Source organism: Ovis aries, chromosome 1 (assembly GCF_016772045.2).
Source record: "Ovis aries strain OAR_USU_Benz2616 breed Rambouillet chromosome 1, ARS-UI_Ramb_v3.0, whole genome shotgun sequence".
Taxonomy (NCBI): Eukaryota; Metazoa; Chordata; class Mammalia; order Artiodactyla; family Bovidae; genus Ovis; species Ovis aries.
Window position 1 is genome coordinate 242,562,645 of NC_056054.1, and position 72,089 is coordinate 242,634,733.

The following is a 72,089-nucleotide window of genomic DNA, read 5'->3' on the forward strand; positions in this document are numbered from 1 at the left end:
GAAAGAAAAACACCAATACAGTATACTAACACATATATATGGAATTTAGGAAGATAGCAATGACGACCCTGTATGCAAGACAGGGAAAGAGACACAGATGTGTATAACGGACTTTTGGACTCAGAGGGAAAGGGAGAGGGTGGGATGATTTGGGAGAATGACATTCTAACATGTATACTATCATGTTAATTGAATCACCAGTCTATGTCTGACGCAGGATGCAGCATGCTTGGGGCTGGTGCATGGGGATGACCCAGAAAGATGTTATGGGGAGGGAGGTGGGAGGGGGGTTCATGTTTGGGAATGCATGTAAGAATTAAAGATTTTAAAATTTAAAAAATAAAAAACTAAAAAAAAAAAAAAAAGTTGGCTTAAAGCTCAACATTCAGAAAATGAAGATCCTGGCATCTGGTCCCATCATTTCATGATGAATAGATGGGAAAACAGTGGAAACAGTGGATGACCTTATTTTTCTAGGTTCCAAAATCACTGCAGATGGTGATTGCAGCCATGAAATCAAAAGACGCTTACTCCTTGGAAGGAAAGTTATGACCAACCTAGATAGCATATTCAAAAGCAGAGACATTGGTTTGTCAACAAATGTCCGTCTAGTCAAGGCTATGGTTTTCCAGTGGTCATGTATGAATATGAGAGTTGGACTATAAAGCAAACTGAGCACCGAAGAATTGATGCTTTTGAACTGTGGTGTTGGAGAAGACTCTTGAGAGTCCCTTGGACTGCAAGGAGATCCAACCAGTCCATCCTAAAGGAGATCAGTCCTGGGTGTTCATCGGTAGGACTGATATTGAAGCTGAAACTCCAATACTTTGGCCACCTGATGCAAAGAGCTGACTAATTTGAAAAGACCCTAATGCTGGGAAAGATTGAGGGCAGAAGGAGAAGGGGATCACAGAGGATGAGATGGTTGGATGACATCACTGACTCAATGGACAAGGGTTTGGGTCAACTCAGGGAGTTGGTGATGGACAGGAAGGCCTGGCGTACTGTGGTTCATGGGTTGAAAAGAGTTGGACACAACTGAGCAACTGAACTGAACTGAACCGATGAAACTTTTTTCTTCACCATTATCTTATTACAAATGAATATATTTGTGATCACGCTAATTCACTTCAGTTGTGTTTGACTCTGTGACCCCACGGACTGTCACCCATCAAGCTGCTCTGTCCATGGATTTCTCAGGCAAGAATAATGGAGTGCGATGCCATTTCCTCCTCCAGGGGATCTTCCCGACCCAGGGATAGAACCCACATCTCTTATGTCTCCTGTATTGGCAAGTGGGTTCTTTAGCACTAGTGCCACTAGCTTTATCAAAATTCTGGTGCAAGAGTTCCCATGTGTCAAAAGGCAGGCTGTTAGAGTACAATCTTCCCAGAAGAATAAAGGACCACACAAATAAATGCAACTCCTGATATGGTATGATTTTAAATGATACTACTTTGCAAATGAATTCAGTTCACCATCTGAGTTTGCAAATATGTTTCTTTGCATATTTCTTCAATATCAAGCAGTTTCTTCTTTGTACCACAAAACAAAACAAAGAAAACAAAACAAAACAAACAGAACTAAGTTTACATCATTAGTGGAAAGATTAATACTAAAGTTTTCTTTTTAAAAAAATGTACATAAAATGTTGAATTACCATGAACACTAAACTAATGAAAGTAAGGGTGACATCTAACAAAATCATAAGTAGCTGCCATATGTTATGTTTTCAATGATGAATTCATTGGTGACTTGACTGCAAGTGATAACAAGCAAGCAGTAAAGTGATCAGAGGAGAAAGCAAGCAAAGAGCAAACATGATAAAGTGTAATTAAGTAATTGAGATTTTTCTCTATTGACTTTATATGCTATCAATAATGATCTCAGATTAACATGTGACATTCTTACTATAATGACTCATTAAGAAGAGGAAGGTATTATTGACCTTCTGTGGGGGTTTGTCTAGTGGTTTTCCCTGCTTTCTTCAATTTAAGTCTGAATTTGGTAATAAGGAATTCATGATCTGAGCCACAGTCAGCTCCTGGTCTTGGTTTTGTTGACTGTACAGAGCTTCTCCATCTTTTGCTGCAGAGAATATAATCAATCTGATTTCGGGTTCGTGACATTGTACAGAAGACAGGGATCAAGACCATCCCCATGGAAAAGAAATGCAGAAGAGCAAAATGGCTGTCTGGGGAAGCCTTACAAATAGCTGTGAAAAGAAGAGAAGCAAAACGCCAAGGAGAAGAGGAAAGATATAAGCATCTGAATGCAGAGTTCCAAAGAATAGCACAAAGAGATAAGAAAGACTTCTTCAGCGATCAATGCAAAAAAATAGAGGAAAACAACAGACTGGGAAAGACTAGAGATCTCTTCAAGAAAATTAGAGATATCAAGGGAACATTTCATGCAAAGATGGGCTCGATGAGGCACAGAAATGGTCTGGACCTAACAGAAGCAGAAGATATTAAGAAGAGATGACAAGAATATACAGAAGAACTGTACAAAAAGGATCTTCACAACCTGGATAATCACAATGGTGTGATCACTCATTTAGAACCAGACATCTTGGAATGTGAAGTCAAGTGGGCCTTAGAAAGCATCACTACGAACAAAGCTAGTGGAGGTGATGGAATTCCAGTTGAGCTGTTTCATATCCTGAAAGATGATGCTGTGAAAGTGCTGCAGTCAATATGCCAGCAAATTTGGAAAACTCAGCAGTGGCCACAGGACTGGACAAGGTCAGTTTTCATTCCAATCCCAAAGAAAGGCAATGCCAAAGAATGCTCAAACTACCACACAATTGCACTCATCTCACACGCTAGTAAAGTAATGCTCAAAATTCTCCAAGCCAGGCTTTAGCAATACGTGAACTGTGAACTCCCTGATGTTCAAGCTGGTTTTTGAAAAGGCAGAGGAACCAGAGATCAAATTGCCAACATCCGCTGGATCATGGAAAAGCAAGAGAGTTCCAGAAAAACATCTATTTCTGCTTTATTGACTATGACAAAGACTTTGACTGTGTGGATCACAATAAACTGTGGAAAATTCTGAGAGAGATGGGAATACCAGACCACCTGACCTACCTCTTGAGAAATCTGTATGCAGGTCAGGAAGCAACAGTTAGAACTGGACATGGAACAACAGACTGGTTCCAAATAGGAAAAGGAGTATGTCAAATCTGTATATTGTCACCCTGCTTATTTAACTTCTATGCAGAGTACATCATGAGAAACTCTGGGCTGGAAGAAACACAAGCTGGAATCAAGATTGCTGGGAGAAATATCAATAACCTCAGATATGCAGATGACACCACCCTTATGGCAGAAAGTGAAGAGGAACTAAAAAGCCTCTTGATGAAAGTGAAAGAGGAGAGTGAAAAAGTTGGCTTAAAGCTCAACATTCAGAAAACGAAGATCATGGCATCTGGTCCCATCATTTCATGGGAAATAGATGGGGAAACAGTGTCAGACTTTATTTTCTGGGGCTCCAAAATCACTGCAGATGGTGACTGCAGCCATGAAATTAAAAGACGCTTACTCCTTGGAAGAAAAGGTATGACCAACCTAGACACCATATTCAAAAGCAGAGACATTACTTTGCTGACTGAGGTCCATCTAGTCAAGGCTATGGTTTTTCCTGTGGTCATGTATGGATGTAAGAGTTGGACTGTGAAGAAAGCTGAGCGCTGAAGAATTGATGCTTTTGAACTGTAGTGTTGGAGAAGACTCTTGAGAGTCCCTTGGACTGCAAGGAGATCCAACCAGTCCATTCTGAAGGAGATCAGCCCTGGGATTTCTTTGGAAGGAATGACACTAAAGCTGAAGCTCTAGTACTTTGGACACCTCATGCAAAGAGTTGACTCACTGGAAAAGACTTTGATGCTGGCAGGGATTGGGGCCAAGAGAAGAAGGGGACGACCGGGGATGAGATGGCTGGATGGCATCACTGACTCAATGGATGCGAGTCTGAGTTAACTCCCGGAGTTGGTGATGGACAGGGAGGCCTGGCATGCTGCGATTCATGGAGTCCCAAAGAGTCAGACATGACTGAGTGACTAAAATGAACTGAACTGAACTGTGGGGGGTTATTTGTAATGAGTTACTTTATTTTGTTTAAATTTGGGATTCATAAAGGGGTATAACACTCAAACTCACCCTCTGACTCAGTAATGAAAAATTTGTTTTTTGTAAGCATGAGACCTTATAATCTGAATATGAAGTCCCTCCATTAACAGGTCTTCAAATTGTTCTTAGAGTTTTATTAAAGTGTCTCTTCTCTTGTTTTTGCTTGTGATACATCCAAAAAAGTTAATGTTTTCTATTAAAAATTGTTAGTCCAATGAACTTGATTCTTTTTAGGGCTTTTCATTACATTGTTTTGGTTAGTAATTTTATAATTGCTTATGCTTACTTAAGTAAGCTTGATAAGTAGTCATTTTATTTACTTTTTAAAAAGTCCTATATTTGTCTAGTTTTCATTACTTCCTTTTTATTCTTTAAACCATTGAAATATGGTGTCCATGCCTAGCATTCCAATAAAATTGTCCTTGCTAAGATTGGTAATGGGCTTTTTACTTATTAGACCCTCTGGAAACTGTTAAATATTTAACTGATAGCAAGAACAAATATATATTAAAATGTCTCTTGTGCTCAGATTTCCTGGATTTTCTTTGAAACCTAACAATTATCTCTTTAGTTAACTGTTTGATATTGGCTAAATAAGTAGAAATTTTATGGCCTAAATTTATCTCTTTTGTTGGTTTAGATTTGGGGTAAGTAAAAATTGTTTGACTTGTGCAAAGTGAAGAATCAAAACAGATAAGCTCATCAGATGGTGACTGATAAAGCTGTAGCTACAAGTTTAAACCTCAGGAAAAGATTTAGCCCTGTGCCTCCTCCCAGGGCGACAGTAACCAGCAGCAGCCTGGTCACTCCCTTCCTGCTCACTGAAACAGAGCTCTGGAGCACTCCTTCTCTCTCTTTCTTGTCTACCCCTTGTCCCTCAACCCCCCCAAAAAGGGAACTACTATACCACAGGGTCCTGGAACCACATAGCGAAACACTACTTTATTTCCACTTAACTCATATCCACCCACTAGGCATTGGGTTGTGGTTAAGATCATGGGATATATTTTCTGTTTAGTGACTTCCTTTCCCTTCTAGGATAGGGAAGTAGAGGGCATAATAAATTAGACATTGTATTGAACTTAAAGGTAAGTACTCTTTTCCTTGTCATTAGATGCAAAAAATAAGACAGGATCTTATGACCTAAGTGCTATGTGCAAGACTCTGCTCCCAAACCACAATTTCTCATACCTCCTACAGTTGTGACACCACTGATCACTTCCTCATTAAAAGTCTCTCCCTCCTTAGTTTTAGAAATATTATACTTCTGTTATACATGGTGCTCTTTGTCCTTCCCCACTTTCAGTTTCACCAGTGTTTAATGAGCTCATTAAACACTGGGGTCTCTTATTTCCATGTTTGACCCACTCCTCATGCTCCAAACTCAATACTGTAAGTCTGTTTCAATATATTCAACTATTGTGCATATTTCAAGTTTCCTCAACAGGCATGTAGGATCCACTGTCTCAGGTTTGATACCCCCAGGCATCTCACACTTGCCTAATCTAACTAGACTTTACTCCTAATCTCATTCTGTGATGTCTATATGTATGCACTGTCATCTATCCAGTTTTTCAAAATGAAGCCATTCTTAAAATAATCCCCTCTTTTTTTCCTCCCCCAAATCTGCTGTCACCAAGCAACATCTATATTTTTACTTTTTCCTATCTCTGGAATGCATCTTCTCCTTTCCGATTCCACTAAACATGATCTCTCTCGTTATTTTTCAGGAAAGTATTTTTGTCACTAAAATGACCTCCTTTCTCTTCCTACTCTACAAATCACTCTGTCACAATTTAGTCCTTCTTAAAGCAAGAAGTGACTTAGTATGTATGCAAAGCAAGAGCTTAATAGTGTCTTTTTCATACTTAAAATTGTATCATACTTCAGTCTCCAAGGTCAAACCCAATCTCTTCAGCACAGTGTATGACCTTTAACTTGTGGTTCCTGCCCAACTTTTCCAGACTTGATTAGTCTGGATGCTGATAGGTACTGTAACAAATTGTAATGACTTTTCTCAATCCAACTTTCTTTATCTTTCCCATAACTGACAAGGTGAAAATTTCTAATCCATGGGCAGCTTTCATTCACACAGTGTTTCAGGGCCACAAAACCTCTGATTTGTAGTTCTGTCATCTCTTAGAGTCTCAGCATAAACCAATGGAAGAGAAACAGTATGGTGAAGGCTCACCTGCTACTTAAGATTCTTAGCTTGGGAGTAATAACATTTGTTTCTTCTCAAACTCTGTTGGCTGAAATTCAGTCATATGGCCACATGTTAGTTGGCCAGTTCTCAGTAACAGTTCTATACCAAGGAAGAAGGAGCACAAACTTTGGTGAACGGTTTACTCTCTGCGTTAACACAGACCATCTTTCCATTCCGTGTCTTGCTCCCTCGTGCACTGCAGCCATAACTTAACCCTCATAATCCTGAAACACACTATGTCTCTTGGCATATATTGCTGCCTTTTGCTCATGGCTATCTTCTACTCATCTTTAAAAACATAGCTGAGAAATCTTTTTGTGTAGAAAACCATTACAGAACTCTTATTTTTGGATTAACAACCTCCTTATGTATTCTACATTTTTTTGTTGCAATAGGTTCTTGGAAAATCTTGATAGATGCAGTCATGTACATCATAATTTCAAAAATGTCCATTTCTCTTCTCAGTGGGACCTGAAAAAATATGAGTATTAAAAATGAAGCCTGACTCATTTAGACCACTTCTTATTAAAATTTTTTGAAAATATTTTTTAGTAAAGTCAAATTTATGATTTTATAAGTAGCTTTTATCATACATCTGGTAATATACAGTTTGTTAAATAGGAGTATTTTGTTTATTTTTAATCATATGTAAAAAACCTGTAGAAGATGGTATAAAAATGATTTCCTTAGTAAATCATTACTTATCTTTCTGAAGAGACACAAGTGAGGCCATCTAATTGAGTTCTGCGCAAGGAAATGTAGACAGAAATATGTGTGTCAATTTCAAATTTGGCCCATAAAAACCTTTCATAGGTAACAATTTCTCCTTTCTTCTGCAGACTCAATGTCAAAGCCCAGAAAAATCTCAAAAACCATATATGAAATTTCCATGAGCCTGGGTCCTTGAGTGATGCTGTAAAACAGAGCCCCAAGTCCACCAATAGGGAACACTTCCATTTGGCTGTTGTGTCATGAAAAAACAAAACAAAATTATGTCATTGAAATTTTGAGGTTGATAATACCATCAGCATTATCCAAAATTATTCCCAGTGTTAATGACTAAAAAATTCATATATGGTGACCTCTTGGAAAATTAAAAATCTTTGTTTACATAAATAACTCAAAATAGAAAATTTTGTCTAATGGTGAGCCTTAGGTACCCATATGTCAAGACCTCCTCATGCTGTTTCCCAGGAAATCTATTATACCAACTTCACCTTGGGGCTCTGGCACTTTCTTGGAGCTACTGGTTACAGCAGCTGGCCTAAACAGGAAAACAAAGAGCAAAAAAGAGGATTTTAGAATATGTTTAAGATTTTCAGTGGTACAATGCTAAGATTACTTTATATTAATGCTGTGCCGTGCTAAGTTGCTTCAGTCATGTCCAACTCTTTGTGACCCTAAGGACTGCAGCCCACCAGGCTCCTCTGTCCATGGGGTTCTTCAGGCAAGAATACTGGAGTGGGTTGCCATGCCCTCCTCCAGAGGATCTTCCTGACCCAGGGATTGAACCCATGTCTCTTAAGTTCTTTACCACTAGCATTGGCATTGGCAGATGAGTTCTTTACCACTAGCGCCATGTGGGAAGCCCACTTTTTATTAATAAATACTCTTAAATAGCTTAAACAGAAAGCAAGAATCATGAAGAGTTACAACCATGGTGTAAAATTATTAAGACATAAACCCCATCCAGGTCGAAGGGGATAGCAATATAGAAACTTGCTCATTTTGAGTAAGAAATCAGTTGAAAAACAAAATTAAATAGTCTTGGTGAATCCACAACCGCAGGCCAGACTTCATAAAATAAAACATCTGGAACTATGTAAGTCAGGGTCAGTGCTACAACTCGAAGGGGTCATCAAGTTCTTGGGATCTTCCCACAAGTCCTATATGTATGTGTATGTATGTGTGTATATGTTAAGTGTGTATTCTCTGGAGGGAATGATGCTAAAGCTGAAGCTCTAGTACTTTGGCCACCTCATGCAAAGAGTTGACTCATTGGAAAAGACTCTGATGCTAGGAGGGATTAGGGGTAGGAGAAGAAGGGGATGACAGAGGATGAGATGGCTGGATGGCATCACTGACTCGAAGGACATGAGTCTGAGTGAACTCCGGGAGTTGGTGATGGACAGGGAGGCCAGGTGTGCTGCAATTCATGGGGTCGCAAAGAGTTGGACACGACTGAGCGACTGAACTGAACTGAACTGATATATGTATTTGTGTATGTATGTACAAGCTTCCCTGGTAGCTCAGCTCAGTTCAGGAGCTTAGTCATATCCAACTCTGTGACCGCACAGACTGTAGAATGCCAGGCTTCCCTGTCCTTCACCAACTCCTGGAGCTTGCTCAAACTCATGTCCATCGAGTCAGTGATGCCATCCAACCATCTCATCTTCTGTCGTCCCCTTCTCCTCCTGCCTTCAATCTTTCCCAGCATCTGGGTCTTTTCCAATGAGTCAGTTCTTCGCATCAGGTGGCCAAAGTATTGGAGTTTCAGCACCAACATCAGTCCTTCCAATGAATATTCAGGACTGATTTCCTTTAGGATTGACTGGTTTGATCTCCCTGCAGTCCAAGGGACTCTCAAGAGTCTTCTGCAACACCACAGTTTAAAAGCATTGATTCTTCAGTTCTTGGTGTTCTTTATAGGCCAACTCTCACATCCATACATGACTACTAGAAAAACCATAGCTTACTAGACGGAGCACATATATATATGTATGTGTGTATATATACATGTAAATATGTGCATACACACAATTATATTTAAAATTAGGTAGGAATGCTTTTATAGAAATCTTCAAGATTTTTCCTCAGCCAAATCTGAGAAATATGCCGACATATGCGCCAATAACAGGCAAAGGAGATAGGCTAGTGTCACCATGATTGCCCGCCAATCAAAATTCATGCTTCAGACTAGGACCTTTGTTCCATGAATGCACTGCTCGCCAGTATCTGACCAAAATAGGATATCTTAACCAAATGGTTCTTAAAGTGAGGTACATAGGATAATATTATCAACATCACATTTGAATTTACCAGAAAAGCACATTCCAGGCCCCATCCCAAACTATAGATTGACTCAGAAAATTGAAGATAGTGCTTCACAAATTGAGCTTTAACAAGAATTTCAGGTGGTTCTGATGCACATTAAAGTTTGAGAACCACTACTTTACCCTATAAAAGCAAATGCTGAGTTTTGGGTAGGCAACTAACAGTTTATGCTAGGCATAGACATTTTCTAATTAAAGATATTTTCTAGTTAAAAGTACTTTTCTTTAGAGATCATAGTAAAATGAAAGCAAATGTAGTTAAAACAAAAACCAAAGCTATTAAAAGTACAAGAACAACAAGAAAATGTTAATGTACAGAGGGAAACAAAATCTTAACATGTTTGAGAAAATAGGAAGAAGCAGATGTAACTATTTTATAATAGGAAGTTATAGTGTGGAAAGAGGGGTGTAAGAAGAAAGAGATCCCACTTAGCACCACAGAATCTCAGTGAGACTGTCCTAAAGACTGAAGACTTCTGATTTCAAACAAAAGGGTGAATAAAGCTGAAATTATAGATCAAAATGAGAAATGCTTGGAAGTCCATATTCAAGAGGCCGAAGCACCAACCCTCATTCTCTATTGCCGTGGAGAGAATGTGGCAGTGGTATAAACTAACCATAAGCAAGATGATGGAGACATAAACAGCAACCCACTCCATTATTCTTACCTAGAGATTCCACGCACAGAGCCTGGTGGGCTGCCGTCTATGGAGTCGCATAGAGTCGGACACAACTGAAGCGACTTAGCAGCAGCAGCAGCAAGCAAGATGAAGGAGATTTCTTCTGTTAAGAGAAAACAGAACGTCTAGAGATTCAAGAACAATAGTCATAGAAGAGGGGAGGTTGAAAAATAACATTGTAATGCAACGTACTGGATCTCTACAGTTTTCCTATTCCTTCTGCAATAGATAATTAGCAATCAGAGAGCTAAAAGGCAAGGTACATCTCACTTCTTTTTTCCATATTCAGCTTTAATTGTTTAGAAGGTCATGTGTCACTTTGGTAAATGAAAGTGTGAATTGAAAAACAACAATGAATCTTTTCTTTTAACAAATATTTTCTTAGTGTGCCTGTTTGCTAGTAGGAGCGCTGTAAACAGTAAACATTCTAAAGTGAGTGAGTGAAAAGTGAAGTCGCTCAGTCGTGTCTGACTCTTTGCGACCCCATGGACTGTAGCCTACCAGGCTCCTCCCTCCATAGGATTCTCCAGGCAAGAGTACTGGAATGGGTTGCCATTTCCTTCTCCAGGGTATCTTCCCGACCCAGGGATCAAACCCTGGTCTCCAGCATTCCAGGTAGACACTTTTACCTCTGAGCCACCAGGGAGGAGCTCTTCAAAGGAGTTAAACGTCATTTAGTGGAAAGAGAGAGACAGAGAGACAGGAGCAGAGAGCAAAACAGAAAAAGGCTTGTTTAAAGAGAGAAACAATCTCAACTCGTTGTCCAGTGTACTCTTTAGTGCCTTCTGCTTCCTGGCTGGAAAGCCACGGAACTCTAAGGGAAGGAGGTCGGTCAAGGCAAAGGTAAAGGAAACTCCGCACCCAGAGTCCGCCCGGAGGCGGCCACTCTCTGTTAATAACTTTGTAAGTTTCCAGCTGATTTCGACCTCCCAGTTACTCGCGGACCTGAACCTCAAGACCCAAGTATTTGGAGCCGCTCTAGGGGCAAGGAAAGTAGCCTACAGACTCTCCTCGCCGCACCGGGGCGTCGGTCCAGCCCCAGGTCTCGCGCAGAGACGCGGAAGCCCTGCCCAAGTGAGGAAGAGGGCGGGAAGCCCCTTTGTTACCCAGGATTTAAGAAACGAAACTAGAAACCACGGGTTTCGTCATCGACATCGCTCAGAAGCCTCGGTAACTCCAGCCAAGGTTGTGTGTAAGGAGCACACTCGATCGCCAAGCGTTGGAAGCAGAGCACAGGCCCCGCGCCCGGGTTCCCGCAGCTCCTCTCACCGCAGGTAGCGCCGGAGCAGCTGTGCCGACAGGTGGACGAGCACCCGGCGCGGGGCAGCGCGTGTTTCCAGGGTGGGCGGAGGGGCGCTGGGGCACTTGGGAGCGAGGGGCGCGAGGGCAGGCGGGTTGCGATTGCGCTGAGATTGGGGGTAGAGGGTGGGGGCTGGGGGCCTAGAAAAGCGACCGCCGAAGCTGAGCAGGGACTGAGCCCGGGGCCCGGGCGTCCCAGTCCCATCCTGGCCAGTCTCAGAATCTTTCCGAGGTCAAGGTATTTCCTGCCTGAAACCGCCTTGTAGGTTCGAATTAGTTTAGTCCATCTCTTAACGACGCGGAGCGGCGCTGGGTCGTGACCAGAACCTGGACTCAAGGGTTATCTGCCAGCATTTGAGGGAAATCAAAGGGGCGATTAATAGAGCCTGCTAGCTGCCTTTGAACAGAAGTATGAATTAGGATTGTGGTTGGAGCCAAAACTATGCTAGGCACCCTGAAACACAGGAAGAATTGCCAAGACAGGTGGTTTATCACGTAGAAGGTAAAGTAGGAATCCACCTGCCTGACTTGAACGTATCTCTACTACCTGATATCTGTGGAATCCTGGGCACTCTCCTCCTACACATTCCTTTCTTGGCTCATATCTGAAATTGGGTAACGATCAAAAGTTACAAGAGTTAGAGTATGATGTATAACTTCAGCACTGCAGAATATGCTCAGTAATGTTAGATTTATTACTTTTAATATCTGACCAAGCCCCTGCTTCTCCAGGCTCACTGTCTGGTTCCCATGTGGTTTATTTAGACAGCTCTTCCAGCAAGTCCTGGCACAGCCACTTCTCAGTTCCAGGAACAGGCAGGCAGTATTTCTGTTAGTTTAGCAGTCTGAGATGCATGGTTAATGTAGGTGCCACTTGCTTAGTGGGAAGTATCAGGCGACTCAGGATACCCTTCTTCTTCCTGGAACTTTCTTGACAATAGAACTTTCTCTTAATAGCACCCTGGCAAGTATTAGGATTGTAGGACTTTGAACGCTGAACAAGCACAAAGAAATGGGGAAAATAAATGGGGGCTTTGAATGCTGAACCAGCACAAAGAAATGGAAAGGGAAATGAGTAGGTTTCTGCATTTGGATAGAAATATCAGATAAGATGGCTGAATCACAGGTTAGCCAACCTTCACATCTGATTGGTAACTGTTCTTTCTGACTGAAGGGAGTGAAATAATACTGAACACACTGTTGAATCAATCAACAAGCACCAATTAAGTGTCTTGTCCTGACAATCCATGTGCTGGCTTTTGAGAGTTTAGAGAGACAGAAAACCTGTAAGAACTGCTCCCTGTCCACCTCTCCATTTTCTTGTTTAATGATCTCTTTCTTTGCTCTGCCACCCACAAATCTTCATAACCTTGAATGAGCCAAGCTCTCTTACTCCAGCCGTAGGATTTCTACCCCTACAGTTCCCCCTGCCTCAGTGCCTCACCCCCATCCCACCCCAACACACACACACAAACACATACACACCTTCCTAGCCTGGTTGATTTTAAACTGCCTTTGGCACTCAGATCTCACTTTTTGACAACCCACCACCACCATCTAAATTAGTGCCCCCATAACTCTTTTTATAGAGCCATTATTTTTATTCATAACACTAGTATTTGTAATAATATATTGTTAATTGTCCATCATTTTGTCCTAATGATTGTTATAGTGCCTTCAAGCAATATTCCTGGAAAATAGGCACAAACTTTATACTGAGTGAATATTTACAGATGTATGTATACACATATATAATAACACATATTCCTATCCTGGGACTTGGAGAAAAATGTTAACTGGCTTGATTTTAGGCAATTAAGAAGTGGATTTGGATAAGTAATCCAAATCTAGTTAATGCCTAGTTTATAGGCATAGTAGTTTCAGAATCTTTCAAAAATTAGGGGTATTTGCTCTTTGAATTGCAGGTTATACTTTAATATTTCTTGATACAATAAGATAGAAACTTCAGAACCCCAAGAGATAGGTCAAAGGGTTTCCTGGAATATGACTTGTGGGAACATAAATGTATATGACCTGCACTATTTCTCCTTCTCCCTGGTGAAAGTGAAAGTGAAGTCGCTCAGTCGTGTCCAACCCATCCTGACCCCATGGACTGCAGCCTACCAGGCTCCTCCATCCATGGGATTTTCCAGGCAAGAGTACTTGAGTGGGGTGCCATTGCCTTCTCCCTGGTAGGAGAGGTTTATGATTAATATCCCAGAGCACCAATAGAATAGGTCTGATAGAATAAATCTGACAGAGATATGCTTATATATGTATAGTATATGATGCTTTAATTTCCTCAGATGCTCTCATTTAACAGGTTAGGAGTGTGTAGTAATCCAATTATAATTTGAAGTTCTGTATTTGTCCTGAAGCAGTTATGATTCCAGTGGTACAGTATATACTATGATTTCATTAGAGATCTTTTTCTACTACTAAAAGATAAATATGATTTTCTTGGAAGTCTTTCTGTGATTTGTTTCTTACTAGGAGCAGTGGAAGACATTATGTAAAAGTTATATTGAATTAATTAACTAATTAATTCATCCAGGACACACCACCCAGTCATTTCCAAAACTGAGTGATGTTATATCTTGTAATAGACCCATTAAGTTTAAGAAAACCAAAAGACCCTTAAAACAGCAAGGGAGACCAGACAGGGATGAACATGGGGGATGTCTTTAGTCCACAAATACGTTGTTCTACCTGGCACACATACAGGTTCCACTGTTACTTCACATTTTGTACCAGAGCTTATAACATACCATTTTTCCTGCTTGAGATATTATGAAATTGTGAAAATTCTAAAACCTACAGAAAATTGAGGACACAGATTTTGTTCTGTCGTTTTACCAATGGATACTCATCCTCACACAGCTATGTTAAGACTCAAAGTTCCTTTCAGATGGATAGACTTGCCCTCCAGAAACAATGAATTTTTTTTTTTTTTACTAATTCAGTGATTTTCTCATAAAAATAAATTATTTAATTCTAAAATTAATATCTCCAGGTATTATTTGAGATTTTTCCTTGAACTAAGTTTCCTTCTGGCCTTTTAGGAAAAGGAAGAATGACTGAAACAGTACTTCCTTAAAATTGCTTAGTTGATTAAAGAGCCATACAACATTTTTAAAAAACTAATCATACTTATAACGTGATCCTATGAGAAACAGTGGTAAAGTAAAAACTTGAGCTGTTTAGACTAGTGTGTTAATTAAGGGATACTACCCATTTCTACTCCAGAATTTATTAGGTTTTAAATTTTTATATATGTTAAGGAACTCTTAGTACATTTGAAGATAATGAGTATAAATTTTAATATACACTCTTTGATCACAGAAATGAGTGTTGACAAAAGTAATCATGGCTTATTGTATATAAGAATTTAGTCTTCTTTTTTAGTTCATGTGATAGAACATAAAACACTAATATGGCCTTTGAAAACTTTTGGCATACGTTTGTTACTTGTGTTTTTTAGTTTATGGTTCACTGTTCTAGAATAACTGCAGAAAAACATAAGATGTTAATATTTTGTTCTTTTGGCCTGAGGAGGTCCATAGCACTTGGTTTCTGACCAGTTAATGCTAACAGGGGTTATTATTGTTCTAAAAAAAATCCAAAAAGTCAACACTGCAGCAAGAAACATATTTTTTTAATTTTTCCAAGGCTAAGAAAACCCATTACTGAACTTCTTGAGTATATATAATAAGAGGTGACTATAATTGGAATATATTTAAGAGCTTTGCTGTATTATAAAAATTTATGCTTATGACAGGCAATGACAAATCAATAATTTGGAAGAGAGGAAGGATGTGGTTTCTTCTCGGGAACACCAGATTTTAGTTAAGGATATGGAAGGATCAGTTGGCTTTTACTTATCATTTATGGTAACACAGTAGTTGGAGTTATTAAAGGGCCAGCAAAGACTGGAGATGGCCTGGAAAGGGCTGAGCTAATTCATATTAGTTTGCAGGTCCCAGATAAAACAGTCAAGTAGCAAGTTTTTGCCTAATGTGTTAATTATAATTAACATGCACACTGGGGTTGGGATTTAAGGTGGAGAAATGGAAACAGTAGTGGCTAGGTAATAGTGGGAAAGACTAGGATGGGATCAAGTCACTAGAAGACAAAAACAGCTTCTACAACCTCTGGGTGTATGTTTTTAGGCTAAAAATCATTTATTGATATACAAACAGGGGGCCAGGCCTTCTCAAATTTGCTGTTCAAGCTGGGCAGAAAATATCCTCAGGCTCTGGGATTCCAGAGATATCTGCAATAGTGTGACCTGATAGCTAACCTTTCTCCCTTTCATGGTGGACCACAGCTGGAGCCCAGAACTGTAGCTCGGTCCTGGATTGCATGCTCCCTATAGATTGTGTAGATTGCAAGGCTCAAGTTTTTAACTGGAGGGCCTTGGGCTCTCAGTGTTTCTTTTCTGTCCTCCTTCCTCTTTGGACCCTCTCCTCCCAAGATTTTTAGAAATCGTTCACCATCCTGGACTGACCCACAATTTCTAAAATCCTACTCAGAAACACAGCAGTGGGAAACAGAGTCAAGACCGAAGGGTTCGAATGACCAGATTCTCAATGGTTAGATGAATAGAGGAGTATCTTGTGTGTATATAGTTTCCGGGTATCCTTTTACATATATTTGACCTATGTATTTATATCAGGTCTTCTTTTTCAGAACTGTTTAAATCATGGACAAACAAAGTAAGTAATCTAAGTGTTTATTTTCCTCCTATAATATTAAATCTCGTGTTAATGTATTATTTGTCAAAACGTTTTATTCAGTTTCTGAAAGAATAGAATTTGGTTTGTGTTGTTTATGTTCCAGAACCCTCAGTCGGGGGCAGTGTTTTGACTATAGAGAAGATATACACAAATATCCACTACCACTAACTTTCCCTTTAAAAGTAAAAAAGCCTTAGATAAACCTATGAAATCTTAGGCTTAAAAAAAGTGAAATCTTAGGCCTACTGGAAAATATATAATTTAATATTACACTTCATCTGAATCAGGCTTCCCTTTTCTTTGTACATTTTATATACCAAAAAAAAAAAAGACTATTCAAATCATATTTTTCAATAAACAATGGACTTAATATGCCAGGGCATTGTAATAAAATGCTCTGATACATCCCCAATATATATCTCATAAAATACACATTTGAATAGGTTTAAATAAATATGTCTTTATTTTCTGGCTTTTTTTTCCTCAAGAAAATTCTAAGTAAGATGAGTATTGGCCAGACATGTAATAAAAGACTTTGTCTTTTAAAAAGTTGAAGTTTCTGAAGAGGAAAAAAAAAATCAAATGGGAAAAAAAATCCTGTCTTCGGAAGGCTCTCTATTCTCTTATCTTTACGTAGATAACCAAAGAGATGTTTATCTCTACCACAATGCCGGCCTTGCTACATATATATCAGATCCTCTTTAGGGCCAGAAACCTTGACTTTCTTTCACAAAGTTTCATGATTTTTCTTAATATATGCTATATTAATTTAATTAACAATACTAAAAACTTTCAAAATGTAAATTCATATAATATTAAGCTATTTTCTTTGCTGTAAGCTTTAAGATGCTTCAAATCACTGAAATAATTGATTGGGTCATGGTCATAATTACCTTTTAACTCTTCAGCTTCATATATACAAATGTATGAATTTGTGTGTATATGTGTACATAAGTAGAATGTATATGTGTGTGTGTGTATATATATATATATATACACTGATATAGAGAAAAAACAATAAAATAACTTGTTGACAATATGAAAGTCCTATGATTTTTTAAGTTATTCTAAGTCTGCCAGGAGAAATATCAGTAACCTCAGATATGCAGATGACACCACCCTTATGGCAGAAAGTGAAGAGGAACTAAAAAGCCTCTTGATGAAAGTGAAAGAGGAGAGTGAAAAGGTTGGCTTAAAGCTCAACATTCAGAAAACGAAGATCATGGCATCTGGTCCCATCACTTCATGGGAAATAGATGGGGAAACAGTAGAAACAGTCAGACTTTATTTTTTGGGGCTCCAAAATCACTGCAGATGGTGACTGCAGCCATGAAATTAAAAGACGCTTACTCCTTGGAAAAATAGTTATGACCAGCCTAGATAGCATATTCAAAAGCCAGAGACATTACTTTGCCGACTAAGGTCCGTCTAGTCAAGGCTATGGTTTTTCCCGTGGTCATGTATGGATGTGAGAGTTGGACTGTGAAGAAGGCTGAGCACCGAAGAATTGATGCTTTTGAACTGTGGTGTTGGAGAAGATTCTTGAGAGTCCCTTGGACTGCAAGGAGATCCAACCAGTCCATTCTGAAGGAGATCAGCCCTGGGATTTCTTTGGAAGGAATGATGCTAAAGCTGAAACTCTAGTACTTTGGCCACCTCATGTGAAGAGTTGACTCATTGGAAAAGACTCTGATGCTGGGAGGGATTGGGGGCAGGAGGAGAAGGGGACGACAGAGGATGAAATGGTTGGATGGCATCACTGACTCGATGGACGTGAGTCTGAGTGAACTCTGGGAGATGGTGATGGACAGGGAGGCCTGGTGTGCTGAGATTCATGGGGTGGCAAAGAGTCGGACACAACTGAGCGACTGAACTGAACTGAAGTTGCATTGCACAAATACATCCATAATTCATTTGCTCTTTAATCTTCTTGAGCACTTACCCATTCACTTATTGTTTTTCTTTTTAAAACTTACCGCTGGAATTCCTGAAACTGGGATTGTTGCTCTGATACTGAAACCCCAGAGATTATAGCCTCCTAATTTCTTGACTCTGTGAGCTCCTTGATTTGTGTGTGTATTTACTATTGTTCAAAGAGCGATACCTGGTAAGAAGTGCCAAAATGTGACATACCATTTAAGGATGGGTCTCTAAGTCGAACTTGTAGTGTGTTTCCTTGAGATCTGTTGAGTCTTACTCTGTGAGGGGGCTATGGGCAGAGCCTGAGGAGCTAGAGAACTGGAGCTGGCCCACTCACCTGAAGCCAAGACAGAAAAAGAAGAGATGGTTAGGACAGAATGACTTGTGATATTGCAGTGATGTGTGATAATTTGGGGTATGCTGTGGTCCGTATGAGGAAAAGCCCTAACTCAAGTAGAGGATTTTCTGTTACCTGAATTTGCACAGTATCCATTGACTCCATTCAGCTGAAGTTATTATGATGCTAATAATGGGAAAAAAAGAGGGTAGGAGTGGGGCATGACCAAGTCTTCCTGTGAAATCATATGACTTGAGTGGTCTTTCAAGGTACATAATAGAGAAACATACAGGAAATGTTTCAGATTGAAAGTCTGGTCAACTTTTTCTTCTACATTCATTCTTCAGTTCAGTTCAGTCGCTCAGTCGTGTCCGACTCTTTGTGGCCGCATGAATCGCAGCACGCCAGGCCTCCCTGTCCATCACCAACTCCCGGAGTTCACTCAGACTCAAGTCCATCGAGTCAGTGATGCTATCCAGCCATCTCATCCTCGGTCGTCCCCTTCTCCTCCTGCCCCCAATCCCTCCCAGCATCAGAGTCTTTTCCAATGAGTCAACTCTTCACATGAGGTGGCCAAAGTACTGGAGTTTCAGCTTTAGCATCATTCCTTCCAATGTCCCCATTATTCAAAAATAAACTATTTTGAATTTACAGTTAATAAGCCATAGGAAAGAAAGGAGAACATTGCATAAATGGAGTGTCTGAAAGTGAAAGTGAAGTCGTTCAGTCGTGCCCAACTCTTTGCGACCCCGTGGACTGTAGCCTACCAGGCTCCTCTCTCCATGGGATTCTTCAGGCAAGAGTACTGGTGTGGGTTGCCATTTCCTTCTCCAGGGGATCTTTCCAACCCAGGGATCGAACCCGAGTCTCCCACAGTGCAGGCAGACACTTTAACCAAGTATCTACTAGACCATAAATTCCATAAAGGCAGAGCCAGTGTAGCCATTGAACCTAACTGAGGTGTGACACAGGACATGCTAATAAATACTTATTTTCTGGCCAAGGTGGTTGCTAAAGAATGACTAGACAAATGCAGATAGGAAGAAATAGGAAACTGACAAATTTGTGCATACATTGAGATTATTGAAAGCACACTGATTAGCATATAGCAAAATGTAATATGTTTGTTGTAATTAACTCAGTTATGATTTTTGTCAGTCAAAACCAGTCAAATACTAGGAATTTCCTATGGTATAAACTTAATGGGGTAGTTCCAGAGTAAGTATTAAAAGGACATTTAAATACTGAAGTACATGTATAATTTTAAATATTTAAAACATAATTCTTAAAGCAACAATTATAGATAGCTTTAAAATCACCTATAATCCTTCCATTACCAAACCCACATCCAACTAGTTTCATTTATCTGTTTCTCCACAGTCTATATGTGGTTTTAAAACAATCTATTTTTTCCTCATAACAAAATAAAATATGGAAGAGAACACTCATCAAACTTTTTTGAGAAATAGAAATTCAGTACCAGTAACTTAGCTGCATATTTTATTCAAAGAGAATTTGAACCAGGATTCTACTGCAAATTACCTTTAATAACAGGCACCATTTTTGTTAAGTGAAGAATCCACACTGTTTCAATACAGCACGAGCGCATGTAAATGAAATTACCTAAGAACTATGCATTTTTCTGATATGTATATATATGTTTAAGAAGATATATGTTTACCTTTTGTTGAATTACAGATATGCAAATAAATGCTCCACACCTAGGAACAAATTTAACAGGTGAGTATACCCTTGAATATCCATCAGCAGCATTCCCAAGTAAACATTGGCTTAAAGAATAAAAAAAAAATAAAATTATCAGTTATGGACATTCCCCAAAGGATGTGTGTGTGTATGTCTGTATGTGTGTGCCTATCTCTGTGTGTATTTTAGTAGTGTCTTTTATTAAAGGGGCAAAAATGAAATTGACAGTATAGTTCTTGATTTTTTCTTTGATTATATGTTATCATAAAGATCATTAAAATATTTTTTCTATACAGGATATAGTGTTAATAAAAACAGTAGTGACGTGAGAGCAAATGAAATATAACGTTGCACATAAATTAAAAACCAAAATATGCATATTAAGTAACAGATTTTATTCATTCTCCATTTGTTTAGGAGATTTGTCTCTGGGTATTTTTGAGTTATTTATTTTCTGGAGTTAATTGTGTTCGGTGATTGTCATGCAAAAGAGATGACTGCTAAAACATGGAAGAAGCTTCACTCAACGGAAACATAGCTACCCAGGATAATTCTCACTTTCATTTTGAAACACAAAAATGTGAAAGCTTTACTTTTATATACATACTCAACTGTGCCTTGCCTTTCTCAGAAAAGTAACTGAGTCATATCACTACATACACCAAGGAATATATTATTTCTTTTGAACCACTGCCTAGAAGACTTCAGAGATTTTCATTTAGACAAACGCAGTCATCAGCATTTCCAGAACTTTACCAGATGGCAGAGTTCATTTGCAAGTAGGCAGGCTACATGTTGAGAGACCAGGACTTAGGATCAAAAGGGATCCAGTTTGGCCACAAGGGTTTATGCATTTTGTATTCTACTCTGAGCAAACATATCTCCTTGGAGCTGAGTGACTTGTTTAGCTGTCTAGCCAGGAACCTCTCAGTGGAGCCTAGATCTCCTCCAGATGTTTGTGTTTAAAAAAATGTGAAGTAGAAAGACTGTCAAGGTTCTAAGATGATAGTTCTCAGAGGTGCATAGGCTTAAGTATTACTTGTTAACTACAACAGTAGTACCAGGGCACCATCCCAGGAAGACTGAAGCAGAAGCTCTGGTTGTGGCACCCTGGGATTAGTAATTTTTTAATTTCCCAGGTGATTCTAATGTGCAGCCAGGGATGAGAACTGTTACTTGAAAATTTTATATGGTTGGTGTTTAGAGAATTATTAGCACTTGGGGGATATTTTAATCCACCCATGGCTAAATAACAGTAGATAGTACATAACTAGGTTATAACCAGACTGGCGAGCTTGTGAGAAAAATAGCTCAACTTTATTTCTCAAGTCTAAGGCTCATGTAGTACAGGTCTTTTATGATAATGATGCTAACAACAGTGATGGATTAAAATTGAGAGCTTATCATGCTAACTATGGATTAACTCATTTAATTGTCAGACAATATTAACAGGGTAAATACTATTGATTATCCCAATTATGCAAGTGCAAAAACAGGTATAGAGAGACTGGATCAGGCTTCAAGTTTTGGCTTCTATATTTAATCATTGTGTAATGGTTTTAAGCAAGTTGCTATACCTCCAAGCCTCAGTTCTTATGTATAAAATGGGCATAATATTTTTTAATTCAGGTGGTCTGAAGATTAAATGAGACTATGTGTAAAACACCCAGCACAATGCTTTACAATTAATAAATGACACATATTTGCCATTATATTAGTAATATATTAAATCAATTGTGCTTTAAGTAAATGAAATATTATTTCAGGTAATTCCATATGCCTATTTAATCCATTGATTTGGAAAATAACTATTCTCTCAAAGAATCCTGTGAAGATTTAATAATGCTAATAATGTAACCAGTTAATTCACATCTCTCCCTCACTGGCTTCCTATGGTTTAATCTTTTCACTATAGTTAGTGCTGTTTAAAAATAGATATGTTGATGTTACAGACAGTACCTAATGGGTGAGGCTTCCCTAGTGGCTGGCTCAATTGTAAAGATACCACCTGACAATGCAGATGATATGGGTTCAATCTCTGGGTTGAGAAGATCCCCTAAAGAAGGAAATGGCAGTCCACTAAGTGTTCCTGCCTGGGAAACCCCACAGACAAAGGAGTTTGGTTGGCTACAGTCCATCGGGTTGCAAAAAAGTTGGACATGACTTAGCAACTGAAAACAACCAACAACTATTAAAATATTGTAGGACATAGAATTTTCTTTGAAGTTATATTCCATTCCTATGGAACAGTTCCTCTGTGGACTATTCATTTAAATTATAAAGTTACAAAGCTTCATATTTGTAATCACAAATTCATGTGGAATAGAGTAAATACTTATTGAATTTATTCCACTACTGTGCTTAATAAATACTTGAGACAATTTTGCCTGCTAGAAGTTTTTACCTTCCTTGATTCTCAAGTTATATTTTCCAGAAAGTTGCTAAATTGTGAAATTTAAATTTGGAATGGAAGTATCATAATTAAACTTTTTTTTTTTTTTTCCTATGTGGAGGGTTTTAGGAATGGAATACACCATGGGTTAAAACTTCAGGCAAACTGTTAACCCAAGGGAGTATCTGGACAGTAGTGGAAGGAATGACATGCCTTTACCTCTTTATGAGGGTTTCTCAACAAAGGCACCATAATATTTTCGGAGGGATAATTCTTTTTTTTTTCAGGGTGCTGTTCTGGTGCTTTTAGGCTATTTAGCAACATCCCTGGCTTCTACCCACCTGAGGCTAATTCTACCCTCCAATTGTAACAGCCAGAAGGGTCTCCAGATGTTGTCGAGTATACAATAAAGGGACAAAACTACTGTCAGAACTATACGTATAGGAAATATCACTTGTTAGAATTCTATAATCATTTTTTTCACAAGGTGGTTTGGCCATAGAAATGCTGACTCAGAGCCTCTATTTGGGGCTTTCTCCTCAATGCCATCCCTCTTTTTCAAGAAGCCATTTCAGAAGTTTTATGTACCTGACTCTAGATTGTTGTTGACTTTATTTTACTTCCTTAGTTTTCAGGCATATTTTCATCTGAGTTTTGACTGATAAGGATAAGTCTGTGTGGCAACTCTGTACACAGAGCCTAAAGCCCTCAGAATAGGAGTGGACATGAAAGCACAGATACCTCATTGAAAAATCACTGAAAGATAAGAATATCTTAGAATCCTAAGAATCGTAAATATCTTAAGATTTAAAAATATCTTAGAAATCCTGTTTCTTCTGAGTAGAAATTGTAGTTTGTAGACAACTGGGGTGATCCTAAAAGACTTGGTTTGCATTTTTCTGTGCAGTTATGAATTATTTCACATGTTCATATTTCAGGACCTCCAGGACATATTGGCTATTCTGACCCCCAGGCTGGCTATCAAGTGCCACCGCCTGACTATGCAAGTCCTGGCCCAGTCGGCCTTCCTGTCCAATACCAGCCAGTGACTGGTCACCCAGGAGAGCCCACACAGGTACCATGGATGCCAGCACCACTACCTCCATTAAACTGCCCACCAGGACTGGAATATTTAACTCAGGTAATTCAATACCTAAAACACTCATTAAAAACAAAACAGTGCTCCCAGTTTACTTAATGAGATTAACAATTAACTAATTCACAAAAGTGTGAAACAGTAAACAACTTTACTAACAAATTACTCTAATTCTTCTAGGTCAGGTTTACTTTTACAGCAAAATGCAAATGTCTTAGGAAATTGTGTGTTCTATGATCTTGAATATAATCTGCAGTAACAACCAATAGCAAACCTTTAGTAAGCACTATTTTCCATGCTTTATTCCTAAGTGTAATACATGTAGTAACTCATTTAATTCTTTTAAAAAAATGCTGTGATATGTAAGTATTATAATTATCGCCATTTTACAGAAGAAGAAACTTAGGTACAGAGAAGTTATATAATTTACTCAACATCAAAATGCACAGGAAGTAGGAACAGATTTTTACTTCGGGGACCTTGGCTCTGAAAACTGTGCCTTTTAATCCCAACACTGAATAACTTCCCAGGAGTTGGAAAGAAACAGCAGACTCAATTTAGTGTTCGTTTTCCACAAGTGGTACTAAGAAAGGAGTTAATAATCTGTGTATAATATGACCTACCTTTTATAATAATTAGAAAATTACATTTTTATGTTGCTTTTGTTCTTTAGAAGACCGAATTTTATTAATGCTACCAATAAGGAAAAAACATTCCTGGGTTTTAATGTACAGCATAATGGCTTACCTCAGCAATGTGAGGTTTAGTATTTGTTTGGCATTAGAAATCTGGTAAGTTAGTTTTCAGCAAATGAGCTGTCTCTCTTTCACTCTGCACTAATTTAATTTCCCATAATGCACTTGGGCTGCATATAATATAAGAATTTGGTAGTTCCTAAATTCTCTAAGAAATACCCTAAGTATATTATTTTTTAAGAAAAATTAAGCCCTTACAATATATTTGGGGAAGTCATCACCTACTATAAATGATATTAAGCACACTTGAAAAATGTTTTTATTTGTAGTAAAAAGCTCTTTAAATGGATGAAAAGGTCTTAATATTTCTTAGGCCCTTTCTGGAAGGAACATTTTTTTCTAATTTTATACGGATTCCAGTGTAAGTCAATTTTGCTTGACTTGAATTTGCCCACATTAAAAATAAACACGTTTCAGTAGTTGTTAAGAATATACTAACTTTAATTTTATACCTAGAAGTGATACAAACAGTTATTAACTATTAATAAATGTTGATAACTGATTATATACATTCTTTTAAAACATACAAACACTGATGTTAATTTGTTTGGCTTAATAACATGGTTACAGCTCTTTTTTTTTTTACTATAATAGATAGATCAGCTATTGATTCATCAGCAAATGGAACTTCTGGAAGGTATGTATTCATTGTATTTATCATATTTCTAGGAAGAGAGGACATTTATGCAGATAAAAGCGTATCATGAAACACAGATATAACACCTTCAGGGATGTTGAAATTAAACCTGGCTTTAAAAATGTCTCTGTGATAATGATAATCCTGATAAGGATTATCAGCAGCTCAGTTTTTGAAATTAATAGTCAAGTGCTAAAATACCATTAAGCTGGACATCTGTCCTCATGATACAGACCATGACTTGGGAGGAAACCAATCAAAACTTACTTTTGTTCAGTCTTCTCTCTAGAAATCACTTCAGTGATTCTATCACTAACCCACCCTAACCTCTATCTCTTCAACTTTTTTTTCCCCAGTTTGTGATGAGCTTGAGATTGTCAAAGAGTCACAAGCAGTAGTTCAGTTACCTTACTACATTTCCAAAGTAAATGAACTCTGAATTTGGGTGGATGGGGATGTTTTGGAAAACCTCATTATTGTCCATGGTTTTTCTTGGGAGTTCAGATGAACCCTATAAAACCTTTGTTCCACGGGCTATGAATTATCACCTTGGGCACAGGGCCACTTCACTGAAGGAGGCTGACCAGTCAGCCAAAACACCTGACTTCCTAGAATATCACTGCTGTTCCTATCAGTGGGGCCTGACTCCTACAGTTGTTTCCTTTGGTCCAGGGCTCCTCAGGTGCAAAGTAAACTTAAGAAAGCCAGTAGATGTTTTAGGACTGCTGCCAGGGAAAGAGAACCTGGGTAAATTCATGAACCAATGTATTTTCCTTATAGACAATTCAGTGAAAACTCTAATAGATTTTAGAATATATCTATTAAATCTTTCTTCACATCTCTGCAAAGTTCTTTACCACTGATAGGAATAATAAAGTGAATTGTACTACTATAGTAATATGGTTAATATTTGGTTAGAATATATAATTGCTTATTCTACTTAAATTACTTGTGATGTTCACTGTTAGAAATTTAATGTCCTCTTTTTTGGGGTGGGAGGGGGGCACAGTCCTGCTGCCCAGCTTGTGTGATCTCAGTTCCCTGACCAGGGATTGAACCCACCCACTCGGCAGTTAGAGCATGAAGTCCTAACAACTAGAGCACCAGGGAATTCTCTGTGGGGAGTTTTATTTATTTATTTATTTATTTATTGTCTGGTCACGCCTCTCAGCAAGGGGGATCTAAGTTACCCAACCAGGGATCAAACCCACACCCTTTGAATTGGAAGTGTAGTCTTAACCACTGGACCACCAGGGAGTCTCATCATGTTCTCATTTTTATTAGTTTGTTTATACTATATTTTCTCTGGAAAGGAGTATGGTAATTTGAATTTCCAGTTTTTTTTAATGATTCATTTTAGAGTTTATTTTTGATATTATAAAAACCAAAAAATCAGACACTGTACATTATATAGCACTCCATTTATAGTTTTCAGATTTATAAGTTTTGCATATATTAAAAAAATATATATGTATTAGTCATGAAATACAAAGTAAATTTCAAATTTAATAATTATAAATTCTTCAGTTTTTACAAAGGATATCTAATTTTCTTATTTTTGTCTTAAATTGCAAGTTTATATTTTAACATTATAAATAGTATAGAGAAAAGATTACTCAGTTTATTTTTTAGCACCTGAGACGTGTCCCAGTTCAAAACTTAAGAGATAATAAAGACAAAACCATAGAATTCTTTTATTTGTTTTCATTTTTTAAGTAACTAGAAAGAAACAGATTGTGTAAGCTCACTTATCTCACTTTACAGATAAACAAGCTGAAGAATTTTGAGATTAGTTTACTTAAGAAGCACTTAGGTAATAGATCCCATTTCATGATTACTTTAACTTTTTTTACATAAAATATTTGACAGGTGGATATTGAGGTAAAGGGTGGCTCTTTTAAAGGCAGAGTCAGGGTCTGCCTAAGTCATAGCAAAGACACCTAAGGGAGGTCATGGTGATGAAACTTGTGAAGAACATTTTTATCTAAATCCATCCACACCAATATTAAAGACTGATTTTTGTCCCTCTGTTTTTTCATTGCTCAATATTTTGATGACTTCTAATACCCTATGACTCGTGTTAATGAGGGCTGTGGACAAGAATGTGCGTGTGTGCTCAGTTGCTCAGTTGTGTGCCACTCTTTGCAACCCCAGGGATGGGAAGAGTGGGATTCCTCTGTCTATGGGATTTTCCCAGCAAGCATACTGCAGTAGGGTGCCATTTCCTGCTCTAGGTGATCTTCCTGACCCAGGGATTGAACCCCCATCTCTTGCCTCTCCTGCATTGGTAGGCACTTTACCTCTGTGCCGCCTGTGTGGCACAGAGACACAAGAAGCCCTTGTGTCTCATATAGAAATTCCAAATTTCTCTGTACGCTAATACCCTCTCCTCCATCCCCTCCACTTTTTTTCTATATTTAGATCATTTCTAAACACCTTTCCTTTTCTTCCTCCTGTGTTAAATGAAGTACCATCTAAAAATGGTACAGCTAGACACTATAGCATCTTAGGATAGACTGATTATTCTTTTAATGCTGTAGACATAATGAGTCCCTCTTTTTATATTTTTAGTCCTAATAGGTTTTGAAACTAATAACAGATATGAAATTAAGAACAGCCTTGGACAGAGGATTTACTTTGCAGCAGAGGATACTGATTGTTGCACTCGAAATTGCTGTGGGCCTGCTAGGCCTTTTACCATGAAGATTCTTGATAATATGGGTCGAGAAGTCATAACTCTGGAAAGACCACTACGGTGTGCCAGCTGCTGTTTTCCCTGCTGCCTGCAAGAGGTGGGTGAGCGATTAACACGGTAATTTTTACAAATACTTTGCAAAGTAGTTCTGTAGGAATTTTTACCTTATCAGTGAATTTATATAATAAAATGAGATTTAAAGGTGAAGTGGTTCACCAGCTATTAGTTTATCCTTGAGAGTAAATTGTAGGAAGGCAGGCAGGTGGAAAGGAGTGATCAGTTTGGCCAACATTCCTGAGCAGTGTGTCCTCTGGGGTGAGATCAGAGATCTCAGAGACCAGACTTCTTGGTCTTCAGGGAGAGCTGAGAATGTAGGGTGCCTGGTTCAAGGACCTTACCTGAAATGACCATGAGCGCTTGACCAAAGCCAGATGAGGGCCCCATAGGGAATATCCTCAAATGCCATCCCAGTAGCAAGTGGACAGAAGAGTGAGAAAAAGAATACATATGTTCATCTCATAATTTTAGCCAACCTACAGGGAGCTAAGGAGGGCTTCCCAGGTAACACTAGCCGTAAAGAACCCTCCTGCCAATGGAGGTAGATGTAAGTGACATAGGTTTGGTCCCTGAATTCGGAAGATACCCTGAAGGGAGAGCATAGCAACCCACACCAGTATTCTTGCCTGGAGAATCCCGTGGAGAGAGGAACCTGGTGGGCTGCAGTCCACAGAGTCACAAAGAGTCTGACACAACTGAAACGACTTAGCACAGGTGGCTTAGTGGTAAAGAATCTGCCTACCAGTGGAAGAGACCCAAGAGATGCAGGTTCAGTCCCTAGGTTGGGAAGATGCCCTGGAGTAGGAAATGGCAACCCACTCCAGTCTTCTTGCCTGAAAAATCCCATGGGCAGAGGAACCTGGTAGACTACAGTCTAGGGACACACAGAGTCAGACGTGACTGGGCACGAATGCACACACAGGGAGCTACCCTAGAAGAGGCTCCCTCTGAGAAATTTCAATTCCTATGTTTTTCAGTTCTCCATTTGAAAGAGTAGTATATTTGAGTTCCTGTAATTCCTATTACAGGATATTGCAAGTTGTGAGTACCTTCAGGCCCATAAAGATCAGGTGTCTCTTCCATAGCACTTGACAGCCCTCTGACAGAGAACGTGGGTCTCGGGCAGGACACCAGGGCGCAGAGTGTTTATAGGAAGCTGACCTTTGCCTGTATCTCCACTGGACTGAGACCGGTGCTGCTTGGGTTCCCCAGTCGTTCTCACAGGTAGCTGTGAGAGCAAGGCAGACAGAACTACAAGCACATGGAAATTTGGTGTCTAATACTGCACTGATTTTGAAAGGATAACTGAAGTTGTTCACATTGAATTATTTTGTTTTCCATGTCAATTAGTTTAGATATAATAATACTCAAGAATAGCTGAGGTAAAACAGAGTTTGATAGAATATGATTTACTATTTATAGAGCACGTTAGCATATAATTGGCCTTAATAAACAGATCTAGGAAGTCCTCAGTTACAGATGAACATGCCGAGATGCTCTCAAGGTTGTGGAGCTGAGGTTCAGCTTCAAGATTCCAGGCCCCATCTTCTTTCCATCCTAGCACTACTGACCTTATTTGAAGATTGCTCCAGTGATCTGGGCTCTGTCCATACATCTAAACCCCTATTTTTAAAGGAGTTTAAAAAATAGCTTTTAATAATTTAGACATTTTTCATAAGTATGAAAATTTTAAAATAAACGAGACTGACAGAGCAGTACCTCAGAGTAGATACTGGGCATGCAGCCTCCCTGAGTTGGTGTCTCATCTCTTCCACTTTGCCGCTGGGGAATCTGATACAAGTTAATTTACTTCTCTGTTCCTCCCCTTACTTACTCTATAAATAGGGATAATAGTAACAACCTGGTAAGGACATAGAATGAGTTAACTGATGCTTAGAACAGTGTCTGACAAACAATTTATATATTCTTTTGCTTTTGTAGATAGAAATCCAGGCTCCTCCTGGTGTCCCAGTAGGTTACGTTACTCAGACCTGGCACCCTTGCCTGCCAAAGCTTACAATTCAAAATGAGAGGCGAGAGGATGTACTAAGAATTTCTGGTCCGTGTATCGTCTGTAGCTGTTGTACAGATATTGATTTTGAGGTAAGACTTGATAATGTTTATAGGTTTTGCTTTCCTAGTTAATAAAATAAGCTGGGAGGATGTTACAAATATATTAAATGAATATTTATGTCCTGATATTCCAAGAGGGACTCAGTGTGCTCATACATTTATCTTTGGTCAGAGAGATGTTTATTGCTTTGATTAAGTGTTAGTGCTGATTATGCTAAGTGTAAAAAGAGAAGCAGAGATTTGTAGTCAAATAAATATAAACAAAGCATCTAACATTTAAACATGGTGGTTTCTGTATATTATCCCTTTTGAGTGGAACATTAACCTTGTCATTAATGTCTGTAGACCAAAGCATATGGTCTTTCCTTAGTCTGAAACACAGGCTATCAGTTCTCTAGGCCCTCTTCAGAATCTCTGGCATCTTTGATTTCCACAGAAGGGACAAATTCTAAAACTGAGCAGGGCTGGCCCCCTTATGATGAACCTATAGATTTCTTTTTAGAATAGTTTATCAGTTATTTGTATTAAATTTGTAAGTTAATCAATGTAATAGTAATATAATACAAGTTTATTATTTCTAGAAATTGAAATCATTTTATTATATAGGTTTTTGTTTTTAAGATTTTCTTTTTAGTACTTAGTTAAAAATCATCTAATCCTATTGACTTTCCAGTTGTACATCCGTATATACTTTTCTGTTCCTTTCCATTAAAAATTTACATATTCTTACATAAATTTTTAGTGAATTTTTAAATTTCTTTCTGTAGGAATCAAAAAAAAAAGGAAATCTTAATATCTTGTAAGTCTAGTAGTAGGATTGTGGTGGCTGATAAATTATTTTTTGTATATTTAATTTAAAATTTTTCTTTTAATTAAAACTAATCAAATTAAAAATAAAATGTAAGGTGTTTAGATGACATCTATTAGCAGATGAAACATGTAAGTGTGCAACAGGGAATTTGTATTAGTCTGTTTTGCCATTGTAGCATAACAAAGAGCCCCTAAAACTCATTGGCTTAAGAAAACAGGAATTTATTCTCATGCTTATGGATCTCAAGGTTAGCTGTGTCTGGAGGATATATACCTAGGCTTAGACAGATGACCCTGATTTAGGCTGTAAGTTGGCCTCAGGTCTGCTCCAGGTATGTTCACTCTGGAGTTGCATCAACAGCAGCTGCCTGGATCGTGCATTTTTAGTGGCTGATCACTGGAGAGCAGGATGAAGGCCAAGATCTCTGCTGGTGTCACATCCGCTAACCCTCCATTGGTTAAACAAGGAACATGGCCAAGTCTTAATTTCAGTGTACAGGGAAGTATACTGGATTTCAGAGGGAGAACACTGAAATGACTATTTGATGAACAGTAATCCAGGCTATCACAGCATTCATGCTGCTAAGTCACTTCAGTCCTGTCCGACTCTGTGTGACCCCATAGACGGCAGCCCATCAGACTCCCCCATCCCTGGGATTCTCCAGGCAAGAACACTGGAGTGGGTTGCCATTTCCTTCTCCAATTCATGAAAGTGAAAAGTGAAAGTGTAGTCGCTCAGTCGTGTCCAACCCTTAGCATGGACTGCAGCCTATCAGGCTCCTCCATCCATGGGATTTTCCAGGCAAGAGTACTGGAGTGGGGTGCCATTGCCTTCTCCAACATTATTCATAGTAGAAGTTTATTTCAGGTTTTTAAAGAACTTAACTATCTGCATTCAAATAAAATGAGTCAACTGTTTTTAATCTCCCCACATTTACGTAGCTGGTTTCAACCTAAGATAGGGCTTCAAATGTTGTTACCAGCATGTGTGGTACCTTGTGTACATTTGAAAAGGACACATCTCTTCCTGTTCTGATACAGCCCTGCCTGTAAATACCCTGGTGAGTGTGGGCTACATTCAGCCCCCAAGTGCCCACTTTGTGAGGTTCATTCCACTAGCTACAAGCTGTTGCGTTCCTTATCATGGGCCTGAGCTTTACTCAGATAGAAACATAAAATTAGAAAAACTTTACTTTGGAGTCCTTCTGTTTCATACATCCTTCCTCTTTTATTGTTCAGTCCCATTCTGTTGTCCAGTCTTACCCCAAGCCTTGACCTGGGGCATCCCATCAAATTACTTATTGGTTAGTTTACTTCTCTCAAAACTGCCAGTCCTCTTTTCCAGCCTCTTGGCATTTTATGTTTTCCTGAGTCCTTCCATCCCCTTTAAACACTCAACCTATGTCAACTTTCTGTACTAATCTTAAGCTAAAGTCAGATTAGAGTTTCATTTACTACCCGCTCCCCCGACCAGATGGCTTCTAGAAATTTCATTCAAAGAATCATTTCACAGTTGTATCTTTTCCTGCTTGAATTTTATTTTGGATAGACTCAACTAATTTATTACTGTATATCTTAATGGAGAATAGAAAATGTTAACTATTTCAGCTAAACTACTTTCATATTAGTTCTCTGTAGCAAATAAAGTTTTTAAAATGAATCTATAAGTAAACATAGGAATCTACCTGCATCTACTGAGTGATATAATGTTCACAGTTATGATGGCATATATATAATTTTAATATTGGTTTCATTTTACTTCTAGTTGGAAAGTAGATTTATTAGTTTGCTAAAAGTTTTTGTCCTTTTTCTTTTTTCAATTTAGGTTAAATCTCTTGATGAGAAGCATGTGGTTGGCAGGATTTCCAAGCACTGGACTGGCCTTATTAAAGAGTTATTTACAGATGCTGATAACTTTGGCATCCAGTTCCCATTAGACCTTGATGTGAAAATGAAAGCTGTGATGCTTGGCGCATGTTTCCTCATTGTAAGTTTACTCCTGCTAATCTAGGGTACAGATGGTTTCTCTAGTTTTATTCTGGAATAATTTTTTAAATTTTATATATTTAAACGACCTTAAATTTGTAGGTTTTATTGAAAGTGGTCCTATTTAATCTTAGCTCTGAAATTCCGTTTTCTTCTGCTACTCTTGGTTCACAGGTGACTAGCTTCTCTCTGGAGGGTCTGTGTAGTTTCACACTGTACCAGAAGGATGTTATATGTTAAGGAGAAGTTCTGGTTTTAGTGGTTAAAAAAAAAAAGCCACCACCACCACCAATAACAACAACAAAAAAAAATTGGTACTTTGGAGAAGAGTTTGAATCTTCTAGTGTGTTTAAATGAAATAAGTCTCAGTGAAACAAGGATATTTTTTTCCTTATTCATTATTAAACCATCTAATACAGAAATACAAACTGCAGTAAGTGTACATTTGATCAAGTCTTGGATGGAACTATCAATTGAGAGGAAATATATGGAATACAGCATTGATTCTGAACTTGTCTTCACATTAAATTAGCTAGGAAGTTTTTAGTAGTAAGCCATACCCCAGTTTAACTAAATCAGAAGCACACCATTAAAAGTTCGTGTAGCTCCCTAGATGATTCCTTATGTGGCCAATGTCAAGGTCTCTGGGGACAGAGCAGTGGTTTTTCACCTTAGCTGCACAGTAAAAACACCTGGGTAGCTTTTGCACTCCCTATGTCAAGACTGTACCCAGATCCAGTAAACTAAATCTGGAGATGGAACAAAGCCATCAAGTGTTCAAGCTGTCGTATGATTGCAATGCAAATGAGGTTTGGAGCCACTAGATTATCTTAAACACTGACATGCAGAGGCAATCAGAAAAAAAAAAAAAGAAAACTAAAAAGTGAGAGAACATACAGGAAAAGATTCAGTTACTTCAACAAATAAATATCAGGAAGATAAAAATGAAAAGAGAAACACCAGCTTAATATCATTTGTAGACTCTGTTTGGATACTGGTTTAAACAAACCAATATAAAAAGACATTTACAAGACCTTCATGCATTTGTGAACACAGGCTATTTGATGATATTAATGAATTATTAAGGTTTTTAAAATGATGTTATTATGGTTATACAAAAACAAAACAGTCCATATTTTTTAAGGGTGTATACTGAAGTATTTCAGTATGAAATGATATGGTTATTTATCACAGATTTGCTTTTAAATAAGGGAGATGAAGCCAGGGGAACATAAGGGATAGATTAATTGGTGAACTAAGCTGGGTGAGTAGTCACTGGGACTTTATTATGCTGTTCTATCTAATTTGGCATAGATGATATTTTCTATATAACATTTTAAAGATAACCACAATTCTGTTTAAAAATTGTGCTTTCAACAAATGTTTATTTCACCTGAGAAGAAAACTGTAATCTTAATCTTAGGGAACTGTTTAACCAACGGTTTACACACCATAACCAAAGATATGATGTGTATAGGGCAGAGAGAATAGTTTGGGATGTCTGGTTAGATGAGATATGGGACTGAAGGGTGTTGGTGGGGTTATGAAGTGAAAGTCCCTCAGTCATGTCCAACTCTTTGTAACCCCATGGACTATACAGTCCATGGAATTCTCCAGCCCAGAATACTGGAGTGGGGTTATTAAGAAGTGAATATTGGGTAGATTGGGCAACTTCTTATAGACCTTGGAAAGATACTAAAAATTGTTTAGTTAACTGGTTAGTTTTAAGCTACGTATAAATAAAAATAATTATAAATCCAAATGTTAGAACAATAAATCCTGATGACCAACTGTATTAGTGCAACTACAAGTGAATGGTTATAAAGATTTAGTTATTTCTTTATAAAGGGATAAAGGAAAATGACAGATGTGAGAGAGCTAAAATCCATACAATTTAGAAGTCATAAAGATGAAGATTTGGTTAGAAACTGATGGAGTAAGACAAACTGAGGAATAGAGAGACAGGCTTGGAAGAGAAGTCATAAAATTGGGCCCCAAAATTCTAAGATGTTATTCTAAGTCTAAGATGGCTGCCATTCTCCTGAAACAATCTAAAGATTGTACATGGAGTTCCATGTACAGTCACAACACAAGTTATGTTACTAGAGAAGGAGTTCAAAAAGTTGAAGAAGAAAGATTGAAAGAGGAACATTCTAAGAAGCATGAAAAAAAGTGAAACTTACAGAAATCACCTGAGAATTACTTAAGTTCATGCAGGTATCAATAAGTTAACAGAATTGTAGGATTTAATTACCATTAAACTGGAAAGTTGAAGCTATCAATTTTTCCTAGATCTACGTATTACAGTTGATTTTTCTTGTTTAGCAAGTATGTTATTGTGTTTCATCAGATCCCTTAGTATTTATGCATCTGAGACCTGATCTTTGCTTGGTGCTGAAAACTCATTTCTGTATTTTGTTTTTCTCTAGGACTTCATGTTCTTTGAAATGACTACTAAATAGAGAGCAGGAGTGTGGTAGTACATTTATGAAAGTCTCAGAAAATCTGAAGTCCGTATATTGATTGGGACTATGTAAAAGAAAAACTGGGTGGATTTTTTCTTTATGTAAATGATTTATTACAGCATGTGTAAATTATATTAGGATACCTGAAGCTTCAGGCATATGCTTTTACTTTTCAAATTAAAGAGTTTGTTTTCTATATCACTTACTTATAAATGTTTTTATACATTTTCTTTTTCACTGTGCATTTTGGAGAAAGGATATAGAAATTTTTACATTTAAACATAACTTCCTATGATGAATTACTTGAAACTAGAGTTTCTGCTTTGTTTTCAATCTGTACAGCAAAATTAATTAAAGTCTTTTTAAAGTACTACTAATATAAACATACATTATTTTATTAAATCTAGCTATTTCCTATGTAACAACTGTTATTTTGCAAAAATGGTATATTCAAAAAAGTTCAAAATGAACATAATTTTCAGTGTTTATTTTTATAATTATGCTTAAATAATACTCAATATTCATATTGTCAATTGTATTTTTTGTTCAGAAAATCACACTATATTTAACTTCTATAATCTGCAACTATTAATATTTTTATATTGACAAGACTATAAATTACCAAATTTTAGTGATTTTTCATGATTAAAAGAATGATTGTGTACCAAAGAAGGACACACTTAAAGATTCACTCACTCTAAAACTGGGATACTATAATATTTTGAAGTAATTATATATGGAATAATTAGCTTCTGTTCTATATTCTTTCATTCTGTCTGAGTATAAATGTTTATAATGGTCTATATTAGATTATTTTTGCCAATAATTAAATAACTAAAATAAAACATTGCTGATATAGTTCTTTGAATGTTTGATTTTTGTTTTTAAATAAACTGTGAACAGTCAATTCACATGATATTCTGAACTTTACACATTTACCTCACTTTCCCTTTCAAATCTTTAAAGAGCTAAAGCGTATGATAATCTTTGGTAAAATATGTATATGCCTGTGCTGGAAACTGAGTTTTCTTCCTGTCAGAAAGTTAGTGCAATTTTTATACACTATTTTGTAGAGAAAACTGAATCAAGTGAGAGATATCCAACCCACCATTTACCTCATGGAAAGGAAAAGTGTGTTTAGGAAATAAAGAGCTTAGGGGAGATTTTCTTTTATCCACAGCAGAACTCCAGCACCACTAGCTCCTAAGGATGCCAGAGGAGCTGGAGGAGTAGTCATAGCTAGACCACCTTTCACTAGCCTAAATAATTCACCAGTTGTCACATCCAGTGATGAGGTATAACCAGGCACTAGCATTCAGTTTATAGTTGGTACAGACAGCATGCCAGATATAGTGAGGTATTTGCACAGCTGGATTCTAGTGGCATTAGTTATGCCAATTAGAGAAGGGAGGCTTTCCAAGCTAGCTGTGATGCCAGAGTCAACCCAAAATGAAGCTAAAAGGATTAACATTATCCCTGTCTTGTTTTCACTTTCCCCTTCCTCCTCCCAATCTCCCCTACTCCTCCTCCTCCTTGGGACAGAACTCAAGTTCTCTGGGTAAGCAAAGTAAAACTATAACTTATCTGAACAGTTCCTTCCTTCTTCAACTACACAAAGAAGATCTGAGCAGAAACCCACACGTTATCTGTAGAACCCATTTAATTTTAAATACTAGAGGAATAAGGTGAGGTAAGGTAAGGTGAAGTCGCTCAGTCATGTCCGACTCTTTGCAACCCTGTAGACTGTAGCCTACCAGGCTCCTCCATCCATGGAATTCTCTAGGCAAGAATACTGGAGTGGGTTGCCATTTCCTTCTCCAGGGATCTTCCCGACCCAGGGATCGAACCCAGGTCTCCCACATTGGAGGCAGATGCTTTAACCTCTGAGCCACCAGAATATGCTCTCATTAAATATTTAGAAAGAGAAGACTCATCATACGTGGAAAGCTGCAAATTTATAAAAAACACTAGGACTTGCAACAAATGTCTTCATTGGTAATCTCAATGAGATCTGAAGGAATGTTACATATTTATTTCTGGAACAGGCAGGAGAGAAAAAGGAACACTCTGATGAGGAAAAGTTTTAATAAAGTTGAAAAGTATGATAACCACACTTTAAAGTATGATGGAGACACTGGAACAATAGATTGCATTTGGTAGAAAGATAACATGATACAATAAAAGATATTTTAAAAAATAATCCCAGAAGTCAGATTAACACAAAGTACAGAGAGAAAAGGTAATTCCTGAGGAACACATAAATCCACGTCAAGTCACACACAACATAAATTCCAGAAGCAGAAATTAAATGGAGCAAGGAGAATGTTTCCAATTAAAAAACAGACTGCTGTCTCTAAGGAAATGGATTTATCATATACAAGAAAATTAATGAAAATGACCTATTTGTTTGTAACTTTTGAAGAATAATTTCATCATATACAAAATTCCAGGTTATTGGTTTTTTCTCTCACTAAATATTTCATTCCACTCTATTCTTGCTTGCATGGTTTCCAAACAGAAGTCAGATATTATTCTGATCTTTGTTTTTCTATAGGTATGGTGTTTTTTTCCTGGCTCCTTTCACAATCTTTTTTAATCTTTTATTTTATGTAGTTTAAAAATAATATGCTAGGGTAGGGTTGTTGTTTTTTTTTTTTTTTCTCCTCATTTTTTTCCTGCCTCATGTTTGCTAAGCTCTCTGAACCTGTGGGTAGATGTCTGACAATATGAGAAAATTCTGTTATTGTTTCAAACATTTCTTCTATTTGTTCATCTCTTTGTCTTTCTTCTGGTATTCATATTACATTTCAGTTCAGTCGTTCAGTCATGTCCGACTCTTTGTGACCCCATGAATTGCAGCATGCCAGGCCTCCCTGTCTATCACCAACTCCCGGAGTTCACTCAAACTCAATGTCCATAGTGTCGGTGATGCCATCCAGCCATCTCATCCTCTGTCGTTCCCGTCTCCTCCTGCCCCCAATCCCTCCCAGCATGAGTCTTTTCCAGTGAGTCAACTCTTCGCATGAGGTAGCCAAAGTACTGGAGTTTCAGCTTTAGCATCATTCCTTTTATGTTACACTTTTGTGTTTTTCCCACAGTCCCTGAATTCTGTGTGTTGTTTTTTTTTTCAGTCTTTGATCTACCTGCTTTTCAGTTTTGAAGCTTCCTATTGAGACATCCTCAGATTTTATCTTGAGCTGTATCTAGCCTACTAATAAGCTCATCAAAGACATTCTTCATTTCTGTCACAATGTTTTTGATCTACAGAATTTCCTTTTGGTTCTTTCTTAAGGTTTCCATCACTTTGTTACCTTCCCCTTCTATGTTTGCACACTGTCTACTTTATCCATTAGAGACCTTAGCATTTTAATCGTGGTTGTTTTAAATTCCTAGTGGTAATTCCAACACCTCCTTCCATATCTATTTTTGATGCTTGTCTCTTCAAATGTGTTTTTTGACTTTTGGTATGCATTGTAATTTATCCTGATAGCTGGGCATGCTATATGAGATAAAAAGAATATTGTAAATAGGGTTTTTTGTACTCTGATGGTGACGTGTGGGAGAATGGAAAGTGTTCTGTACTCTGATGATTACATCTCAGTCTTTTACTGATCTTTCCGCTGTGGACTGGAAACTTCACACGTGTGTTTTTGTCAGTATTTTTTTTCTCCCTTCTTTGATGGATCTCCTATCAGTGAGCTGGAGTTGGGTATTTCCCTTCTATCACGTGAAAGGCTAGAGCTGAATGGAAATCAGTATTTCCTTGCCACCAGGTCATTTAGGCCATGGTTAACTACTTTTTCCTGAGGGCAGACCTTGTTAAGAACAGAACGCTCTGGTGTCTTTCAAAATGAACCTTTTCCCCTCCCCCTGTAGGAAGCACAAGGGCATTTAATTGTTTTAATTTACTGTGAGAATCTGATTGAGCTCCTGAGGGAACCTGTCACAAAATTGTGTCCCATCCTCCCCGCACCCACCAATGACAGGGTTCTTGTGGAGTTTTTAAATCCCTGACTTGTCCACACTGAGTGTCTGTGCACCAATACATTCTCCTTCTATGGCACTGGTTCCTGTAGGTCTTAGCTCCAATAAGCCCTGACTCCCTGTGTTCACCTGTCTCTTCAGTCTTGGGGCAGCAGTTGGCCTTGTGACCTCACTTCTGTTACTAGATCCTAGAGTTAACTTTTCAGTCAGTTCAGCTTTTTATTTTCTAGGATAGAAGGGCGACTTCCAAGCACCTTCATGCAAAACCAGAAGTCTTGAAAGTGAAAATCTCTCAGTTGCGTCAGACTCTTTGCGACAACATGAACTGTAGCCTGCCAAGCTCCTCTGTCCATAGAATTCTCCAGGCCAGAATACTGGAGTGGGTAACCATTCCCTTCTACAGGGTATCTTCCCAAGCCAGGGATCCCAGGTCTCCTGCATTGCAGGTGGATTCTTTATTGTCTGTGACACGAGGAAAGCCCAAGAATACCAGAGTGGGTAGCCTATCCCTTCTCCAGTGGATCTTCCTGACCCAGGAATCGAACCAGTGTCTCATATATTGCAGGCAGATTTACCAGCTGAGCTACTAGGGAAGGTGGAAGTGGCCCTTTAATTTTTTAACGTCAAAATTGTTGCTACAATCAAATTCTTCTCTAGCTTGCATTTAGGCTGTTATTTTTCCTTTTCATGCCATAAAATAAAATGGTAGTTTTATTATGAATGTGAGCACATTTTACCCTATATTTATCTATCTTCTGTTTGTGATTCATCTTCTTTACTGGAATGTGTGCTCCTTCTGGGTAAGCTCTGCGTCAAAATCATTTTCTTATCTATCCCCAGTAATGACAGAAATGCCGTCCATTGCATATAGTTAATGTCAATAAATACTTCTTTTCATGTTGTGGAACAAATGAAAATTTTAAACAGATACATGTAACATCTCAGATGACTAAAAATCCTCAAAATTTCAAAACTGAGAATATATTAACATTTCATGTAAAAGGAAAACAGGAGTTTACTTCATGATAGACCCAAGAAACCTCCAAAATAGCTAGAGTTTTTAAAGATGAACTGACAGAAATACAATATCCATAATGAGAGTGGTAGCTCTGGCACTGTATGTGTCAATGATACTCATCCTGGGGGTTATAAGTACCACAATAACAGAATCCAAGCTCTTAGAACACTGGCAAAACAGGACCTCTGAGAAATAGGATTAAAGGAAGAGTGTGAAAACCATGCTCTATGAAGAATGACTATATAGCCTCAAGAGAAGACGTGGGTGCTGAACTATGGAAGTGGAATATCTTTATTCTTATATATGTGCTAAGCCACTTCAGTGTTAAGTCATTTCAGTGTTAAGTCGCTTCAATCGTGTCTGATTCTTTGTGACCCTATGGACTGTAGCCCGCCAGGCTCCTCTGTCCATAGGTTCTCCAGGCAAGAATACTGGAGTGGGTTGCCATGCCCTCCTCCAGGGGATCTTCCCAACCAAGGGATCAAACCCACATCTCCCATGGCTCCTTGCACTGCAGGCAGATTCTTTACCACTGAGCCACATGGTAAGCATAAATTTAGTCTTAATTGTTCCATAATACCACAGATTTCTTAGCTATAAAACTGATGCCATAATTGTATAATTCTCATAGAGTTGTTATAAGAGTTAAGTCACTACATGTTAAGCTCTTAAAATATGTTCTGGCACACTGTAAACACTATAAAAATGCTAGATAATATTATCATTATTATTCCTCCAAGGGGTTGAACAAGGACCAATGATGACACATAGACAGGTTTTTCTTTGTATAAGAAAGAGCTTCAGCATAAACAGAATTTTACAACCTCTCAAAATACTGAGATAGTTCATCTCTCAGCCTAAAGGCTTCTAGGTCAGAAACAGAGACAGTTTCAGTCGTGGAAAGAAGTCAAACTGCACAACCTCCCATACTCTATATAGGAACTACTGATGAGCTGAATACAGCTGTAATCATAAATGACAAGTGTCTTGGAAAGTCAGGAGTGAGGAGTCTGCAAGATGGTCAAGAGCATTCCAAGCTGCTCTCCTGGCACTAAGCTGCAATTACTTACACTTTCAGTCAGCAATGTCTTCATGTTGGTGAGTATATTTTCATGATGAAATGTATGGCCATATGTACAGAACACTAAAATTTGGAATCTTTAGACATAAAGAAAAATAAAAGTATGAGTTTAGGAGAAAAAGTCAGGCATTGGCAAAGCGTCCACTTCACGACTCCAAAATGCTGCTGCTGTTGCTGCTGCTAAGTCGCTTCAGTCATGTCCGATTCTGTGCAACCCCAGAAACGGCATCCCACCAGGCTCCCTCATCCCTGGGATTCTCTAGGCAAGAACACTGGAGTGGGTTGCCATTTCCTTCTCCAATGCATGAAAGTAAAAAGTGAAAGTGAAGTCGCTCAGTCGTATCCAACTTCTAGCAACCCCATGGACTGCAGCCTACCAGGCTCCTCCATCCATGGGATTTTCCAGGCAAGAGTACTGGAGTGGGTTGCCATTGCTTTCTCCGGACTCTAAAATACATATTTTTTAAAAATAGAGGGTAGTCAGTTTAGTCACTCAGTCATGTCTGACTCTTTGTGGCCCCATGGACTTCAGCACACCAGGCTTCCCTGTCCCTTTACCAATTCCCAGAGCTTACTCAAACTCATGTCCATTGAGTCGTTGATGCCATCCAACCTTCTCATCCTCTGTCATCCCCTTCTTCTCCCACCTTCAATCTTTCCCAGCACCAGGAGAAAGATTTGGTCAAGATATTGCCCCCAGTAATCTTGACCCAGACTTGCCAGTGAGTGTCCTGGAGTCTCTGGCAGAGGCATGGGTCTGCGGAGGCACTGGTCAGAGGTGGCCTGGTGCAGGGTCAGGGGAACTGAGTGCAGCAATGCCTGCATGGGACCTTTTGAAAGAGGTCACCACTATCTTCATTACCTCCACCATAGTTTGGCCTCAGGTCAAACAAGAGGGAGGGAACACATCCCCACCCATCAACAGAAAATTGGATTAAAGATTTACTGAGCATGGCCTCGCCTATCAGAACAAGACCCAAATTCCCCCTCAGACAGTCTCTCCCATCAGAAAGCTTCCATAAGCCTCTTATCCTTATCCATCAGAGGACAGACAAAATGAAAATCACAGTCACGTAAAACTAATCAAACTGATCATATGGACCACAGTTCAGTTCAGTTCAGTTCAGTCACTCAGTCAGCCTTGTCTAATTCAATGAAACCATGAGCTATAAGTGTAGGGCCACCCAAGACAGTCGGGTCATACTGGAAAGCTCTGCAAAATGGTCCACTGGAGAAGGGAATGGCAAACCAATTCACTATTCTTGCCTTGAGAACCTCATGAACAGTATGAAAAGGCAAAAACAGAGGGTAAGCAAAGGTATTAATTGGAGAATATACCTTTGAAGGCATAATGTCCCCAATGAGCGTGGCATGCATTGATCATTGATAGGAGATAGCCAATTAGAGCACCTGCCAGTGTTTTGTTTCTACCGAGGAAAATCCACAAAGTCATGTAGAGCACTGTTTATGTACTATTGTGCATCATTCGTATATGAGAAGGCAATGGCACCCCACTCCAGTACACTTGCCTGGAAAATCCCATGGACGGAGGAGCCTGGTGGGCTGCAGTCCATGGGGTCACTAAGAGTCAGGCATGACTGAGCGACTTCACTTTCACTTTTGACTTTCATGCATTGGAGAAGGAAATGGCAACCCACTCCAGTGTTCTTGCCTGGAAAATCTGAGGGACGGGGGAGCCTGGTAGGCTCCCGTCTCTAGGGTAGCACAGAGTCGGACACGACTGAAGCGACTTAGCACCTGCATGTGTGCCTATGTATCGTAGTTACTAAGAACTATGAAAGAACATGTTCTTTTTCCATATTACTCATTCTATAGTTACAAAGGATGACCTGAGAGACACTAGGATTTGATTCAGTACTAAGAGGTTCAGCCCTAATTTTTCATAAGGAAATAGTTTATATCATAGGCTCAATACTTACACACTAAAGTCATTAATTCCACTTACGTAGCTCAGTCAGTAAAGAATCTGCCTGCAATGCAGGAGACCCAGGTTTGATTCCTGAGTGGGAAAGATTCTCTGGAGAAGGAAATGGCAACACACTCCAGTATTCTTGCCTGGAGAATCCCATGGATATGAGTTTGAGAAAACTCAGGGAGATAGTAAAGGACAGGGAAGCCTGGTAGGCTACAGTCTATAGGGTCTCAAAGAGTTGGGCACAACTGATATGACTTTGGATGCATGCACAGTCATTATAGACATTCTACTTGTATGTCCCAGTCACTAGATTCTGCGCTACTTTCAGAGAAGAAGAGAGAGTCCCTTTCAATTTTTATTCCCTAAGGCAATGGCACCCCACTCCAGTACTCTTGCCTGGAAAATGCCATGGATGGAGGAGCCTGGTAGGCTGCAGTCCATGGGGTCACGAAGAGTCGGACACGACTGAGCAACTTCACTTTGACTTTTCACTTTCATGCATTGGAGAAGGAAATGGCAACCTACTCCAGTATTCTTGCCTAGAGAATCTCAGGGATGGGGGAGCCTGGTGGGCTGCTGTCTATGGGATCGCACAGAGTCAGACATGACTGAAGCGACTTAGCAGCAGCAGCAGTGCAAAGCACAGTTCCTGATGGGATAAAAGAAGTCTGATAAATAGCTACCGAACGAAAGTCAATCTTACGCAGAAATACGCACCAAATTTTCATTATATTCACTCCCTACAATATAAATGGAACAGTTCCCACAGACAGACTTATTATTGGATTAGGTAATAGTGGAGAAATATATATATATATATATTAGTTAAGTCACTAAGTCATGTCTGACTCTGCAACCCCATAAACTGTAGCACACCAGGCTTCCCTGTCCTTCACTATCTCCCTGAGTTTGCTCAAACTCATGTCCATCGAGTCAGTGATGCCATAATTCATGTCCAACGAGTCAGTGATGCCATCCAACCATCTCACCCCCTTATGTCCCTTTCTCTTCCTGCCTTCAATCTTTCCCAGTATCAGGGTCTTTTCCAACGAGTCAGTTTTTTGCATCAGGTGGCCAAAGTACTGGAGTTTCAGCTTCAGCACCAGTTTTTCCAATGAATATTCAAAGTTGGTTTTGTTTAGGATTGACTGGTTTGATATCCTTGCTGTCCAAGGGACTCTCAAGAGTCTTCTCCAGCACCACAGTTCAAAAGCATCAATTCTTTGGTCCTCAGTCTTTTTTATGGTCCAATTCTCACCTGCATATATATGTATATACTCACATAATATAATATATGACTATTGGAAAAACCACAGCTTTGATTATAAAGACCTTAGTCAGCAAAGTGATGTCTCTGTTTTTTAATACACTGTCTAGGTGTGTTATAGTTTTTCTTACAAGGAGCAAGCATCTTTTATTTTTTTCCCGTGGTTTTTTTTTTAATTTTTATTTTTATTTTACTTTACAATACTGTATTGGTTTTACCATACATTGACATGAATCCACCACAGGTGTACTTGCGTTCCCAAACATAAACCCCCCTCCCACCTCCCTCCCCATAACATCTCTCTGGGTCATCCCCGTGCACCAGCCCCAAGCATCCTGTATCCTGCATCGGACATAGACTGGGGTTTCATTTCTTACGTGATATTATACATGTTTCAATGCCATTCTCCCAAATCATCCCACCCTCTCCCTCTCCCTCAGAGTCCAAAAGTCCACTCTACACATCTGTGTCTCTTTGCTGTCTCGCATACAGGGTCATCATTACCATCTTCTAAATTCCATATATATGTGTTAGTATACTGCATTGGTGTTTTTCTTTCTGGCTTACTTCACTCTGTATAATCGGCTCCAGTTTCATCCATCTCATTAGAACTGATTCAGATGTATTCTTGTTAGTGGCTGAGTAATACTCCATTGTGTATATGTACCACAGCTTTCTTATCCATTCATCTGCTGATGGACATCTAGGTTGTTTCCATGTCCTGGCTATTATAAACAGTGCTGTGATGAACATTAGGGTACATGTGTCTCTTTCCATTCTGGTTTCCTCGGTGTGTATGCCCAGCAGTGGGATTGCTGGGTCATAAGGCAGTTCTATTTGCAATTTTTTAAGAAATCTCCACACTGTTCTCCATAGTGGCTGTACTAGTTTGCATTCCCACCAACAGTGTAGGAGGGTTCCCTTTTCTCCACACCCTCTCCAGCATTTATTGCCTGCAGACTTTTAGATCGCAGCCATTCTGACTGGTGTGAAGTGGTACCTCATTGTGGTTTTGATTTGCATTTCTCTAATAATGAGTGATGTTGAGCATCTTTTTATGTGTTTGTTAGCCATTCGTATGTCTTCTTTGGAGAAATGTCTATTTAGTTCTTTGGCCCATTTTTTGATTGGGTCATTTATTTTTCTGGAATTGAGCTGCATGAGTTTCTTGTATATTTTTGAGATTAGTTGTTTGTCAGTTGCTTCATTTGCTGTTATTTTCTCCCATTCTGAAGGCTATCTTTTCACCTTGCTTATAGTTTCCTTTGTTGTGCAGAAGCTTTTAATTTTAATTAGATCCCATTTGTTTATTTTTGCTTTTATTTCCAGAATTCGGGGAGGTGGATCATAGAGGATCCTGCTGTGATTTATGTCTGAGAGTGTTTTGCCTATGTTCTCCTCTAGGAGTTTTATAGTTTCTGGGTCTTTTAATTTCATGGCTACAGTCACCATTCACAGTGATTTTGAAGCCCAATAAAATGAAATCTGACACGGTTTCCATGTTTTCCCCATCTATTTCTCATGAAGTGATGCAACTGAATACCACAGTCTTCATTTTTTGAATGTTGAGTTTTAAGCCAGCTTTTTCATTCTCCTCTGTCACATTTGTCAAGAGGCTCTTTAGTTCTTCTTTGCTTTAGGCCATTAAAGTGGTATCATCTGCATATATGAGGTTGTTGATATTTCTCTCAGTAATCTTGATTCCAGCTTGTGAGTCATCTAGTTCAGCACTTCACATAATGTCCTCTGCATAGCAGTTAAATAAGAAGGTGACAATATACAGCCTTGACATACTCCTTTCCCAATTTGGAACCAGTTGTTATCATGTCTGGTTTTAACTGTTGCTTCTTGGCCTGCATAAACGTTCTCAGGAGGCAGGTAAGGTGGTCTGCTATTCCCATCTCTTTAAGTATTTCCCACAGTTTGCTGTGACCACATAGACAAAGTCTTCAGTGTAGTCAACGAAGCAGACGTAGATGTTTTTCTGGAATTCTCTTGCCTTTTCTATGATCCAACAGATGTTGGCAATTTGATCTCTGGTTCCTCTGCCTTTTCTAAATCCAGCTTGTGCCTCTGGAAGTTCTTGGTTAAGTGCTGTTGAAGCCTAGCTTGAAGGATTTTGAGCATTACTTTGCTAGTATATGAAATGAGTGCAATTGTCTAGTAGTTTGAATATTCTTTGATATTGCCTTTCTTTGAAATTGCAATGAAAACTGACCTTCTCCATATAGATGGAATAGATATCAGTTCAGTCAGGTCAGTTCAGTCAGGATAAGTGCTCCCTCAATTCACAGATTCTAGATTTGCTTACAGTATACATCGTAATGCATTTTCTTAGCAAAACTCTATTAGTCTTTGCCCTACTTCCTTCCTATTTCAAGGCCAAATTTGCCTGTTACCCCAGGTGTTTCTTGACTTCCTACTTTTGCATTCCAGTCCCCTATAATGAAAAGGACATCTTTTTTGGGTGTTGGTTCTAAAAGGTCTTGTAGGTCTTCATAGAACCGTTCAACTTCAGCTTCTTCAGTGTTACTGGTTGGGGCATACACTTGGATTACTGTGATATTGAATGGCTTGCCTTAGAAATGAACAGAGATCATTCTGTCATTTTTGAGATTGCGTCCAAGTACTGAATTTCAGGCTCTTTTGTTGACCATGATGGCTACTCCATTTCTTCTAAGGGATTCCTGCCTGCAGTAGAAGATATAATGGTCATCTGAGTTAAATTCACCCATTCCAGTCCATTTTAGTTCACTGATTCCTAGAATGTGGACGTTCACTCTTGCCATCTCTTGTTTGACCACTTCCAATTTGCCTTGATTCATGGACCTGACATTCCAGATTCCTATGCAATATTGCTCTTTATAGCATTGGACCTTGCTTTTATCACCAGTCACATCCACAACTGGGTATTGTTTTTGCTTTGGCTCCATCCCTTCATTCTTTCTGGAGTTATTTTTAAACTGATCTCCAGTAGCATATTGGGCACTTAATGACCTGGGGAGTTCCTCTTTCAGTATCCTATCATTTTGGCTTTTCATACTGTTCATGGGGTTCAAGCTCAACATTCAGAAAACGAAGATCATGGCATCTGGTCCCATAACTTCATGAGAAATAGATGGGAAACAGTGGAAACAGTGTCAGACTTTATTTTTGGGGGCTCCAAAATCACTGCAGATGGTGACTGCAGCCATGAAATCAAAAGACGCTTACTCCTTGGAAGAAAAGTTATGGCCAACCTAGATAGCATATTTAAAAGCAGAGACATTACTTTGCCAACAAAAGTCCATCTAGTTAAGGCTATGGTTTTTCCAGTGGTCATGTATGGAAGTAAGAGTTGGACTGTGAAGAAGACTGAGCACCAAAGAATTGATGCTTTTGAACTGTGGTGTTGGAGAAGACTCTTGAGACTCCTTTGGGCTGCAAGGAAATCCAATCAGTCTATTCTGAAGGAGATCAGCCCTGGGTGTTCTTTGGAAGGACTGATGCTAAAGCTGAAACTCCAGTACTTTGGCCACATCATGCGAAGAGTTGACTCATTGAAAAAGACTCTGATGCTGGGAAGGATTGGGGGCAGGAGGGGAAGAGGACGACAGAGGATGAGATGGCTGGATGGCATCACTGACTCGATGGACGTGAGTCTGGGTGAACTCCGAGAGTTGATGATGGACAGGGAGGCCTGGCATGCTGCAATTCATGGGGTCACAAAGAGTCGGACATGACTGAGCGATGAACTGAACTGATACATCCTAGACAAGCCAGCTCACAGTATAAATCTTAGACAAGCCAGCTCCATCACCATTATTTCCTTAGCCAGGAGATCTGTAATTAGTATATTTACATGAACTTTTGACCATGTCAGATTTTTTCTCGAGGGCCAAAATGGCAAAATGAGACACTAAATTACAGAACTGCTACTTATATTTTTCCATCCCAGACTTATTAGGGACTCACAGATAAATATTAGCACCTTTGATCTTGGAGAATTATTTAAAAAAAAAAAATTATCAGCCAAACTCTCAGAATAGTTGTTTGGGGATTTTTTTAATTATTGAATTTTATTAAAACATTTTATTTTTTCTTATCTTATATTCTATATTTTAATTAAATAATCCTCAAATAATTATTCAAGCAGCCCTGCATTTATTTTCTAAAGCCTTGAAAAAGCTTTTTATATGCTGAAGACCAGTTGAAGTGGTTTTGTTCTTACTTACAAGTCTGATTTTTCTAATATGTGAACCAAAGCACCTCACAAATTATTCATTTTTCAGTTTCTAATTTTTCAAAAAGTTGATTTTAATTGCATTAGACTCTTCTCTAGATTAAGAATCCAACAAATTTTTGTTCCAGTAGTGTGAGACAAATGATGATATTTCTAATTTCATTGTATTTAGTTAAGATAGGTCCTCTGAATTCTTATCAAACTGAGTTAGTAAGGGAAATAGTCATAACAATAATAGTCATGGTAACTGTAGCCATAGCAGAAAAAGTAATTTATTGCCATTTCCAAATCTATAAATGTGATTATCTCTTACATTCCAGTTAGTGGTATCAAACACTGGAGTCTGAGATGAGCCTTTTAAAGTGGGTGAGATGGGATAGCTGGAGAATGTCTCCTAAATTTATGTTACAGTTAGTGGGAAAACTTTTTAAAAAATAAAATGGACCATCACTTCTATGAAGACTTGTAGACAACTTGTGAGAGAGCACTCAAAATATTATTTTGCAAAGAGTGATTCAACTTATTATATTAGGAGACAATGCTTCTATTTTGAGTGATCACTCCATATTCCAATTCACTGAGCCGAATTTTATGGTTATCCTAAACCTCAGTTCTACTCTAATGAGTGGATTCTAAGTTTTCACAAATTCTAATTCAAAACAGTACTGTCCATAACACACTACACGGACTGCTTTTGGTGTCATTTGGGGTTACAGAAGACTTGTGTCTATTTCTTATCTATGATGCCAAATTTAAGCCCTGAAGAAAGCAGCAGCATGTTTCTAAATCTCAAAGCTTAAACTAAAGATTTTTTGTAGGCACGGCAGATGGTAAAGTTTAACTTGAATGACCCTGAGAACCTGAGAACCCTGAGAACCTCCCAAAGCAAGAGTGAAAAGTGAAAGTGAAGTCGCTCAGTCGTGTCCAACTCTTTGCGACCCCATGGACTGTAGTCTATCTGGCTCCTCTGTCCATGGGATTTTCCAGGCAAGAGTGCTGGAGTGGATTGCCATTTCCTTCTCCAGGGGATCTTCTTGACCCAGGAATTGAACCTGGGTCTCCCGCATTGCAGGCAGACGCTTTACCATCTGAGCCACCAGGGAAGCCTTGCAAGAATAAGCCTTGTAAAACTTCCAGTACAAGATTGATAGGGAAATCAGGACTGGCCCATGTGATAAAACCAGTATAAATGCCAGGGGAATAACTGGTGCTACCTCCATCAGGAGTAGTGAATAGAGTAATAGAGCTGAGAACCAAGGATCTGACACAATTCACTACTTTCAACATCAGATTATATTCAGGAATGACAATCTGCCGCAGCCAGCACAAGCAAGAGTCGCACCTGCACAGGGAGAGAACGGAGCGTCCCCGCTAAGAAGATAAGAGAGAGACAAAAGATGGGGTTGAGAGGATCAGCCCAAAATGGCTGATGCCTTGCTTTATTGTGCTGCAGTATATATAGGGTAAAGTACGTGACTTATGACATTCACAAGGTTGTTTTTAATCTCAAGATACAATCACCAGACCCTTACCATTGTATACAGAACACAATCAGATAATCTATCTTCTATGAAGTATACACGATAAGATAATCTATCTTCTAGGACAGGTTGCAGGAACTGGACATCTTGGAGCCTTAAGGGCTATAAAAATTCTTGAGGGTGGCGGGACAGGGAGCTTAGGAACATGCCTAAGGCTCTGCATACCTGCCGAGCAGCTCCCAAGACTTAACCCTTCACGGGTCATCCCCCGCAACTCCCCTCTCTTTATTTTTTAAAAGCTCCATAAGATGTCGGTGTTGCAACATGTTTTTATGTATTAAAATTCTCATATGTAAAAATTCTTTAACAATGCTGCGAATAAGGCAAGGAGCTAAACAAATTACAATAAGCACAACAGTCAGAACCACGCCCACAGCAATTATGCTTCGCCACAGTGAATGAAGGCTAGGAAAGTTAGAAAATAAATTTTGTAAAAAATTATCGACAGTATCAGCTATATTCAAAGTAGCTTTTGGAGAATTTTCGATGTTAAGAATTTCATTATGCAATTGTAATAGATCTAGAGAAACATTAGTATTAAACCAAATTCCTTGTAGATGTTTTTTCACCTTATCCCATGGAAAATCAGATGTATTGTAAGGCTTTTTTGTAACACAAATCCATTTATAATTAGCATGGCATTGAATTTTCATGCGAAAATTAATGCTCTGAACTTGTTCTCCTAGAACTCTAACTACATCATATAAAGCTGATAATCTATCTTCCATTTTTTTATCTATATCTTCTTGAGTTCCCATTACTTTAGTAACATTATATGACAAGGAATCTACAGTATGAGCAGCTTGAATGGATTGTGCTAAAGATACAGAAGCAGTAACAGCAGTTGCTATAAGGGTGATTAAAGATACTATACCCAGAATAATCAGGCTCACACTTCTTTTATTGCGGCTAAGAGCCGTGTTAATGCGCTGTAACAATTCTAAAGCAGTCTCATCATACCATTCTTCAGTTATTTCAACAGGTAACATTACAAAAGCAGGTTGTTTTACTATTATAACTTGTTCTCCTTTGGCAACACCTCTAATGCAATTAGTAAGTATGCAGTTAGAACAATTTAAATGATAAATATTCAATGACAGCGTTATTTCCACATGGCCTTGTATCAACACGAATGGGTAAGGGACACAAGCTCGGGGATATAAAAACCCCGTAACTCCTACATTACCATATTTACTCCCACTAATATTGGGTTGTAAATATAGGCTATTACCATGACCAAAAGCAGCCAAAAGTTTCCACAGTTCTGTTTGATATATAGGAGCAGTGTTTACAGAGAGAATGGGTGGATGCTGTCCTCGATATTCGGGGAAATCAGGTGTTCCCCCAGGTGCCCAGTCCCATAAAAGGGTGGCATTGGCATTGTTGATGTTGTACACCGATGCGACCCGTGCTCGACATAAAGTCCAAGGAGTGTCTATTCCTATGCCGATGCTTAAATGTTTGTCACAAAACGGAATATCGAGAGGTCCGGTTCCATCACGGTACGATCTTTTTCCTGTTTTTTCATCAATGCCAGAAATAGTCACTCGAGGATAGGATATATCAGCTGACACCTGTATACAGTGAGGATGCTGTAATTGATAAGAAAAGCACATAGGATATTGCGTAGTAAGACCATAAAAGGAGATATTGGCTTGCTGAGGAGAAATGTGAATATCTGATTTTCCTCCTAAAAGACTTGTATCATTGACATATACAGGTACTATTTCTTTATCCCATCCTAAGGATTGAATCATAGGCGGATCGGGAATGTATGCCCAAAAAGCTGCAGCCGCCCCGTTTTGTATCCGCTGTAACAATAATAATAACATGATCAATATGTTAGTAGGTGTCACTGGAGGTTGTACATGAGCCTCATTCCAAGCATACCGCATCAACGCCTCAATCTGCCTCTGGGTAGGCAGCTCACTCGTGGGCTCGCTCAGTGTCATGCGATGCATTTGATATGTCAGGGAGTTCCTCCGCCGCGCGTACCAGCCTTTCCGGAATCCAGCGCGGCGCCCAACGTGGGGCTCGAGTTTGACAGTTTTCCTCGCCACTACTCTTATTAATTGAAAAGAGTGAGTATATGAGTATACAAGTGAATTAAATTGAGGAGGAGTAGTAAGGTATATAGTTGAGAGTATAAATATGGGACAGACGCATAGTCGTCAATTGTTTGTACACGTTATCTGTAATGTTAAAACATCGGGGAATTACTGTTTCTAAACCTAAATTAATCAATTTTCTTTCATTCATCGAGGAAGTTTGCCCTTGGTTCCCCAGAGAAGGTACAGTAAATTTAGAGACATGGAAGAAGGTAGGGGAACAAATTCGGACTCATTATACTTTACATGGCCCTGAAAAAATCCCTGTCGAAACTTTATCCTTTTGGACACTAATTCGTGATTGCCTGGACTTTGATAATGATGAATTAAAACGTTTAGGAAATTTATTAAAACAGGAAGAAGATCCTCTCCATGTTCCTGATTCGGAACCCAGGTATGCTGTTCCCGAGGGAGTTGAAGGCGATCCTCCATTTTCTAACTTATTGCGTCCTTCGGATAATGATGATTTACTTTCATCCACAGATGAGGCAGAATTAGACGAAGAAGCTGCTAAATACCATCAAGAAGATTGGGGTTTTTTGGCACAAGAAAAGGGGGCGTCAACATCTAAAGATGATTTGGTTGAATGTTTAAAAAACCTCACTATTGCTTTACAGAACTCAGGAATCAAGCTTCCTAGTAACAATGCTAAATCTCCTTCTGCTCCGCCTCTTCCCCCTGCCTATGCTCCTTCCGTTGTGGCTGGTCTCGATCCCCCTCCAGGGCCTCCTCCACCGTCTGAGATCATGTCTCCGCTGCAGAAGGCATTGAGACAGGCACAGCGACTTGGTGAGGTTGTCTCTGATTTTTCTTTTGCTTTCCCTGTCTTTGAACATAACAACCAGCGTTTTTATGAATCACTGCCTTTTAAACAACTCAAAGAGTTAAAGATTGCTTGCTCGCAATACGGTCCTACCGCTCCATTCACTATTGCTATGATAGAAAGTTTGGGTACTCAAAATCTACCCCCAAATGACTGGAAACAAACAGCTAGGGCCTGTCTTTCGGGGGGAGATTATTTATTATGGAAATCTGAATTTTTTGAACAATGTCCTCGTATAGCTGATGTTAACCGACAGCAAGGTATACAGACCTCCTATGAAATGTTGATTGGTGAAGGCCCTTACCAGGCTACCGATACTCAACTTAACTTCTTACCTGGTGCGTATGCACAAATATCAAATGCGGCTCGGCAGGCATGGAAAAAACTTCCTAGCTCCAGTACTAAGACAGAAGATCTTTCAAAAGTCCGACAGGGACCTGATGAGCCTTATCAGGACTTCGTGGCACGACTTTTAGATACTATAGGTAAGATAATGTCAGATGAAAAGGCTGGGATGGTATTAGCAAAACAATTGGCTTTTGAAAACGCTAACTCTGCCTGTCAAGCTGCTTTAAGACCTTATCGAAAAAAGGGAGATCTGTCTGATTATATTCGCATTTGTGCTGACATTGGACCCTCCTATATGCAAGGCATTGCTATGGCAGCAGCATTACAAGGAAAAGGCATTAAAGAGGTACTTTTTCAGCAGCAAGCCCGGAACAAGAAAGGACTTCAAAAGTCAGGTAATTCGGGTTGCTTTGTTTGTGGTCAACCTGGCCATCGGGCTGCAGTGTGCCCCCAAAAGCAACAAACCTCTGTTAACACTCCTAATTTATGCCCACGATGTAAAAAAGGGAAGCATTGGGCCCCAGATTGTCGTTCTAAAACGGATGTTCAAGGTAATCCTTTGCCCCCGGTTTCGGGAAACTGGGTGAGGGGCCAGCCCCTGGCCCCGAAACAATGTTATGGGGCAACACTGCAGGTTCCAAAAGAACCATTGCAGACCTCTGTCGAGCCACAAGAGGCAGCGCGGGATTGGACCTCTGTGCCACCTCCTACACAGTATTAACTCCCGAGATGGGGGTTCAAACCCTTGCCACAGGAGTGTTTGGGCCTTTACCTCCAGGGACAGCTGGACTGCTTTTGGGGCGCAGCAGCGGGTCTTTAAAGGGAATACTTATTCATCCTGGTGTGATTGACTCTGATTATACAGGAGAGACAAAAATATTAGCCTCCGCTCCTAACAAAATTATTGTAATCAATGCAGGACAACGTATAGCTCAACTCCTTTTAGTTCCATTAGTTATACAGGGAAAAACAATCAATAGAGACCATCAAGATAAAGGTTTCGGGTCCTCTGACGCCTATTGGGTGCAAAATGTTACCGAGGCACGACCAGAACTTGAGCTACGCATTAATGGTAAGCTTTTCCGCGGAGTGCTTGATACAGGGGCCGATATTAGCGTTATTTCTGAAAAATACTGGCCTACTACATGGCCTAAACAAACAGCTATTTCCACACTTCAGGGTATTGGCCAAACTACCAATCCAGAACAAAGTTCGTCCCTTCTTACTTGGAGGGATAAAGATGGCCATACAGGCCAATTTAAACCTTATATTCTGCCCCATCTTCCAGTTAATCTATGGGGGCGTGATATATTAAACAAAATGGGTGTTTATTTATATAGTCCCTCACCCACCGTAACAGATTTGATGTTAGATCAGGGCTTACTTCCAAACCAAGGTTTAGGTAAACAACATCAAGGCATCGTTTTACCCCTTGATTTAAAATCTAATCAAGATCGAAAAGGCTTGGGGTGTTTTTCCTAGGGACCTCTGATTCTCCTGTGACACATGCCGATCCTATTGATTGGAAATCTGAGGAACCGGTATGGGTCGATCAGTGGCCCCTAACACAAGAGAAACTTTTTGCCGCACAACAGCTGGTACAGGAACAGCTGAGACTTGGGCATATTGAACCCTCTACCTCTGCGTGGAATTCTCCAATTTTTGTTATTAAAAAGAAGTCTGGGAAATGGAGATTGCTGCAAGACCTTCGTAAGGTAAATGAAACAATGATGCATATGGGAGCCCTACAACCTGGGTTGCCCACTCCTTCCGCTATACCTGATAAATCCTATATCATTATTATAGATTTAAAAGATTGTTTTTACACTATCCCTCTTGCACCTCAAGATTGTAAAAGATTTGCCTTTAGTTTGCCCTCTGTTAATTTTAAAGAACCTATGCAACGCTATCAATGGAGAGTCCTCCCACAAGGAATGACTAATAGCCCCACGTTGGGCGCCACCTGCCGCGGCCAGCACAAGCAAGAGTCGCACCTGCACAGGGAGAGAACGGAGCGTCCCCGCTAAGAAGATAAGAGAGAGACAAAAGATGGGGTTGAGAGGATCAGCCCAAAATGGCTGATGCCTTGCTTTATTGTGCTGCAGTATATATAGGGTAAAGTACGTGACTTATGACATTCACAAGGTTGTTTTTAATCTCAAGATACAATCACCAGACCCTTACCATTGTATACAGAACACAATCAGATAATCTATCTTCTATGAAGTATACATGATAAGATAATCTATCTTCTAGGACAGGTTGCAGGAACTGGACATCTTGGAGCCTTAAGGGCTATAAAAATTCTTGAGGGTGGCGGGACAGGGAGCTTAGGAACATGCCTAAGGCTCTGCATACCTGCCGAGCAGCTCCCAAGACTTAACCCTTCACGGGTCGTCCCCCGCAACAATCAAAAGAATAACTAGTATGTCATGGGCCCAGAGGGATCAGAATAAATGTTAGGGTAGTTAGAACTCTCAAGAGTGAGATCTACTTTCTTCACACTGGTAACAGCTATCTACCAAAATTCAGATTTTGGATAAGATTGTAAAGTATGTCTTCTGATGGGTGATCTCCCTTCCCTTCTGGAACTGGGGAAGTAGAGGTGTTGCAGAAAGGGAGAATCCTTCCAGGGCCCAAAAGTGTGCTCTTGTCTAACACTCAGAAATTGATTGTAGGAGGAGACACATGTGCTGACAAAGCAAGAGATTTTATTGGGAAGGGGTGCCTGGGTGGAGAGCAGTAGAGTAAGGGAACCTAGAACTGCTCTGCCAGCCTTGGCTTTTATGGTGATGGGATTAGTTTCTGGGTTGTCTTTAGCCAATCATTCTGACTCAGAGTCCTTCCTGGTGGTGCAGCCTTGTCAAGACGGATGCCAGCAGGGGTTCTGGGAAGTGGTTGGACATGCGGTGTCACTTTTTGACCTTTCTTGGACTCTCCCAGTTGGCGGTGGCTTATTAGCTCTGTGTTCCTTACCAGGACATCCTGTCATAAAACAACTGATGCAAATGGTTACTATGGTACCTGGCCAGAGTGAGTAGTTTCAGTCAGTGTGCTTCCCCTGACAGAGGTGTTAGGAAAATAAAATAGAAGTAGTTTGTTCAGGCTTCAGAGGCAAAAGAGCACAGCAGGCCTCTGACCTTGCTTCTGACCTTCCTGGACTGTCCTGACTATTGCAGTGAGTGTCAGCCACATCTGATGTAAGTTTGGAGAAGAGAAACAGGATAGATAGATAGGGAGGGGATTTGGGAATTTGTTAAGTCCCTGGAGCAGGTCTGGCCAATCACTCCCTGGACTTAGCAACATTCCAAGATTTGCAGAACAAAGCAAACAGCATTGTAAAAAATTAACATAGGAGTTTTGCTCCCAGACTAATAATGATACCTGTTTGTGACTTGGGGATTATAAACAGAGGGGGCCAGAAACAGCAGTCCAAAGTCTCACCCACACAGTAGATGCACTGCCTGGGACCTTTTCCCAATTGGAACTCCAGACTGTCACAGGATACTTCCCAGCACTGTTTAAGTCTGAATGTCGGAAAATTCAATTTGGTGATATATATACTGGTAGGCACAGGAGAAGGCAATGGCAACCCACTCCAGTACTCCTGCCTGGAAAATCTCATGGACGGAGGAACCTGGGTGGCTGCAGTCCATGGGGTCCCACAGAGTTGGACACGACTGAAGCGATTTAGCAGCAGCAGCAGCAGCATACTAGTAGGCTGCAGTCCATGGGGTCGCTAAGAGTCAGACTCGACTGAGCGACTTCACTTTCACTTTTCACTTTCATGCATTGGAGAAGGAAATGGCAACCCACTCCAATGTTCTTGCCTGGGGAATCCCAGCGATGGGGGAGCCTGGTAGGAGGCTGTCTATGGGGTCGCACAGAGTCGGACATGACTGAAGTGACTTAGCAGCAGCAGCAGCAGTACTATTGCTCTCCTCTGTTGTTTCTATTTCATTTTCCTTTTAATGTTAGTATATATTGAAAGTAGACTAGATAGTTCTGTAATATTTGTATTGTTTATTTGTATATAAAGAGTGGCTTATTTTGTTAACAAATCCTTTGAACCTGAGAAAAAAGAGAAAACATTTGGTGAAACAGGAGGGCACAATGAATTAGGCATTATATCTAACCAGAAGGTATGTATGAGCACTGTATCTTGTCACTGAGTACAAACAAAAGGACACAGTCTTGTGACCTGAGTAGGACCTGGCCACCATAGCCACAACTTCTTTTACTTCCTGCATCTTACACCTCATTTGATCACCTCTCATTCAAAGTCACTCCGACCTTAGTTTCAGAACCATCACACATCTGTTTTACAAATCTTCTCTTGTCCTTCTTTTCAATCCTCTTTAGGCAAAAGATGAAGAATCAATACTCGTTGCTTAACAGTTGTCTCTTCTTTGATGTCCCACTAGCATCTCAAATAGCATCTCTGCTTATTAAAAAGCAGAAATGTTACTTTGCCAACAAAGGTCTGTCTAGTCAAAGCTATGGTTTTTCCAGTAGTCATGTATGAATGTGAGAGTTGGACTATAAAGAAAATCGAGTGCCGAAGAATTCATGCTTTTGAACTGTGGTGTTGGAGAAGACTCTTGAGAGTCCCTTGGACTGCAAAGAGATCAAACCAGTCCATCCTAAAGGAAATCAGTTTGGAATAATCATTGGAAGGATTGATGCTGAAGCTGAAACTCCAATACTTTGGCCACCTGATGTGAAGAACTGACTCATCTGAAAAGATCCTGATGCTGGGAAAGATTGAAGGTGGGAGGAGAAGGGGATGACAGAGGATGAGATGGTTGCATGGCATCACTGACTCAATAGGCATGAGTTTGAATAAGCACCAGGAGTTGGTGATGGACAGGGAAACCTGGTGTGCTGTAGACCATGAGATCACAAAGAGTCAGACACGACTGAGTGACTGAACTGAACTGGGCATCTCAAATTCATTAATCTAACTGGAATTTACCCCAAATCACATCCTGTGATCCCTCCTTATATTTGTGAGCTGCCACCCATACAACTGCTTCCCTGGTGGCTCAGAAGGTAAAGAATCCACCTACAATGTAGGAGACCTGGGTTCAAACCCTGGGTTGGGAAGATCCCTTGTGACACTGTTATCTGGAGAAGGAAATGGCAACCCACTCCAGTATTCTTTCCTGGAGAATACCATGGACAGAGGAGCCTGGCGGGTCCATGGGGTCGCAACAGTTGGACATGACTAAGCGACTAAACCAACACCACTCATACAGCTGCTCAGTTGAAAACCTTCTTCCCTTTCTCTCTCCCAAACCTTTTTATTCACCAAACATCACTTTGCCTCTATTCCTGATTCTCTCCCTCTACTTCCTCCCTGTTCATCTCTGAAACCCCTCCCCTTCTGGTTTTACTAAACAATATCTATATTTTTAGGATTACATGATTTCATGTCTGGAATTGTCACTACCTGATCTCTCAGCTTCTATTTGACAAATCATCCTTCATCCTGTCACTAATTTAGTTTTTCTAAAGCAAGAGTTGTTCTCACACTAAAAGTGCATCATTCTTCAACCCATCCTCCAAAATAAAACCCCTCTCCAGTACAGTGTATGACCTTTTATAAATGCTACCTGCCTGACTTTTCAAAGACTGATTGTGTTGAACAGTGGTGGCTACAGTAAGAAAATTTCAAAGGCTTCTCCTAATAGCATTGTATGTCTCTACTACAAACTCTCAAGGTGAGGTTTCTGATCTGTGGGTAGCTTTTATTGACATGGCTTCAGGACCACAATAACCTTTGGTTTTGTTTTCTCTTTCTCTACATCTTATCACCTTTTTCATTAAGCCAACAGTGGGGAGATAGCATGGTGAAGGCTCATCTACTTCTTTAATATTATTTATTTATTTATTTTTGGCTGTGCTGGGTCTTTGTGGTTATGTTCAGGCTTTCTCTAGTTGTGGGCTTCCCATTGTGAGGGACTCTCTTGTTGCAGAGCACACACTCTAGGGCCCAAGGGCTTCAGTAGTTGAGGCTCATGGGCAGGCTCAGTGATTGTGGCACACAAGTTTAGCTGTCCTGCAGCAAGTGAAATCTTCCTGGACCAGGATCAATCCCATGTCCCCTGCATTGGCAGGCAGATTCTTAATAACTAGACCGCCAGGGAAGTCCTTCATCTACTTCATAAGAACCCCGGCCTGGAGGTTATATATTTGATGCATCTCACATCAGTTGCCAGAAATGCAATAACCTGTCTCATCTAGACACAAGACACTATAGTTGTAGGCTAGACATCAAATTCTCAACAACAATTCTATACCATGGAAGAAGGAACACAAATGATGCTAGTTACCATGCAATTTATATTTGACCAACAGAATGTGAAGAGCGATGATGTGTGTGTCAATTCCAGGACTGGCCCATAAAACCCTTCCATATGCAACTCTCTTCTCCTTTCTCCTCTCTGCAGACTCATTGTTAAAGCCCAGAAAACTTTGGAAATCACATACTAAACATGCTAGTGCTTCCATTAACCTGGGTCCCAAATAATGCTGGCAAGCAGAGCCCCAGTGCACCAGAAGGTAATATTTCCATTTGGTTTTTATGTCATGAAATAACAACAAGAATAAAAAGCCTGTGCTATGCTATAAAAGCTTTATGTGTGCTAATGCTACCAGTATTACTCCTAGACTTATAGCCCAACCTTGATGATTAAAGAATTAGTGTTAATAATCTAAGTGAAAGTTAAGATACCCTACTAAGCCAATTTCATCAAAACAGAAAACTGGGCCCTACTTCAGGTAAACCTGAGGCACCCAGCTGTCAGGACTTTTCCTGTTGCTTCTCTTGAAGCCCTATTATGCCAGTTCTACCTCAGGACCAAGGGACTCCTGGAGCTACTAACTATAGCAGCTGGCCAAGAAAAAAAAAAAGAAAAACAAAGACATAAGAGCAAAACAGAGAATTTTAGAAGGAATATGTTTAAGATCGTCAGTGATACAATGATTTGACTAAAAAGAACCTAAATAACTTAAACAAAGAGCCAAATCACAAGAATTACAACCATAGTACAAAATTTTAAAAAGACTCAAACCCCATCATTCACACAGGAGAACAAAGAAATCTACTTTGACTATGAAATCAGGTGAAGAACCAAAATAAATTTCCTCTAAGGGTTCCTAATCACATGCCTGCCTGCATGTAACAAGTCACGGGGAACCATATGTCAGGGGTGTCATCAAGTTCTTGGGCTCTTTCCACAATTCAGTCCTACCATCCACAAGACTTTTCACAATGTCTTAAGATGCTGTCACAATTTCTTTAAAGTCCTCAAGAAGATTTTCCCTTAGCCAAGTCTGGGCAATATGCCCATAGGTACACCAAATACAGTATAAAAGGAGGCTGTTGTCTACAGTGGTTGTATACTAATAAAAATTCATCGTTAGGGTTGGGATCCTTGTTTCATAAACATATTGCTCTTCAATGCCTGACCAAAACAACATTGCTTTACCCACCGCTTCTAAAGTGAGTTTCATAGTACAGCATCATCATACTGCATAAAAATGCTGTGAAATGAGTGCTCCTGTCACCCAAATTTCATATGTTGAAGTCCCCCCACCAATGCGATAGTATTTGAAGATGGAGCCTTTGGGAGATACCTAGGTTTAGGTGAGGTCATGAGGTGGGCGGTGCTTGATGGGCTTAGAAAACTTATAAGAGGAAGAGAGAAAAGAGCTAGTTCTCTCTGTCCTGTGAGCAAACGGTGAGAAGCCTGCTGTCTGCAAGCAGGAAGCAGTCCTTTACCAGGAACCAAATCTGCTGACACTCTGATCATGGACTTCCCAGCTTCTAAAACTGTAGGGAAAAAAAAGAAGTCTGTTGTTAAAGCCACCCAGTCTATGGAATTCTGTTACAGCAGATAAGCTGAATAAAACTGATGTTAAGATCAAAGATAAATTTCAGAACCCATCAAGAAGAAAAAGCTAAGAGAAGATCCCCACTAAAATGTGTTCACAAAATGTTACCACCTTGTAAAATCTAAGAGCATGATGCATGAAGCCCCAAGCATGAAGAGGGAAGAGTACAGAGGAAACTTGACCCTCTTGATGTGTTTCCAGGTAAGAGAATATATCTATATCTATAGGTAAGTGTGTGAGTGTATATATATATGAATATATTTATGAATTAAACATTAATTTCACACAAACTATATAAAAAGGAAAAGAATACTAAAAGGAAAGAAAAATACTTCATAATGGTGAATGTTCATCAGGAATATACAACATTCAGGTTTTTCCTAATCACATAACTTCAGAATGAATGGGAAAAAAAATCAAAGCATAAAAAACAAAGAAATTCATAATTATAGTTGATATTTTAAAATCCCTTTGAATTAATGATAGAACAAAATAAAATGCCCATATAAGTAACAAATTAAGTCAATTATAAAACAGAGCACTGTATACCCACAACTGAAGACTAACACTATTTTTCAAATAATTTAGCCCTATGGGTGTGTACCAAAGGGCTAAAATACAAGTCTCAAAACATTTCAAAAATTGAAACTATTCCTAGCATGTTCTTATATTACAATTACAAATAATAATAAAAAACTAAAACTAGAATTCCCACCCCTTGGAAATTAGGAAATAAATGGGTGTCAAGGAGGAAGCCATAATAAATATCCTGGGGTAGAATCGTTTTTTTAAAATCAAGGCACAGAACCCAGAAGTAAAAAAAAAAAAAAAAAAATTTAAATTATTAGAAACAAAAACTTACTAAACATGAAAGCAAGTTTAAATAAGTTATAAACCAGAGACCTACTGGGCAAAATAACTGTATCTTATTTAATAGGTGATGGATTCAACTTTATGATATTAAAAAAGAACACCAATAAATCAGCAAGGAAAAAATACTAACACCCCAGAAAAACAGGTATTAATGTCAGATAAATCACATAATAAAATGGCCAATGACCAGTAATCATGTTAAAAATTACTCAGCTCTATTAACAATTACAAACAAAAACAAGAAAAATATTAAAAACTGCCAATCAGAGAAGCAAACAATTGAAATTACAGAACTGGAGCAATGTAAATAAACAAGCACTCTCATACTTGACTGGTAGAAGAACAGGATCTTTTTCTGTAACTTGTATAGAAAGATATATACAAAGATGATAACAACAAAATTTGTAATTGTGAAAAACTGAAAATAAAGGACACCTAGATTATTAGATCAATGATTCAACTCTGTATTAAAGGCCTGGAGATTTCCAAGATGCATCATCAGGGAACAGGCTGTATAAAAATAATTCTGTTTATTTAAAATAATAATCAAAAGCACCATGTAGATATGTATACATATGTATACATATATTTGCATGTATTGCATTTACTTAGTGCTTACTCTATGGCAGGCACCATTTTAAACCTTTACATATTTGTCTTTCTTAATCTTCATAGAAATCCTATGGATACCATTACTAGATGATCAAGTAACTTTCACAAAGTCACAGAGACTGTAAGTGAATAAGAAGGGCTTCAAACCAAAGCGCCTTGATCTCCTCCCTTCATTTTCAATCTTCTCAGTTTCTCTCTCTATGCACCTTCCCTCCAATACTCTTCTCTCTTCCCACCTGCCTCTCTTAGTTAAATCTTCAAATGTCTGTTAAACTACAGTTAACAGTGGAATAAGAAGAGAACCAGAGAGTGGAGAAGGTAAAATTTCAGCCTATTGCTTGGAAGATCGTTGTTACTTTTGTACATAACATTTGATAAAGAAAAAAAAAAAATCAGTGAACACACTGCAGTTCAATTTAACCAGTATGCATTTATGAATGGTTTGTGTGCCAGAAAATCCAACAGTCCACACACCTAGTAGCTTTGACTCTTCAATCATTTTAAAACATCATTTGGTAGAGAAAGAGGCAGAGAGCATGCGCTATAGAGAAAAATGAGACTGACCCATCCTCGTTTATACTTTTTACCGCTGCCAGGATCCTGGCTTAAAAACAACAGGCACCTAAGAGATGGAGGTCAAGGCCAGAGCCAAGGACGTTCCCTTGAGCGGGTTACTCCCCTGTTAACGACTTCCAAGTTCCAGCTGGTGGCCGCGTCCTAGCTCCTCGCGAACCTGAACCTCAGAACCAACGTTTTTGGAACCTCTCCAGAGGCAAGAAAGGGAGTGGCAACCTCTTTGCTCCTTTGCCCTGCTCACCAGGGCAGCGGTCTCATCTCCAAGTCTCCTACCCTCCAGCATCAACGTGGGGCTGCAGGGCAGGAGAACCACCTCAAGTACCCAGGACCCGGACCTCACTCAGCTCAGTGTATCTGTACTGCCCAGGACTGCTGCACAGGCAAGGTGGCGCACGCGCAGGAGTCTGTGGCTTGTGGGGGATCCGGGAAGGCAAGAGGCGGAGCTTGGTTTCACACGGTCGGGACCCAGGGTCCCCGTGGCCTTGGGAAACGACCGCAGAAGCAGAGTGGGGACTTGGCGAGCAGCCTAGCTGACCTAGTCCTATTCCTAGATCTTCCTATGCCAAATGGTCTCCTGCCTGAAACTAAGTTTTAGGCTGAATTTCGCCTAATCCATCTCTTTATAGCGCAGAGGAGCACTGGATCATGGGCAGAACCTCGGCTCAGGGGTATCGCTCAGTTGTGTCTGACTCTTAGTGACCCCATGGACTGCAGCCTACCAGGCTCCTCCGTCCATGGGATTTTCCAGGCAAGAGTACTGGAGTGGGTTGCCATTGCCTTCTCCAGGGATCTTCCCAACCCAGGGATTGAACCGTTCTCCTGCATTGTAAGCAGACTCTTTACCGTCTGAGCCACCAGGGAAGCCCAGCATTTGGGCATATTAGAAGGGATGGTTAATCCAGCATGCTAGCCATTGTTGAACAGTAAGTATGAATGAGGGCTGTGGCTAGGGCCAAAACTATGCTAGGCACTCTAGAACACCAGAAAATTGCGAAGACAAGTGATTTATCACATAGAGGCTAAAACCAGTAGCTCAGGCGTCCACCTGCCTGACTTGAACCTGCCTCTCCTCCTTAGCATCTGCGGACTCCCAGGCAGTTCTTCGCTGTACATCCCTTGCTCTAGCATCTCTGAATTTGGATAATGGTCAAGTCACAGGAGTCAGAGTATGCTGTGTTTTAGTGTAACTTTGTTAGGGTCTGGCACTGCAGAATGGGTTCAATAACAGTTAGATTTGTAACTTTCAATATCTGATGAAGTCCCTGCTTCTCCAGGCTCGCTGTCTGGTTCCCATCTGGTTTACTTAGACAGCTATTCCAGCAAGTCCTGGCATGGCCACTTCCCAGTTTCAGGAACAAGAAGGCAGTATTTCTCCTAGTTTAGCAATTTGAGATACATGTGACACTAAGCAGGTGTCACTTGCTAAGTGGGAAGTGTCAGGAGATTCAGGGTCCCCTTGTTCTTCCTGGAACTTTCTTGACAATAGAACTTTCTTTTAATACCATCCTGGAAAGCATGACAGTTATAGGGCTTTGACTACTGAACAAACACAAGGAAATGAAAAATAAACAGGAAATGAGTGGACTTTTCCAACTGGATAGGAGTGGCACATAAAACAGCTGAGTCACAGATTATCAGCCTTCACATTGGTAAAGAAGCTCTTCTTTCTGAAAGAGTGAAATAATACTGTATACACTGTTGACTGAATAGGCACCAATTAAATGTCTTGTTCTTAGAGAACTTACAGGCAGGAAACCTATAGGAACTTCCCTGTTCATTTCTCCATCCTCTTGTCTAGTGATTTCTTTGCTCTGTGACCCACAGATCTTCATTCCCTTGAATGAGCCAAGCTCCCTGTCTCTTACCTCAGGACTGCCACCTATATGGTTCCTGCTGCCTCTAATGCCCCACCTCATCTCATACCATCCCCACCCCCGCCCCCTGCCAATACCTCCTTGCTAAGTCACTTCAGTCATGTCCGACTCTGTGTGACCCCATAGATGGCAGCCCACCAGGCTCCCCCGTCCCTGGGATTCTCCAGGCAAGAACACTGGAGTCGGTTGCCATTTCCTTCTCCAATGCATGAAAGTGAAAAGTGAAAGTGAAGTCGCTGAGTCGTATCCAACTCTTAGTGACCCCATGGACTTCAGCCTACCAGGCTCCTCCATCCATGGGATTTTCCAGGCAAGAGTACTGGAGTGGGGTGCCATACCTCCTTGGCCTGGTTGAATTTAGACTTCCTTCAGCTTTCAGATCAGACTTTCTTGAAAACCCTACCACCATCATCTTCTAAAATGGTGCCTCAATCTCTCTTATAGAACCATCGTTTTAAATTAGAGCACTTAGAGTAATTATAATACGGTACTTAATTTTGTTTAATTGTCCAATTCTCCATTTTTCCTCTACTGCTTGGTATGGAATATTGCATGTTCATGATATTTAAATGAAGAGGAGGTTCATCTTGGGAACATCAGATTTTAGTTAAAGATATTAGGGATTCATTGACTGCCTTTTAATTGAAATATATTTGACAAATAATATTATGTTAGTTTCTAGTGTACAGCATAGTGAAGTTGACAATCTTGAAAGTTCATGAGAAAAATGGCTTTTTTTTTTTTTTTAAGTCCAAGGCCACATATAGCTCATGTCTTAGGAGGAAAGTTATGCTAACAATATTATAGCTTAAAATTGAGAATTTACTGTGTTTTAGGCATTGTTCTAAGTGCCTAATGTAGATTAACTCACTCAATTCTCAATCATATAGAGTAAATACTATTAATTATCTCCATTATTCAGGTGGAAAAAAGGCAAGAAAGACTGGATCAGTCATCAGGTTCTGGCTTCTATATCTAATAGTTGTGTGGTGATCTTAAACAAGTTATAACACACACCTCCAGCCTCAGTTTTCTTATCAATAAAGTGGGAAAAATACATGTTCCATAGAATACTCAGTCTCACTGGCTTTCCATTGCTTTTATTTTATTTTATTTTATTTTTTTATTTTTCCATTGCTTTTATAATGGAAGCCAAAATGCTTAATTTGGTCACCAGGTCCTACGAGGCTTCCCTGTCTTCTCTTCTGTTCAGGTAGATTGGTCTCTTTTCAGATTTTTAAAGGCTCTGTGTCTGTTATTATCCAAGGGCTTCTTTCTGAAATGTTCATTCCCTGCCACTGGCCTACGCAACAAGTTTACATGCCTTAGATCTCTTGATGGTCCTCAGGGAGGCTGTCCCAACTCCCTTCCTTCCTCTCTGTCCTCTTTCAAACACTGCCCTTTGGCACATGTAGTCATAAAACCCGTGTCCCTCCCTTTAAAGGATTTGTTTCTGATTCTAGTTAGTCATTTCATCACACTGGTGTTCTATCTCTTTATGCTAAGGGTAAGTATAAAGTTCTGTTTCCCCTCAGGCAGTTAGGACAGAGATTGCATTTGCACTTCTCATTTTAAATCCCAGGGCTTAGTTTGGGAGTGTTCCTTCCTCTGCAACTATTTGAAATAGTTTCAGAAGTATAGATGTGTGTGCATGCTAAGTCGCTTCAGTCATGTCCGACTGAGACCCCATGGGACTGTAGCCTACCAGGCTCCTCTATCCATGGGATTCTACAGGCAAGAATAATGGAGTGGGTTGCCATTTCCTTGACCAGGGATCTTCCCAACCCAAGTATTGAACTTGCATCTCTTACTTCTCTTTGGCAGGTGGATTCTTTACCATTAGCGCCACCTGGGAACCCTGGATAGACTTTCATCTTCTCTAAATATTTAATAGAATTTACCTGTGAAGCTTAACTGATAGCTCAGTTGCTAAAGAATTCACCTGCAATGCAGGTGAATGGTTTGATTCCTGGGTTGGGAGGATCTGCTGGAGAAGGGATAGGCTGCCCACTCCAGTATTCTTGGGCTTCCCTTGTAGCTCAGATGGTAAAGAATCTGTATGCAATGTGGAAGACTTGGATTTGATCTCTGGGTTGGGAAGATCCCCTGGAGAAAGGAAAGTCTACCCACTCCATTATTCTGGCCTAGAGAACTCTATGAACGGTATAGTCCATGGGGTCACAAATAGCTGGACATGACTGAGCGAGTTTCACTTTCACTCACCGGTGAAGCCATCTGGTCCTAGGCTTTCGTTTGTTGAGAATTTTTTATCACAGTTTCAATTCCCACAGTTGTGATTGGTCTTTTCATATTTTCTGTTTCTTCCTGGTTTAGTCTTGGAAGATTGTACCTTTCTAAGAATTTTTCTATATCTCCCAGGATGTCCATTTTATTGGCAGATAGTTGCTTATAGTAGTCACTTAAGATACTTTGTATTTTTGTGGTGTCCATTGTAATGTCTCCTTTTTCATTCTAACTTTATTGATTTGAAACCTTTTTTCTTGATGAGTCTGGCTAAAATTTTATTATTTTGTTTATCTTTTCAAAGAACTAGTTTTTAGTTTCATTGATCTTTTTTTATTGTTTTCTTCTTTTCTATTTCATTTATTTCTGCTCTGATTTTTATGATTTGTTTCCTTCTACTACCTTTGAGTTTTATTGTTTTTCTTTCTCTAGTTGCTTTTCAGTATAACGACAGGTTGTTTATTTGAGACTTTGCTTGTTCCTTGAGGTAGGATTGTATTGCTATAAACTTCCCTCTTAGAACTGCTTTTGCTGCATCTCTTAGGTTTTGGAACGTTGTGTTTTCATTTTAATTTGTCTTGGTATTTTATAAATTTCTCCTTTGATTTCTTCACTGATTCATTGGTTTTTAATAGCCTATTGTTTAGTCTCCACATGTTTATGGTTTTTGAATGTTTTTCTTGTAGTTGACTTTTATAGCATTGTGGTCAGAAAAGATGCTTGATGTGATTTAAATTTTCATACATTATTGAAGCTTAAAACCCATAACCTATGGTCAATTAATCTATGACAAAGAAGGCAAGAATGAATATACAATGGAGAAAAAGTCTCCTCAATAAATGGTGCTGAGAAAACATGTAAAAAAACAAAATTAGAACATTCTGTACCACCATACACAGAAATAAAAATGGATTAAAAACCTAAATGTAAGCCTAAATACTATAAAACTCATAAAAAGAAAACATAGGCAGAACACTTTGACATAAATCTCAGCAATATCTTTTTCAATCCACCTCCTAGAGAAATGCAAATAAAACAAAAACAAATGGGACCTAATCAAACTTATAAGCTTTTGCACAGCAAAGGAAATCATAAACAAAACAAAAAGACAACTCATAGAATGGGAGAAAAAATTTGCAAACAATGTGACTGACAAGGAATTATATTTATCTTCAAAATATATAATATAAACAGCTTATGCAGCTCAATATAAAAAAAACCCCAACAATCCTATCAAAAATGGGCAGAAGATCTAAATAGGCATTTCTTTAAAAAATAAAAATACAGGTGACCAAAAAGCATATGAAAAGATGGTTACCATTACAAATTATTAGAAAAATACAAATCAAAACTATAGTGAGGTATCACCTCACACTAGTCATAATGACCATCATCAAAAAGTCTACAAATAATAAATGCTGGAGAGGATGTGGAGAAAAGGGGATCTCCTACACTGTTAGTGGGGATATAAACTGGTACAGCAACCATGGAGAATAGTATAGAGGTTCCTTAGAAAACTAAAAACAAAGCTACTATATGATCTAGAAATCTCACTGCTGGACACATATCCAGAGAAAGCCCTAATTCAAAAAGATAAAATACACCCCAGTGTTCACTGCAGGACTATTTACAAAAGCCAAGATATGGAAGCAATCTAAATGTCCATCAACAGAGGAATGGATACATACAACAGGATATTACTCAGCCATAAAAAGAACAAAACAATGCCATTTGCAGTAAAATGGATGAACTTAGAGATTACCAAATGAAGTGAAGTAAATCAGACAAAGACAAATATCATTATTTCACTTATATGTGGAATCTAAAAAAAAAAAAAATGATACAAATAGACTTATTTACAAAACAGAAATAGACTCACAGACTTAGAAAACATATTTATGGTTACCAAAGTGAAAAGGGATAAATTAGGAGATCAGGATTAACATATATATACTACTACATATAGAAAAGATAACTAATAAGAATCTATTGCATAGCACAGGGACCTCTACTTAATACTCTGTAGTAATGTATATAGAAAAGAATCAGGAAAAAAATAGATACTTTGTGATTGAATCACTTTGCTATATACTTGAAAGTAACACAACACTGTAAATCTACTTTACTCCAATATAAAATAAAATAAAAAATTTAAAAATTCCAGTGGTCAGTACTCCTTGTAATACATAAATCAGACCATGAAATCGTTCTTCTGCTTAAAATCCTCTAAGGCCTGTCAATCACATTTGGAATAAAATACAAACGCCTGACTTAGCAGTTCCCAAGATGAACTGATCCTGTATCTTTATGTCTTTAGTGTTAGCCATTTCTCTTCTTCTTTATTTCCTATGAAATTTTATTGTAATTACAAATTCATGTGGAATACAGAGTACACACTTATTAAATTTCTTCCTATACTGTGCTTATTACATACTTAAGACAAATTTTCCTAACATGCTTTTTACCTTCCTTGCTTCTCAAATTCTATTTTCTGGAGAGCTGAGGGTATGAAATTGTAAAGTTTAAATCTGTAACTCAAATATCATAGTTAAAAATGTTTTAATGTACAGCATCTTAGGAATAGAATACAGCATGGATTAAACTCCCAGGTAAGTTGTTAAGCCAGACAAGTATCTGAACAATAATAGATGGAATGACATGCCTTTGCTTCTCTACCAGGGTTCTCAAAACAGCACTATAGTATTTGGGGATGGATGATGTTATTTCTTCAAAATGCTGTTCTGAGCATTTTACAATATTTAACAGCATTCCTGGCCTCTATCCACTAGCTGCCAGTATTGCTCTCTTCTCTGCAGCTGGGACAATGAAAACATCTCTGGACCTTGGCAAACAGGCCTTGAGGGAACAAAACCACTGTCAATTTTATACAAATAGGAAGTGCCATTTGTTAGAATTCCAGAATTATCATTTATTGTAAGGTGTTTTTGTGCTAGAAATGCAGGTTCCAAGCCATTATATTGGGCCCTTTGTGCTGTGCTTAGTTGCTCAGTTGTGTTCAATGCTTTGCGACCCCATGAACTAGAGCCCACCAGGCTTCTCTGTCCATGAGGATTCACCAGGCAAGAATACTGGAGTGGGTTGCCATTTCCTTCTCCAGGGGATCTTCCAAACCCAGGGATCAAACACAGGTCAAATCCCATATTTCAGGCGGATTCTTTACCCTCTGAGTCACCAGGGCCCTTACCCAATTCTTTCTCTTATTTCCATGAAAACATTCTGGAATTTTTATGTACATGACTCTATCATGGGTTTTTGTTTTTTTTTCTTCCCCACTTTCTTAGGTTTCATGCATATTTTCATGTGTATTTTAAACAGTAAAATAAGGCTATGGGCCTTACACACATTCCCAAAACCCTCAAAATAAAAGTGGACATGTAACCCCAGATATTTTATTGAAAATTACTGAATGATAAAAACACAAACTTTAAGCTTAATAGAAATAGGATTTCTGAGGGGAAACTGTAGTTTGTAGATAACTGAGGTAATCCTAAAAAAATTGAAGTTTTCAATTTTCTGTTCCAATAAAAATAATTTCATTTGTTTATATTTCAGCATCTCTAGAAAATAGCCACTACCCTGCCCCCAGAGATGACTCTACTGCCTACACAGCTGTCTGTTCTGAGACCCAGGCTGAGAATACTGTCCCTGACCGTCATTCCACCTCCCAGCCTGGCACCTCTGGACCCCAGTCTGAATATATAATTATACCACCTGGCTATTCAGTGATTGGAGCAGTTGGCTTTTCTGTCCAACTCCAACCAGTGCCTCTTCAGCCAGGTGTGCCTGCATAGTTAGAAGGGATTCCACTTTCATCAGACTGTCCACCAGGGTTGGAATGTTTAAATCAGGTAATTTCAAATATATAAAAGACTCTTAACAAGTAAAACTGTGCTTCCAGTTTACCTAATGACATTAACAAATAACTAATTCACAAAAGTCTGAAATGGTAAAACAACATTTCTTGCTAACAAACTACTCTAATTCTTCTAGGTGAGGTTTACTAGTAAAGCAAAATATAAATGTCTTAGGAAACTGTGTGTTCTATGATCTTGAATATAATCTACAACAATACTCAATGGCAAACCTTTATTAAGCATTATTTTCCAAGTTTTGTTCTTAAGTGTAATACACATATTAATGCATCTAATCCCTTAGAACTTTATGATATGTAGGAACTATAGTTATCACCATTTTACCAAAGGCCTAGAAAAGTTACATAATTTGCACAGCATCAAAACGCACAGGAAGTAGATGTGACTTTTTACTTCTGGAACTTTGGTGCTGGATCCTGTGTCCTTTAACCCCAACACTGAATGACTTTCTAGAAATTAGAAACAAACATCAAATAAAACTTAGTGTTCAGTTCAACAACTCATGTATGACTTAACTTTTTGTTATCATTAATAGAATTACATTTTACGTTGCTTTTATTTTTTTGAAGACAATTTTATAAATGCAACCTTTAAAGGGGAAAAAGTCCTGGATTTTAATGTACTACATTATAGCATATCTCAGCAAAATCATGTTTTACATTTGTTTGATGTTAGAAATCTCATATGTAAAGTAGAATAGGAAGTTCTGTGTGCCCAAACTATATGAAACTAAATATTCCTGTGACATCCAATCAAGTT

At 39.1% G+C, this 72,089-nt stretch overlaps 2 protein-coding genes and 1 long non-coding RNA gene across 9 annotated transcripts in view; 2 read left to right on the top strand and 1 right to left on the bottom strand.

The window, feature by feature from the left end:
- Positions 1–11,213: 11,213 nt before the first annotated feature.
- LOC101102861 (phospholipid scramblase 2) lies at positions 11,214–35,889 on the top strand. 7 transcript variants are annotated; one of them, XM_042235860.1, is made up of 9 exons: positions 11,214–11,410; positions 16,058–16,083; positions 20,060–20,101; positions 23,396–23,598; positions 24,903–24,945; positions 27,517–27,737; positions 29,639–29,800; positions 32,406–32,567; positions 34,996–35,889. In XM_042235860.1, exons 2-9 carry the CDS (start codon positions 16,071–16,073, stop codon positions 35,026–35,028), a joined length of 879 nt encoding a protein of 292 aa, XP_042091794.1. In that variant the 5' UTR covers positions 11,214–11,410; positions 16,058–16,070; the 3' UTR covers positions 35,029–35,889. The 7 variants fall into 7 exon arrangements, with proteins under 7 accessions (XP_042091794.1, XP_042091800.1, XP_027815347.1 ...); XM_042235866.1 differs by having other exon boundaries at positions 11,214–11,370; positions 16,044–16,083; XM_027959546.2 differs by having other exon boundaries at positions 11,214–11,370.
- A 14,385-nt stretch (positions 35,890–50,274) lies between these two features.
- Positions 50,275–52,032, bottom strand: LOC121818722 (endogenous retrovirus group K member 9 Env polyprotein). Its single transcript, XM_042243970.1, has one exon. It carries the CDS (start codon positions 52,030–52,032, stop codon positions 50,275–50,277), a length of 1,758 nt encoding a protein of 585 aa, XP_042099904.1.
- Positions 52,033–61,082: 9,050 nt separating this feature from the next.
- Positions 61,083–72,089, top strand: part of LOC121817212 (uncharacterized) — an 18,663-nt gene continuing 7,656 nt past the window's right edge. Inside the window, exons 1-2 of the long non-coding RNA XR_006057005.2 lie at positions 61,083–61,459; positions 71,011–71,306. This is a non-coding gene — a long non-coding RNA (uncharacterized LOC121817212). The remainder of the gene's footprint in view (positions 61,460–71,010; positions 71,307–72,089) is intronic.

Bases quoted from the DNA above. Each gene is read 5' to 3' on its own strand.
- LOC121818722 (XM_042243970.1), bottom strand. From the start codon at position 52,032: ATGACACTGAGCGAGCCCACGAGTGAGCTGCCTACCCAGAGGCAGATT.
- LOC101102861 (XM_042235860.1), top strand. The intron at 27,738-29,638 runs GTGGGTGAGCGA...TTGCTTTTGTAG, and splicing joins TTCCCTGCTGCCTGCAAGAG to ATAGAAATCCAGGCTCCTCC. The intron at 29,801-32,405 runs GTAAGACTTGAT...TTTTCAATTTAG, and splicing joins GTACAGATATTGATTTTGAG to GTTAAATCTCTTGATGAGAA.